At 38.2% G+C, this 66,076-nt stretch overlaps 1 protein-coding gene across 1 annotated transcript; it reads left to right on the plus strand.

Annotated features, from left to right (window-relative positions):
- Positions 1 to 247: 247 nt before the first annotated feature.
- LOC139461068 (receptor-type tyrosine-protein phosphatase alpha-like) lies at positions 248 to 49,345 on the plus strand. The gene is made up of 31 exons (XM_071242584.1): positions 248 to 299; positions 557 to 655; positions 1,125 to 1,343; positions 2,290 to 2,469; positions 3,003 to 3,140; positions 25,732 to 25,869; positions 31,458 to 31,595; positions 33,510 to 33,644; positions 35,709 to 35,843; positions 35,966 to 36,100; positions 36,525 to 36,659; positions 38,500 to 38,631; positions 38,942 to 39,073; positions 39,328 to 39,451; positions 39,945 to 40,003; positions 40,351 to 40,547; positions 40,960 to 41,047; positions 41,665 to 41,738; positions 41,883 to 41,919; positions 42,459 to 42,556; positions 42,804 to 42,935; positions 43,642 to 43,796; positions 44,446 to 44,581; positions 44,737 to 44,883; positions 45,366 to 45,465; positions 46,056 to 46,129; positions 46,300 to 46,421; positions 46,966 to 47,101; positions 48,106 to 48,242; positions 48,368 to 48,503; positions 49,008 to 49,345. The coding sequence occupies exons 1-31, from the start codon at positions 248 to 250 to the stop codon at positions 49,077 to 49,079; spliced, it is 3,792 nt and encodes a 1,263-aa protein (XP_071098685.1). The 3' UTR covers positions 49,080 to 49,345.
- The last annotated feature ends 16,731 nt before the right edge of the window (positions 49,346 to 66,076 follow it).

The following is a 66,076-nucleotide window of genomic DNA, read 5'->3' on the forward strand; positions in this document are numbered from 1 at the left end:
TGCAGGTATTTATATCATTATAACTTATATAATTTGTAAATCCCGAAAATGAAACTGACGTGTCATCTGAATAGGTTTGAGCAGCCAGGTTAGCTGATTTGTTGGATTCATTTTATGTTTACCAGCAATTTCAAAGTTGCACCAACAGTTACATGTTGATCAACCGGCTGTTTACGTATTCAGTGGTTCTGGTTGGCTAAACGTGGCTGAATTTGTTTTCAGATTTCATTGGACAAGCAAATGGACGATGTTTCTGGTATATGTTCTTCTACTTGTCTCATTGCCGAACTCCTCACAAGGTAGGTTCTTACTACGCGGATTCATACAGTTTGCTCATCGGTTTTTCGATTCATACGTCAATTAACCAAAAACAATACACCGTCAGTCCCAAAGTTAATGACATAATTACCAAGGCATCATATTGTGCCTAGGTGAGGAGTGTATGTTGTTTTTATAACAACATCACAGGTGTACAATTAGGTGATTGTGGGGAAACGTTAAACAAGAGGCATACTCAGATATTAGATACTCGTAGTCATTCTATTTGTTTCTACAGAAGATTGTCACTGTCTGAATGGATGCACGAATTTCCCTGGTTCTCCTTGCCAAGGAACAATGTGCCAATCAGACTGGTTTGGGAGTTACTGCCAAAAGCGTGAGTAAAAGTACAATATAAATGTTTTCATTCAGAGAGCTTTATGCAGACATCTGGTAAGGAAAAGTGTGACTATATGACTGCAGCATAAAATCAGGAAATACTGTGGAATAATATAAGTTATAACTGATATACATGTATACAAATTATGGGTGTAACAAAATAGTACTTTATAGGCACCTCATCTTCATGACATGGGTCGAATTTAATATTCAGTCAGCCGAATCACCCAAATAGCACACAATTACCTGCACCTAATTTACATAATTTGTAATCGGATATATATATATATATATATATATATATATATATATATATATATATATATATATATATATATATATATAGGTCGTGTGGCCAACAATTTGCAAATTTTAATACCTCTTTTGAAAATAAATGCTTGACTTTGCTAGATTGATAATGCTGCTGAGAACGACTGTGTTTTAATATTTGTTATATTTCGTTAAAGGCAACATAGCGCGTGGAAAGTCGACATGGCATAGTAGCGAATTGCGTGGATTTGGTGGTCCCTTTCCATCTTACAAAGCTGTCGATGACAACACTGACCAAACGTTGGAGCATGGAAGTTGTACGCATACAGGCAACACGTCATCAGGAGCATGGTGGCGTGTTGACATTAATTCCACATTGGAGATCAGACGGATGAGAATTTATCTCCGTAGTGTCTGTGAGTCTGTCTGTTTAAATAATATACATCCTGTTCACGAGGAGGGTGACATGCGTATACCAATAGGAGTACCCACTCGTTGTGTCCTTTAGGCGTGGCAGGATCCTAAGCCCCATCCCTGAATATTACACAATTGGCTGCTTTCTTAGGAGATTTCATGGCTTGTTGTTGAACGCCCACTAAGCAATATTCAATTTATATGACATCAGTCTGTAAATAGTCTAGTGTCGACCAAACAATCCATTGATTGACATAATGAGCATCGAACTCCACAATTCGGATGCGACGACATGCATCAAGCAAGTCAGACATATGATATTAAGTCATTTCTTATATAACCCAAGGAATGTCTTGAACATATATCACATCACACTATTACTCGCATTGTTCTACAAATTGTGCTTGTTCAGACGCCATAGTTCGAAATACATAATATTTACAATTATCAACATCAAAAGGATAAATTCCAACACGCATGTATGCCGCTACAATACCACCAGGACCTAATCAGGGTTACACATTATACCTATACACATCTTGTATTAGCACATAATGTTTGTTGTTCACATAACGTGTGTAGTCACAGCATCGATCTGCACAATTTGATTGCAATGACATGCATAAAGCAAGTCAGCAATTCTGACCCTCGATCCTGTTATTTGCTTTTACTACAGGCATTGGTTGCTGAAGACATATTTTAACCCGGATCTAACCCGGGTTTTGTAAGAGAAGTTAAGTAGGTGAACGCAGTCTGACCACACAGACTATGTACATGCATATGATATGTGGTGAATTCGTATTCTTATACAATTATCAACACAAGAAGGATAAATACCAACATGTGGAATTTATATCACAACATATACATGTACCACAGGGCATTACCGGGGCTACACATTATACCTATACACATCTTGTATCATCACATAATGTTTGTTGTTCACAGGGACTGACCGCAACGTGGGCCTTCAGGTGAAGGTTGGTGACCAGCTGTGTTACACATTGTCCGCAGACAACAGACAAGAAACTGTTTTAAATATTACATGTGTCGAAGCTTTGAATGGTTCATCTGTAACAATAAGTGTCGATGGACCCTACCTGACATTATGTGAGGTGCAGATATTCCGTGAGTAGTCATGCTGACATGCTATTTTCCTTATTTGCAATACATATTATTATTTTATAGCATTAAATAAAAACATCGGAATATAAACACGAACATAGGATATGATAACGAGAGCTGTCTTTAAATAATAACATTATCAGTAACAGATAGAGGTTTAATGACAGTATTGTATCGGGTTATAAAAGGACAGTTACGATACAAAGAACGAGGTGAAGAAACCGTTCTATTTATCCCGATAAAGTTATGTCACAACTCCCCTGTCTCAAAGCACAGCCAAATACGCGGCTTCTATGACTAGCAAATGGACGTCTGTAGTGAACAGTTCGCTCTTTTGGCTTTTAACTATTGGTCCAAAAGTGCACGGCCCAATTGTCTGTTTACATGCAGCCCAAACAGCACTGACGTATAAAGTGTATTAGTTGGAGTAAATACTCAGACAATTTGTTCTACATGGGTCCCAAATGACAAACGCCTATTGGATCGGATTCATTAGGTGTTCTCTGATTTGCATCTCATAGTATGTGTACTTGTAGAATGCAGCAATGGATGGTTTGGAGATGACTGTGACAAGCAGTGCCAGTGTCAGAATACAACTGAAGTATGTGGCAAGGAGACTGGCAACTGTAGGGGTGGATGTGCTGCCGGAAAACATGGACCTGGGTGTCAGCAAGGTATGACGGAATGTGAAATCGTCCATCTGGTAGATTTTCAAGATTAGTATCAACGTAATTCTAAATTAATTTGTATTGAAGATATATTGTCTGTACAGCCACTGTAGGGGTGGATGTGCTGCTGGCAAACAAGGTCCAGAATGCCAGCAAGGTTTGACACAATGTGAAATTGGGAAATCGTCCATCTGGTAGATTTTTTCACTTAAAGTTTAGTATTAACGTAGTTCTGAATTAATTTGTATTGGACACATATTGTCTGTACAGTAAAACGTTTTGTGATTGTGATTTTGTCAAATGACTATAGTGATACACAGCTGAGAAAATATAATGTCTTTGTATGTGTCTTGTGTATTGTAGAATGCAACGATGGTTGGTTTGGACCTGACTGTAACAAGCAGTGCCAGTGTCGAACTGCCTCTGAAGCGTGTAACAAGGAGACTGGCCACTGTAGTAGTGGATGTGCTGCTGGGAAACAAGGTCCAGAATGCCAGCATGGTTTGACAATAGTCTCTTTGTACCAATTGTTTATCTGTAACAAACTAATGAAAGGAAATCCATTCACAAGCAGTGCCAACTGATGCCTTAATAGTGAATTTTACACTAGGCAATTGTTAAACACATTAATTTCGCATTCAATGGCTTTTATAAATGTTGTCATCAATTCAAGTTTTCCTCCTTAAAACAGAGAGTATAAAGTCAAGACGTGTTTATCTACCTATCCGTACAGATTGTGGCCAACATCATTATGGGGTCAACTGTTTCTCTACGTGTGGTCAGTGTAGCGGGTCGTCGGACTGTAAGAAGGATGATGGAACCTGCACACAAGGATGTCAACAGGGTTACCTCTTCCCTTTGTGTAAAAGTGAGACGTTATTTTATATACATTCGGTATAATACAATGGACTCTGCTTTTAGATGAAATTTGTTGTGATTATGGAGTGAGTGAGTTAAAGTTTAACGTCACATCGGCAATATTTCAGCCATATCGTGACGAGACGTTATGGTTGTGGGAATGATTGTTGTCGTTTCTATTAACAACGCTTGAAATGCCCGGTGTTTTCTGTCATGCTGTGGGTTTAAATACGATGTGTAACACCTAGCTAGTGTCACACTTACTATAACTTTAGAAGATCCGTCAGTGTTGTATGTTAATAAATATCTGTCTCTATTGTAAGGGCTCATGTAAAACACTATTGTGATGATCTCTAAGGCAATGGCATTTCATGCCAACAACTATTATGCATGTGTAAATGTATGTGGTAGCTGCTGACCGTTGTAGAGAAATTTGGGACATTCTGTTTGAAGTCGAATTGCATATACCCCAACAGGAAATAATGACATTAAAAAGGAAGATCATATAAGCATAGACTTTCCTTTCTATTTTCTAATTTCAAATCGCATTGTGTGTCGATGTCTTTTCACAAATCTGATTTTTTTATCACTAGAACGGAAGTGATGTCATTTAAATGGAATTACGTATATGTTCGAAAGCTGTGAGAATAGTTTTCCCTCAATTTATCTTTTTTGTCGAACATGTAATCATGTGCGAAAATGTTTCTTGACATTAGACATTAGAATTAGACATGTAATTCTGGGTGTCACACGCACTCTCTCTCTTTACATATGATTGTTCTGAAATTGTAGTTCTGTAAATATCACAATACATTGTGCATATGCCTTATATTTATTTCTTAGTTATAACATTACCTAAATGTTTTATTGTTACCATAGTCTTAACATAATGATTGGTCTGAATACATATCACTGTAAAATTTCCCAAATCAGTGTGTATTTCATTTGTTTATTTCGTTGTCCACTGTGTCAAGGTAGCTACATCTTACATTTTGATTACAATCATAATCTAATTAAAAATCCACAAAATGTATTTGTAAGATATGGACTCCAGTAACATCTGCTCTGATGTCGCTGCACTGGTTACCACACAAAGCCAGAATTTAATTCAAAATTTTAACTCTGGACTACAAATGCTACATGGAAACAGCCCCATTATATCTTCACAAACTACTGCCTAAATACAACCCTTCAAGATCTCGTCGTTATCAGAATAACCACCGGTTACAAGTCCAGGAAACCCGTCTCTAAACCTTTGGTCAGAGATCTTTCCAGTGCTGTACTTCCTCGCTATGGAACAAACTACCATCTGATCTTGAGCGGTCGTCATCGCTTTCGTCCTTTGAGGCTCATCTGAAAACATACCTTTACAGACAACACTATCAACTCTACTCCCCTTTCATTAGCATTATTTGCTCAAACTGTGTGGCACCAAGAGCATTAACTTGATAAATAGAATATGGCGCATTATAAATTGGCTTATTATTATGATTATGATTATGATTATTATTAGTATTATTATATATGTTGACATGAATACCCCTGTGCCACCTGTAAATATTCCTAATTTTTCACATTCAAGACCAATCCGTATAGTTTAACAAAGAATGTACCAGATATTATTTAGTACTTGAGACAGTTAGACAATCCACGCTTCATGCAAACTGTTTCTCATATGTCTTTAAATATCTCTTCATAACGAATCTAGGTTTGATCTTATATTAAAGAAATGGTATTTACACCATAATTGTCTTAACAGTGTCTTTTGGAACATTGTTAAGATTATGTTGTACTGCAAAAGTCGTATAAGATGTCCAAGTTGCTTTCAAGAAGGAAATTAAAACGACAATTAAAATTTACATCAGCAAAGCAACTGCGAGAAGAAGCGATTATAACAAGTGAAGTTTTACAGTTAAAGTTTTACCCTCGCAATTCCAAGAGCGAGACTGCACATTGATTTGTACATCTCTATACGTGAATCAGTCCATACATCTTTCCACCTTTCATACATGTGACTTGTTACAGAACAATCTCACCATGAAAGATTTTAATCTGACATTCAATTTATAATCTTACGATACGTATTTTGTTGAGAACATATGTTGTATTTTGTCATTGAAGCGGTTTTAAAAATAAATATATCCTGTGATGTGGTAATTTCATCCTTTCAAGGGAAGGCTTTAAGATAATCTTCGTCCATTCAGTGTGTGCAGTTAACTTCTATGGACCTACCTGCCAAGGATGTGGACACTGTAAGGACGATTCCCCATGTTCTGTGCTAAATGGGACATGCCTGACTGCTTGTAAACCTGGATATGAACCTCCACTGTGTAACTCAGGTAATATATCTTATTTAACCTTGAGTCATAATATTAACACATAGTGATTAGATTATACATGGAAATAAAGACATTATATTAATACATATATAAATACACAATGTCAGTTCCAATTTGTACTTGACACACACTAAACACTATCAATCAAGCCACCGAACCTGATCTAGTGCACATTGGGACGTATACTGCATAAAAAGTGCGATTGAGATACAAATATGTTACTTCATGGACAAACACAAATAATCCCACATTCTATTAACATTCCATTAAATATTGAATAAGAATATACTGCAGCAAATCAGTACATGATACACAAGCATATGCTTTGTGATAACAAACTGCCGAGAAAGTATACATTTAAAGTGACAATGATACCCGTATTAAATACATCACCATCGAATAACCATTTCTTGTTTGTTTCATTTGAGCCAACATCAAACACGGGTGTGTACTTTCTTTGCCCGGCAGTTTATTTTTAATTACATCAATTGTTTCAATAGCATGTATCGCCGGGAGGTATGGGGAAGACTGTCTACATATTTGCGGTCACTGCCATATCAACGGCTCATGTGATGCCCAAACTGGACGCTGTGAAAGCAATTGCCAACCAGGATATATGGGACCACTGTGCATACAAAGTGATAAGAAGTTACTTGTTTGTAGTTTGGTAAAGGGGGAATATCTTTGTGTTTTACTTCTCCTATGCACTGAAATAAGGTATAAACATATAGCTTAAATATATTTAATGCCACGTATAAATCTACAGTATGCATGTTTTCAAAATGTGCTGACTACACATACGGTATCAACTGTTCCGGTGTCTGCAGCTGCTTGAACCAGTCTGAGCTGTGTGACAAAGTCACAGGTGAATGTAGAGCGGGGCATCAATCAACGACAATAGCAGCAGTAGCAGCACCAGAAGCACAGCAGGGTCAAGGACATAAGGGTAACTATATAGCTAGTAGATTAGTTTCAGTTACATGTAGATCATGACCGCTAAGATTGTGCGTGCGTCGGTGAGCACGCATATGTGTGTGTGTGAGTGCGCGTATGTATGTGTGCGTGTGTACCTGTGCGTGTCTTGGATTCGTGGCAAGCAGTGGAAATGTTCGCACATAGGTCATGCACTGATTAGGTTTCATTTTCTTTGGGTTATTCCATTACCTTACTCAGTATACACAATTCATCGTCACAATTACACAAATAACGGAGGTATGTATTCATTTTCTTACATCTGTTACTTGAATATTTCAGATATCCGCCTCATTGTTGTCAGTTGTCTTCTGGCCATTTCGTGTGTGTATGCAGTTATAACAACTGCAAATAACTACAGGTAATACAACGTGCATGTGTATATCACCAAACTTAACTGTTTTAACACCTATTGAAGGAACATATTTAAAAAGTAAACTTTAAGTTGCTGTTTCCGATGCTGTTGTTCATAAGTTACTTAATCCTGAATTTCAGAATTAGACGCAGCATGCAGATACTCAAAGCTGAACAAATGCAAAAGTACTCAACTCTGCAGGTCCGTGGGGAATCATCTGTTTATGACGTCATTGCTGAGAGGAACGTGTATGCAAATGAGTCCATACAGAGACATGGTGACCAAGATCCGAATGAAAATTGACAAAGATACATGCGTTCATATAAACACTGTATTTAGACACCTTGGCTTAAGCTCAGACGTACTTCACCTTAAACTCTGCAAAATTTCCAAATAAGAGTTTCAAAGGACAGTCATTGTTGCCTTTTTAAGACATTCATGCACATAACTGGAATAACTGAACAAGCAATGAAGAATGTGTCATCATTTACTCAAACAAACAGTGACATTCTGTGTCATTGGTTTGCGTGACGAGCTTCAGATCCAGGGGCCGCCCCTTGTATTTTTAATTGCAGTGATTAATGTTGTGTATGTACTTTCACCGAACTGTCCAACATCTCCAATGACGCCTGCCATTATGGAAAAGCACTGAATGTAAACACGTATAGAAAGTTTTATCCTCGTCGCCACTGTTGTGTATGTATGATGTTATTGTCCGACCCGCACATTGGAGGAACATCAAATACATAATACCGTAGTTGGCTCGATGACTGTTTAATGTAGAACTGCCACTGCCTCACACAGCTGCCTAGGTTACAACAACAACATAATGACGTCACACCTAAAGTGACGTCACTGCACGTGCGCATTGGCGCACTTACAATATAAACATAACTAACATGCACAACATTTCTCCCCCTTAAAAGAAATTACTTTCTACTTCTCTAACCAATACATTTACAATATTCAGAACACAGTACTATGAGCTATTTTCTAAAGTTATAATTTAACAATGTTACAACTTTCAACCACAAATGATAAACTCATATATATATATGATATCTGCTACACATTGCTGAATACTTTATTCAATGACTTAATTGTCAAAACTGTCAGTTTATACATTGTGTTCTCACAGGGTTAGTCTATCGGGAGGTTTTCTCACTCTTTATGAACGTCTCACGGTTTGTTTTGCTGGTATTTTTGCAATTGTCACCTCACTGTCTTCACACTGGTCTTCGTCACATTGCTGTGATGCACTAGGTATTACGATAGGGTCGCCTTTGTTGACCCTGATACTTTCTACAGTCCCTGCACTACAGTCACTTTGAACAATCATGTTCTCGTTACCATGGTTACTAGTTGCATCTCTACACCTTAATTGATCAATATGACGCTTGACAGTTCTATTGCCAATGTCAACATCATAATGTCTTTCACCACATTGTCATCACCTTGCCAGCAGTCCATTTGTCTTCTTTGTTGTACTTACGCACCAACACCTTATCATTGTCATTTAGCTGTCTTGTGTCGCCAGGTTGACACAATGAAGAAGACTGTTTTGTAGCAACAACATCAGCATGATTAGGCTTGATTAAGTCAAGTCTACATCTTAGTTCTCTTCCAAGAAAACGTTTTGCTGGAGTTTCTTGAGTTGTGCAATGGGGACTAGAACGATAGGCTAGCAGAAACCTATCAATCTTCTTCTGTAATGTTGCATCATCCCCTCTAGTTGATTTCATAGCTTGTTTGAAGGATTGAACAGCTCTCTCAGCAAGTCCGTTTGTAACAGGATGATATGGAGCAGATAAGATGTGTTTTACACCATTACTTCTCAAGAATGTTTCAAACTCATTTGACACAAATTGTGGACCATTATCTGTAACAACTTGCAGTGGTAATCCATATTTCGCGAACAAACCTCTCATCACTTTCACTGTCGCATCAGCAGTAGTTGAATTCATAACAATCACCTCTAACCATTTGGAATCAGAATCTACAACAATGAGGTACATGTGACCCATGAAAGGACCAGCAAAGTCCAAATGAATGCGACACCATGGTTTTGATGGCCATGACCAATGATGAACAGGAGCTTTTGTTGGATCATTTTGAAGATTCTGGCATGTAATACACATTCTTGCAGTACTTTCAATATCAGCATCTACTCCAGGCCACCACACATAACTTCTAGCAACTGATTTCATTTTCACCATTCCAAAATGACCACCATGTAACTCATTTAGAACACCGTTTCTGAGTTTAGAAGGAATCACTACTCTCATTCCCCATACAATGCATCCTAATTGAATGGAAAGCTCATATCTTGTTGAGTGAAATGGTTTCATTATTTTGTTTTCACTGTGATCTTTATCCCAACCGTTCATCACTGCCATGTACACTTGTGAAAGAACAGGATCTCGCCTTGTCTCATTTCTCACATCACCTGCTGTAATAGGCAGATGTTCAAACTGACTTGCATAGAACAAATCTACATCATCACTCACACATTTTGTTGTATCAGGTAGAGGTAAACGAGACAACACATCAGCATTTGCATTGGCAGAGGAAGATTTGTACTGAATTTTGTAATCATATGCACTGAGAATCAATGCCCATCTCTGTAGACGAGCAGCAACTAATGATGGTACTGACCGTCCCTCACCAAACAGGGCAGTGAGAGGTCGATGATCTGTCACGAGTGTGAAATGCCTACCATACACATACTGATGAAATCTTTTCACACCAAATATAACTGCTAGGGCTTCTCTATCAATTTGTGAATATCCCTTTTCAGCCTTGTTCATTGTTCCTGAAGCAAATGCAATCGGTCGTTCAGTACCATCACTCATCACATGAGACAACACAGCACCCACGCCATAGGAGGATGCATCACATGCCAATGTTATTGGCAACAATGGATCATAATGACACAACACATCGGAACTTGCAATTTTTGCTTTAGACATTTTGAAAGATTTCTCACATTCAGTTGACCATATCCATTTCTTGTCTTTCTGCAACAGTTCGTTTAACGGGTGAACGATTGTAGAAAGGTTCTGGATGAATCTACCATAGTAGTTGACTCCACCGAGAAAGGAACGTAGTTGTGTCACATTTTCAGGTCTTGGAGCACTGATGATAGCTTTCACCTTATCTTCTGAAGTATGAAGTCCTTCTTTGTCAATAACATGACCGAAATACTTGAATGAGTCTACAAAGAATTTACACTTACTTTGTTTTACTCTCAAGCCAAATTGTTGTCATCTTGACAAAACTGCATCCAAGTTCTGTAAGTGTTCTTCATCATTTGAACCGGTCACTAGAATATAATCTTGATGACATAATACTTTCTGCAAACCTTGAAAAATTTGGTCCATTGTAGCTTGAAAACTTGCAGGAGCTGAAGCAATGCCGAAAGCAAGTCTTGTGTACCTGTAGAGTCCTTTTGGAGTATTGATGGTGAGTAATTTCTGTGAGTCTTCATCCACCTCCATTTGTTGATAAGCATGAGCAAGATCAATCTTTGAGAATTTCTGACCTCCGGCAAGTTGAGCGAACATGTCTTCAATCTTGTTTTGTGGATACTGGTTCACATTTAAAGCTGGGTTTACAGTAGATTTGAAATCGCCGCATATTCTGACAGATTTGTCAGGTTTGACCACTGGAACTATTGGTGTAGCCCACTCAGAATGTTCTACTTTGATAATCACGCCATTTTTCTCCATTCTTGAAATTTCTTCATTCACTCTATCATGAAGTGCATAAGGAACAGGCCTAGCTTTCATGTATTTAGGAGACATACCATCTTTCACTTCTAAATGGGCTTTGATTCCATTAATTGTACCCAGTCCATCAGAAAATACATCACAGTATTTCAAAAACATTTCACTGAGTTGATCTTCACTTGACATTTTGTGACACATGTTGACATTTCCTAATGATTTCCAGTCAATATTTACGTATGGTAACCACGCCCTCCCCAGTAACGGAGGACCTTTTCCCTGCACGACATGTAGTGGTAACTGGTTTACTCTTTCACCATCACGAACGTCAACATGTATGATACCAAGATTTGTGACAAGCTCACCTGTGTATGTTCTCATTGGGATTGGTGATTCTTGTAAGCTGCATTCTGAAAAGTTCTGTCTGTAAACGCCTTCAGTAATGATAGAACTTCTTGAGCCAGTATCTAACTCCATCTTTAGATCACGTCCATTTACATTCACTGTCACCCATATGACATCTGCAGCACCGTGAATTGGCGCACTTACAATATAAACATATCTTACATGCACAACAATTAAGTTTATTATATTGATACAGGATTCTCCGGCTGATTCGATGTGTCTGTCTCGGTTAAATGATCCAAGGGACGTAACTCTGTATACCTTATGTATAAACGCACATGGTGCGATACTGCTAGCGGCCAGTTTCTTTGTATGCGGTATATAAAGAGTTATTGAAATACCAGGTTTTGTTAACATCATTAACGATCTAATTAAATGTCCGTTGTGTTCACTAAATTCCTGCATTCTTATTAGCTGAATTGGTCACGTGTTATTGCATTCATTTCCCAATGAATGTAAAATATTAAGCAACGCCCACTTTTATCACTTCAGAAAGTCAGTGAATCCCAATATCACAGTCGAGGGAATTCCCTTTCTGCTCACATGTATCGTCATGCGCAGTATATTTAGCGAAATTCATGCAAAGTTTGCACATCGGTTTTTCGATTCATAAAATACCAACAGTCATTCTTAAATTGAACTATTGCTACATGAATGAAATGAAACCATTTGCTATATACTATGCTGACGGGGGAAAGTAATTGTAAAATAAAACTAAATTTATTCTGAAATTGAATAATGCATCTTTCAATATATATCCGAGAAGACATCTCCTCGACTTTAAGGTCGTGATTCACAATTTGCACGTACATGTACATCTTCATGTAAGCACACAATCTGATGTGCGAGTGTTTGTTATGAGCATGATACTCACACACGTGTGTTTTTTATGTGTACAAAACACACTGGTTGTTTTGCTCATAAAAAACACGTTTGTTTAACGCAAACTTGGGTGAGGTAGGCTGATGTTTTATATATATATTTGGAATTTAACTTTCAAATCATATAATGTCACCAAATCTGTATTTCCTTCTGGACAACTCCTCTTTATTACAGTCGTGCTGAGTCACCATGGTGATCTTGTTGTGACAGAAATACGTATCGAATACGTGAATAAATAACTATGCCCAAGTCAGATTTATTTATGTGTTTATTTCAATATTTGATACTGTAACAATTGTTATATATCAGTGTATTTTATTGTTAAACAATGATTGTAACTTTTTGATTAACATTGTTTTAGTTGAGATTCGGTAGAAGCTCAATGCAATGTACTTAAACAATGATTAGTTGTCAGGAATGTAGTACTATTTAATGTAAGCAGTGATGAGGAAGTTACTATATTCAGATGTAAGTGCCATGTGTTAACTTCCGGAAAAGCATTGATGTATGTCAAGCCTTACAGAAACATGTGGAGTATTCTGTGTGGAAAGTTCTGGAAGCTAGTTGGACTCAATAAGTGGAGTGGACGCGTGCCTGTCTCATCTCATCACACATTTCCGCACATTACATGTATATTACAACAAGACCAGCTTTCATGTAAAGATCACTTATCACCCCGGTTTCCCTGCCTGGGCACTTTCACGGAAACTTGGCCATTGTTGCTGCTGAGTGAATATATATTATTATCACTTACTTTTGCTATTTTGCTTTTGTATATAACACTGACCACTGCTACCATATGATATATTGCCATTGAAGATTGTACTACCACTCTTTTGTGTACTGCCATTGTAATTGCTATGCAGTAATTTATATTGATTTGTAAACCAATTTAAATGTGTAATACAATATTGATTGCATACCCTTTGTTGGTTGTTTTTTTTGTTTACACTTAATTCTTTTACGTACTGACTTCTTGGTTAACATATCGTTTCGTTTGGGAATTGACACGCAACACAGAGTCACATTTCGAGACAGATACAAGCTAGGAATCAAAAGCGACAAAATTAATAAACATATGATTAAACCAAAGTCCATTGGACGATTCCAACTATGTCATGGGCTTGTGTTTATGAGTCACTATCGAGTAGTAATGATAACAGGTGTTCACGAAAAGGGGAGCTGCCCCACAGATGACACCCGTCGTAAACACATGAACACATAAACATGAACGACGCAACGAGTATGTACTCTGGAATTCTTGCATTGCTACCTGCTCCTGTTTAAACACTGATGGTTAACCTGGCAAACCAGTTTCCAAATATCAGAGATATTACAGGTCGTTCAATTTACTTCCTTGTTACAAATGCGGGGCTCCCAGCTCTGACCACAGTAAGCAACGGGTAAGTCTAATCATATATCTAACAATATCCTACTCGGTCCATCTTATTATTAATTTGTATGTGTTTCTTTATTTTATCCCGAAAAGTGACCACAGTAGCCTGTATAGTGATATGGTAGGACAACGCCAGCTTACACACAATTCGTGTCTCATTGTTATCTTCAGGATTGAGATCATCGCAATGTTGCCATGACCAGCTGAAAGGCATGACCTCGTTTAATGTGTGTTGAACGTGAAGGTTCATGTTGCTATTTTAGCAATACTCCAGCCATTTCAGGGCGGGGTATACCAGACATGGTCCATCAGGGGATCGAACCCGGATCAGCGTTTTACCCAGCCGTTCTATGCTTAATGAAACTGATGTTCAAGTAACAAAAATCCCTGAGTGCAAAAAAAACATTAAACTCAAACACACCATTTATCATCACTTGTCTTCAGATCTTGCTTTGTGATTGTCCCGTCAGTTGTGCTCATGAAACGTAATAGTGTTTAATGTGACGTCAATGCCTTGTCACATAACAACTGTCTCTTCACACTTTGCGTTACTGAAAGTCCGCTGGCAGGCTTATTTAATGCGAACATGGTTCTTCGAAAATAAATCTTTATAAATTTAAATTAACGATACCATAATAACCATACATTGTTTAGTTGAGCTCACAAGAAATTCCGCTAAAGCAACTCATAATGACTTTCCAATTATAGATATCCGTAAATGGAGTTGTCATATCACCATGAATCGGTGTGTGCGAGGTTAAAAGATACGTTGGGTGTCAAATGGTCCTGGTTCATATTCTTGAAGGGATGAGTGTTTTACTGTTAAACATCAAATGGGTAGTTGTGGTACGACTTGGGGGCATTCTGGAAGGGCTTTGACTGGGTGAACAGTTTTCTCATGTACATGATTAAATGCATAGGGATGATTAAAATTATATATGAGTGATTGATGTCAATCTTGGAAGTGTATAAAATGGCATTTGCAAGCCATACTGCCATAACAAAATGGCTAAAGTTCAAGTTAATGTTCGATATTTAACTCCCACGGTGGACAGAACTTAGTTTTCAACGGACACAGACTCCTAATTAAGAACAGAAGAAACACCTCCATACATTGATGTTGCTGCAGGAAGGACTGTCCGGCGACAATCAACATCGTCACCACCTATCGTGAAGTCCACAACCACCCAGGAGACAACAAAGGTGTTGTCGTTCAAGTGGACTGAATATTTCTGCTGTAAAGTGAATTTGAAATGCAATATGTAATCTATCAATATGAAATATATGCAATTTTATGAAATATATGCTTGTAGACATGCAACAGACTATAGGTAGTCCCCCTATTATTACCCACTTAACCACGGCTGACTACACCTGTACCCTATAACAATAGGCGAGGGCACAGTGAGGTGTTCCCTTGGGGGACAAGGCTTAGATAGATGCGGCAGCAGTAGCCATAAAACTGGCGTAATGTGGTTAGATGCATAATGTGCAGTGCATGTTTGTTCAAGCCCGAGCCATCACTATTATCGACGTAGTTTCTGCAAGTCACATCCTCAATTTGAGAAGTCCTGAAAAGTATCGCAATACAACATCACAGTGACATATATTAATATTTTTCCCCATTGTGAAAGAAACACCGTTATGCTGTTGAAGGGAAAAAACATAGAAATACATAACTCTACTCTTATCAGAACTGATTTTGCTTAAGGCAAGCTTTGGTGAGGTAGACTGGTGTTGTAAAGTGAATATTTGAGATTTCATCTTTCAAACCAATCATTGTATCAAAATATGTATTTCCTTCTCGATACCTGTTAACAAAGAACAATGCATAAAGCAGCGAGTTTCATTTTCAACAGTGTTCTTTTTCTAAACTGATATCATCCTGTGAAACAGGTTTAACATTGTTGATAGGCGTACAGTTTTATTCAACACTCAGATTACTTCCTGGTCCCAAACACGCCCACAACACGCAAAGGGTAAGTCTAATCTCTCTTAGTTTTCCCCTTTTTCCAGGTTTTTATTAATATCACTTTCTTTAAACAGTATCGAAGCAGGGTGCCTTGTGTGTCGTAATTAGTGCACAAAAAGGAATATCCCTATCGCGTCAACGTGTTACACAATGTCTTAATGCTGTAACCCTTAACCATTAATGTCATATTGAAGAAATCTGCAGCTGAAGTTGTTTCACCGCTTGAATGTCGTCCTTTAGTGTAGGGGGGGGGGGGGTGGGGGGGGGGTGGGGGGGGGGTGGTAAATGTCTACGATGATAGATGGGGGAAATCCTTACTGTACGCTTTTCTACTGCAGTGTAACTGCCACGTTTCACTGTGTATTTCGTGTTCGCAGTGTAGTGAATGGTGACAGCTATTTTATGTATAAAAGCAGTCCTGAATAGTGTTTGTTTCTGTAGACTGATATAGCTTTCCAGTTGCATTCCCTCTTACATACTTTCAAGACATTTCCTCGGATTTGCACCTTGCGTTCGAACCTACGAATTTGGAATCCACTGCACGTCATAGGCACGCAACTCAACCTTAGGTCTAGTGAGTTGGATTTATCGCTGCTGTGAACATTGGCATGCCAGCTTGATGGGCGAGGAAGCCGAATTGGTGTAGGATTTAGAGGTCACCACTTTGTTGAAGCACCTGAGCACGAGTATGGTGTTGACACAACCCGGGCGAATCTGGAATTCGACCCCACTATCATTGGTTTCTGGCACATTGATTTGCGGTCCTTTTGACGGCGTCAAGGGTCTAATATAGTCTAAATACATTCTAGAATGTTCCATACCATGCTGGATTAGTCAAAGGCTATGACACTTGACACCAAGAGCATCTAAGTACAGTACCCTCCTCTCCACTGCTCACAGCAGCACCAGGCAACAAACACACACTAGTTTGTGAAAATTGTGTCAATGACGGGTGCTACCGGCATTGACACCTGGTGTCATAACTGACTTTTAATGATCCATTCATAAATTTTTCACCACTAATTTGCCTTTGACGCCAAATGGAATCTGTTTCGTCAGATAATCAAACTAGTTTTACGCCGCGTTTACATATCTCCCCGAGGCAATTGAGTTAACTGACTATAAAAGTCCAGTTTCCACCCTTGCCAAACGTGGCTGGTATTATGGAGTTAGATTTTGGCTGGACTAACGAGTTTATGCACAGTCCAATCAAAATCGCGCAATGAAATAGAAATCCGGTTCGTAAACTGTCATGCAGATTACGATCGATTACAGGAATTGCAAAGCATGTGCACCGCCAACTCGTTGTCAATCTTTTCATGTTCTTAATCAAGGTGCTCACGCGATTTGGTGCACTTCGCGATGGAAGACCCGTTTTATCACAATATTGATCTTGATTATCGATCAGATAGTCTTGACTGGGCGCCGCCATTTTGTTTGAAGCAAATGCAAGTGATACGAGAGGTGGAATCTGATCGGTCCATTGGAGAGGCCGAGAAGGGACATAACTCGAAAAAGCCACTGCTGGCGCTACGATGGAGCCCAGGAATTCCAGCCTAGTACGTAGGACTTAGTATGGACAAGGCTAACTATCTTGGAGATACAAACGTTTTCTTTGCTTAGCTTGATATGTCTTTCACTGAACACCATGTTAAATTGTCATAATGCATCTCTACATGTGGTTATGAATCAATCTAGAATGTATGCAGTGTTACCTAATCCCATTTCAATATTGATGTTGTTTTATGTATATGTGAGCGAGTTTAACATCTACGACGCATGAGTCTCATTTCGGTCACACGGTGCTTATGAACGCTGGAATTTATGCATTGCTTCCTGCTCCTATTTCAACACTGATGGTAAACCTGGCTATAGGAGATATTAAATATCGTTAAATTTACTTCCTTGTTACAAGCGCGGACCTCCCAGCTCTGGCCACAGCAAGCAACAAGTAAGTCTGCTAATATCTCTACCAATATCCTTCACAATCCAGCTTATTATTAATCTGTATGAGTTTGTTTATTTATTGAATGCTGATAAGTGACCACTGTGTCACCGTAGCCTGTATAGTGATATGGAAGGACAACACACAACTCAGGAATGAGATCATCACAATGTTTCGTGACAAGATGAAATTCCTGACCTCATTTAACATTACATGCGCCAACCTCCTATCTCGCCTCACAGTCTAGACCAACGTTTCAGTAAAATACTCAAGTAGTTTGTTTACACCGTAATACTTCATTCGAACATATGACAGGCATTGAAAGCATATAAGCACGGCAACAAAAACTACATTGTACGTCTGCGTTTGTAAACAAACATCGCTGGCCATTTGACACCTGTCAAAGTATATAACCTCCTTAAAGCGGACGGAGATTTGACTGACATGAAGACCTCTGAACACTATTTTTTTTCGCTCCATTTATTCACAAATCCACGCCTTTCCCTCCAGATGTTTTACGTGCTACAATCTAACTGTCGAGATTAATTTTTAAGACAATAAACATTGTTTCATATGACCAACATTATTTCACATGATTTTAGTTTTACAGTAAAAACCAAAACTACATTGTACGTCTAAAACATTGCTGGCCATTTGACACCTGTCAAAGTATATAACCTCCTTAAAGCAGACATAGATTTGACTGACATAAAGAAATATTCGTCTAGTTCAACCTCTGAACACATTTAATGTCTTTGTTGTCAAAACTACATATGGCCAGATTAAAGTTTCAACATTCAGATTGGGATGTTGCCAGAAACTGTTTTTAGTGCGACAAGATCATTACCACCAAGTCCACGTTTGCGTCTGTGTTCGATGAATTTTTCGACCAACCGAATCCAAAAACGGACTTAGTACAGACAGGTTTGCCTTTGTGAACGATGTTGACATCGATAACTGCCGATGAAAATGAAAACACAATAAAAAAGACTAACCTTGACAAGTTGACATGAACTTAGTTCGCAAATCTATACAGGTAAGAAAAACACGAAAATAGGACTACTCACACTTTCAACGATGGCATGAGAATACAAAACAAATTCATTTTGCAACAACATTTAAACTTTCCGAAAGACATCATAAAGATACACTATTTCGTACAATTTTGTAACGTTGTGTGAAGAAATAAGAACGTGACACTTTTTTATACAATGTATACGTTTTTCGTAACTGCGACGTCTGCAAAGTACGGCGCTGAGCGGTATGCAGCCTGACTGACGTCCGGGGACCATATGACTATGAGGGTTAATGACACAGGAAGGTGCAACTAAACATTAATATTTGCAAATTTATCATTTCGGCATGCACATCAGACAGTTCAGAATTCGAACTGTCTACTTTGAAGGAGATCAAGGGTAGCATAGAGTGTTACCTTAGCGACATGATTACCAGGATCTGTTTGCGAAATCGATGCACTTTGCTGAACTCGGAGAGGTTTTGAAATCAAAACAAAAATAAATTAAAAATACAAGGAAAAGAAAACTTACCCAAGCGAGCTGATCCTGTGTCCGATATTGAACTAATTTAACTCCGTGAATGCGGACAGCTTAGCACCAAGTCTCCAGAAACCGTGTTTGTCTTTCAACAGGTATTCGACAATTATGAATCACATCAAAATATCAACAAACTCCCGTCATCTGACTGTGTCCACTCCGCGTTTGACAAATCCTCCTGAAATCCCACATGCACATGTTTCCCATCAGTGACACTTGTCTCAAATCACACACGATGTTCATTTAACTTGTTGCCCTGATTAAACTGTAACGCCGGTTCTCTTGTCATTCCTGGTTTCGGCTGTCTCATATCTGGGTCAAGTCGGGCCATTCATTCCGACACTGTGACAGCAATCGTACTTTTCAAAGTTTACCTTCTTTTCGTAACTTTTCTCTGACTAACAAAACTTCTGTACATTCCGTCTATGTTGTTGTTATAGGTTTTGGCATTTTTGTCAAATGACACATACATTTTTTTACAGGTTTTCCGTGTTTCCTCTTCTCAATGTGAAATACCTGTATCTGCCGATGCACGACGGGGGCTGTCTGTCAGTGACGAGATCTTGTCAAAACAAGCTTTGATTTAAAAACCTCATGAACCTTTTTGGAAACCTGTCTTCTTTATCAATGCTAGATAGCGTACGCTGTGTAAATCGGACAGAAATGTAACTGCAATAAAGTGATCTTTATAGTTTTTTTACAGAGCTATATTTTTCACGGGTTACAACACGTTAATTTTGGAATAAACCACGTTTTGCTATTGAAGGAATAAAAAATAGTAAAATATAACACTACTCTTATCAGAACTGATTTTACTTAACACACACTTTGGTCAGGTAGACTGGTGTTGTTAATTGAATATTTGAGATTTCAACTTTCAAACCATACAATATATCAACATATGTATTTCCTTCTTGAAACCTCCCTTTTATTTCATTGTATTTAGTCACCATTGTGCGTTAAATATTTGCAACAAGGCAACATGAAAATAAACAAATAACGTCATTTAACGTCATACGTCATTCAGGGAGTTATTCATGTGTTTCTACATTTCATATTTTAACAATATTCTATTTCTTAACTGATACAATCCTGGAAAACAGCTTTAGACTTGTCGAGAGTCGTATACTCAAAAGGCGGACAGTTTTATGCAACACTCAGATTACTTCCTGGTCTCAGGCGCGAGGCTTCAAATACATCCACAACACGCAAAGTGTCAGCCTGATCTCTCTTCGTTATGTTTTATGTTTCCCTCCACAATCCAGCATTTTACGGTACATTATTCCCAGAGGTGCTTGCCCAAGTTAATAACACTTTCTTTAAACAGTATCCTAGCATGAGGTGCTTTACGCTTTGTGACCTATCCACAGATAGGAACAACCCTCGTCTATGTATTTGTCCATGATTATAAGCAACAAAATAACACGCAGTTTTTGAAGTTATTCATTTTCACATGCAAAGGTTTGTGAAGTGTTCATTTTGACAAACGCGGGAACGTATGACACAATTCTTTAAATGCTGTAACCCTGATCAAACAACAATTATAGTTGTATGACGCTTTTGGAAATCTACTAAAGAAAAAGTATATCAACGAAACCTCAAGTTTAATATGTTGTTACACCGCTTAAGTGTTTGTTCCTTGTACGGGGTGAATGTCAAAATGTTTACGATGACAGAAGGAAACTTATATCCTTAATGTACACTTTGCTACTGTAGTGTAGGTGCCGCGTTTCACTGTGCATGTCGTGTTCGCTGCGGGAATAGTGACAGCTATTTTATGTGTCACGTCTGTCCCGAATAGCGTTTGTTTGTGTCACTCGTCACAACATTCCAGTTGAACTCCCTCTTACATCCTTTCAAGTATGTGCCTTCCTATTCAAGTTGTGCATTGACGAAGTCGAAAAGTTGACAAGGAAGTAAGATAAGCGGTATCTACATGAGTATAAACACACATAAACATGTAATTTGAACTACCACCCATAACAGAAGCTTATCGCATGCTGCTTCTATCATTAACTGGAACATCAACTTAAAACATGCATATTAGTGCTATTACTGCTATGAAGATCGAGGCAACTTTACATGAGCAGGAACAACATATTTAATTGTCAGCTCATTTTATCAATAAACAAATATGTGATAGTAAGATCCGTTGTTACATATGCATGGTCATAAGGGTTTTTTAATATCACAAGAATGATTATATCAATGACACAAGAATGATTATATCAATGACATACATTTCTCATGCATACATTCTTTGTATCGTGAATTATTTAGCACGTGAGTGAGTGTGGTTTAATGTCGCTTTTCGCCATTTCACAGTGGGGGACACTAGAAATGGGCTTCATACATTGCATACTGACCACACATTTTCGCAAGAGGCGACTAACGGGGTCGGGTGGGCTTGCTCGGTGATTGCATGTCATCGTGTCCCAATTTCATAGAACGATGGTCAATCACTGATTTGTCTGGTCATGACTCGATTATTTATATACCGTCGTCATAAAGCTGGAATAGTGCTGAGTGCTGAGTTTGACACACCAGAAAAAGAAAAAAAGATTTATTTTATGAAGGGAATTGTTCTGAAATAGTCCTCAAAACTCCCGAAAGATCTGGACAGTGTCAGCGGAGATGTATCTTTATCTTTTGGTGTATGTCACCTTCTGTGTAAACTTTTGTTTGGTATGCTTATTGTTTGTATCCTAAACAGCCTCGTGAAAACTTGGGTTAGTGTTTGTTTTCAGCAACCCATGTTTGTCACAAGTGGCGACTAACGGGACCGAGTGGTCAGGCTCACTGACATGACAATAACATGCATGTAAAAACTGCATCTACCAGTACCTTTGTGCAGATATTTATATCATTATAACTTATATAATTATTAATTCCCGAAAATGGAAATGACTTGTCATCTTAAAAGGTTTGAGCAGCAAGGTTAGCTGACTTGATGGATTCATTTTATGTTAACCAGCATTCTTAAAGTTAAATGTAGATTAACCGTCTGTTAACGTGGTAAGTGGTTCTGTTTGGCTAAATTTGTTTTCAGATTTCTTCGGCCAAGCACATGGACGATGTTTCTGGTATATGTTCTACTACTTGTCTCATTGCCGGACTCCTCACAAGGTAGGTCCTTACTACGCGGATTCATACGTACAGATTGAACATCAGTTTTTCGATTCATACCTCAATTAACCAAAAACAATACACAGTCAATCCTTAAGTAAAAGACATAATTATCAAGGTATCATATTGTGCCTAGGTGAGGAGTGTATGTTGTTCTTATAACTTTGTCACAGATGTACAAATAGGTGATTGTGGGGAAACGTTAAACAACAGACATACTCAGATATTAGATACTCGCAGTCATTCTATTTTTTTCTACAAAAGATTGTCACTGTCAGAATGGATGCACGAATTTCCCTGGTTCTCCTTGCCCAGGAACAATGTGCCAACAAAACTGGTTTGGGAGTTACTGCCAAATGCGTGAGTAAAAGTTCAAGATAAATGCTTTCATTCGGAGAGATGTATGCAGACATCTAGTAAGGAAAAGGGTGACTTTATTACTGCAGATTAAAATTGTTGTATCTTGAAATACTGTGGAATAATATGAGTTATTATTGATATGCATGTATACAAATTATGGATGTAACAAAATAGTAATTTATAGGCACCTCATATTCAGGATATGGGTCGAATTTAATATTCAGTAAGCCGAATCACCCAAATAGCACGCAATTACCTGCACCTAATTTACATAATTTGTAATCAGATATATATAGGTCGGGTGGCCAACATTTTACCGAGCAAACGTCACATGCAAATTCCAAACATGTCCTACAACTGGTTTAAAAACGAGAACTTCAGCAAATGTTGAAGTAGCCTTTTGCAAAGAAGAAAAAGAATGTCAACAGTGAGATTATTTACTTGGACGATGTAAAAAACTTACGTTTTGTCTTCGATTTGATTTTGAGCTATACCTTTTAATACTTCCTTTGAAACAAAATGTTTCTAAGTTGAATTGTTCAATGTGTTGGAATTCTAAGTGCTGACTTTGCTAGATCGACAATGCTGCTGAGTACGACTGTGTTTTAATATTTGATCTATTTCGTTAAAGGCAACATAGCACGTGGAAAGTTGACATCGCAGAGCAGCGAATTGAAAGGATATGGTGGTCCCTTTCCATCTGACAAAGCTGTCGATGGCAACACTAACCAAAGGTTTGATGATGGAAGTTGTACGCACACAGACGACACGACGTCCACAGGAGCATGGTGGCGTGTTGACATTTATACCACATTGGAGATAAGACGGATGAGAATATATCTCCGTAGTGACAGTGAGTCTGACATATGTTTAAATAATATACATCATGTTCACGAGGAGGGGGACATGCGTGTACCAATAAGATAAGCCGTTCTTTGCGTCCCTTAGGCAGGATCCCAAGCCCCCATCCCTGAATATTACACAATTGGTCGCTTTTTGGATATTTCATTGTTTGTTCGTGAACGCCCACTAAGCAATATTCAAGCTATATGACGTCAGTCTGTAAATAGTCTTGTGTCGACCAAACAATCAATTGATTGACATCATGAGCATCGATCTCCGCAATTCGGATGAGACGACATGCATCATGCAAGTCATACATATGATATAAAGAAATTTCTTATGTAACCCAAGGAATGTCTTGAAAATATATCACATCACACATTCTTCTACAAATTGTGTTTGTTTTTATTTAAATTCAACTTGTTCAGATGCCATAGTTCGAAATTCATAACATCTATATGTATCATCAAATAATGTATGTTGTTCCTATAACGTATGTTGTTCACAGTTCAATCCATTGACTGACATAATGAGCATCGATCTACGCAATTGGGATGCAATGACATACATAAAGCAAGTCAGCACTTCTGACCCTCGATCTTGTTAGTTGCCTTTTACGACAGGCATTGGTTGCTGAAGACATATTTTAACCCGAATCTAACCCGGGTTTTGTAAGAGAAGTTAAGTAGATGAACACAGTCCGACCACACAGACTATGTACATACATATGAAATATGGTGAATTCGCATTCTTATACAATTATCAACACAAGAAGGATAAATTCCAACATGAGGAATTTATATCACAACATATACATGTACCACAGGGCCTTATCGGGGCTACACATTATACCTATACACATGTTGTATCATCACATAATGTTTGTTGTTCACAGATACTGACCGCAACGTGGGCCTTCAGGTGAAGGTTGGTGACCAGCTGTGTTACACATTGTCCGCAGACAACAGACAACAAACTGTTTTAAATATTACATGTGACGAAGCTTTGAACGGCTCATCTGTATCAATAAGTGTCGATGGACCCTACCTGACATTATGTGAGGTGCAGATATTCCGTGAGTAGTCATGCTGACATGTTATTTTCCTTATTTGCAATACATATTATTATTTTATAGCATTAAATAAATACATCGGAATATAAACGCGAACATAGGATAATGATAATGAGAGCTGTCTTGAAATGATAACATTATAAGTAATAGATACTATGTTTAATGACAGTATTGTATTCGGGTATAAAAGGACAGTTGCGAAAATAAAGAACGAGGCGAAGAAACCGTTCCATTTATCCCGATATAATTATGTCACAACTCCCCCATATATCTCAAAGCACTGCCAAATACGCAGCTTCCATGACTAGCATATGGGCGTCTATAGTGAAAAGTTCGCTCTTTTCACTTTCAACTATTGGTCCAAAAGTCCACAGCCCAAGCATCTATGTACATGCAGCCCAATCAGCACTGACGTAGAGTAAATAATCAGGATATACTTGTTCTACAAGGGGCCCAACTTTAAATGACAAAGGCCTATTGGATCAGATTCATTAGGTGTTCTCTGATTTGCATCTCATAATATGTGTACTTGTAGAATGCAGTGATGGTGGATGTGCTGCCGGAAAACATGGACCTGGGTGTCAGCAAGGTATGACAGAATGTGAAATTAGGAAATCGTCCATCTGGTAGATTTTAAGTTGAGTATAAACGTGATTCTAAATGTATTTGTATTGAACAAACATTCTCTGTACACTCAGACAGTTTTGTCAATGTCTATTTTTCAAATGGCTTTAGGAACACACACCTCAAAATATAATTATTTAATGTCCTTGTATGTGTATTGTATATTGCAGATTGCAACAATGGTTCGTTTGGCTCTGGCCGTAACAAGCACTGCCAGTGTCTTACTGCCTCTGAAGCGTGTAACAAGGAGACTGGCCATTGCAGTAGTGGGTGTGCTGCTGGGAAACAAGGTCCAGGATGCCAACAAGGTTTGACAAACGTCTATTTTAACCCATTGTTTATCTGTAACAGTCTGATGAAAATATATCCATTCACAAGCAGTGCCAACTGATGTCATATAGGTAATCGTTGAAAGCATTTATTTCGTATTTAATGGATTATGTAAATGTAGTCATCAATACAGGTTTTCCTTTTTAAAAGCAGCGATTATTAATTGTAACATAAAAGAAGGTATGTTCTCTGATCTGATCGTGTTGATATCTACCTATCCGTACAGATTGTGCCCAACATCATTATGGGGTCAATTGTTCCTCCACTTGTGGTCAGTGTAGCGGATCGTCGGACTGTAAGAAGGATGATGGAACCTGCACACAAGGATGTCAGCGGGGTTACAATCCCCCTTTGTGTAAAAGTGAGACGTTATTTTATATACATTCGGTATAATTCAATGGACTCTGCTTTTAGCTGAAATTTGTTATGATTGTTGAGTGTGTGAGTGAGTTAAAGTTTAACGTCACATCGGCAATACTTCAGCGATATCGTGACGAGACGTAATGATTGTGGAAATGAATGTTATCGCTTCTTTTAACTGCTTTTGAAATGTCTTCTGTTAGGTTGTGAATTTTAGCTGTGGTGTTTGGTGTTGTGTGTAACACCTAGCTCGCGTCATACTTACTATGATTTTAGAAGATCCGTCAGTGCTTATTTTTTTTATAGATATCAATCTGTATTGTTTGGTCTCATGTAAAACACGATCGAGATGATCTCTAAAACAATGTCATCTCATCAACTATTACATATGGGTAAGTTTATTTCGTCGCTGCTAAACGAGATAGAGAGTCGCATTGCATACACCCCAACGTGAAATGGTGTCATTGGAAGATCATATAAACAAAATTTTCCTCTCTAGTTTCTAATTTATAACTGTACTGCGTGGCCATGTCTTTTCACAAACCTTCTTTATCACAAGAATGGAAGTGATGTCCTTTGAGCGGAATTAAGTATGTTTTCGTAAATAGAGAGAGTAGGTTTCCTCGAGTTAGTTTTTTTTGCGAAAAGTAATCACGTACAAAACGTAGAAGGTATAAACAGTGTGATATGAATTGAAACAATAAAGCTACAGTCTGGATATCCCAAAGTTATCCCTAGTGGGACCCAAAGTGATGTGACTAAGCTGGATAGGTTCCCCTTCGGATTCAATCTGTTCCCCTGATTATTATGGATGCATGTGTGTACATGAGGTTGACACTATCCAAACATTTTCCTTGACGCATGGTGGATTGGAAATGTCATGCTTGGTTTCATACCCTGTCTCTCTTTACATGATATGTGGTTGTTCTGAAATTGAAGTTCTGTAAATGTCCCAACAAATTGTGTGTATATCATATGGCTTTTTTCACAGTTATAACATTACCTGAATGTTTAAAAGCTACCTTAGTCTTAACATATGATTGGTCTAGAATGTGATTTATGTTAATGACCCTTATCGATGTGTTTGTGAGTGTGTTTACCATTCCCTGCATTTATAACCAGTAGGGTGAACATATCTATTTCTAATGTTAACTTACTCCTATCTCCATAGAGCATGTGTGCCTGGTTTATATTGGTCCAAGTGTACATCACAATGTGGCCACTGTCGGAACAGCGTTTCTTGTAACATGGCATATGCTATATGTGGTGCTGGGTGTGAAACTGGATATCATAGGCCACTGTGTCTGTATACAACTCACATTTTGATTACAAACACCAATGACACAGCTACACTGTGATAAAAGACACGAATTTTCCATATGCGTACATCACAAATATGTTCATTGCACATTTGTATACAATCCGAATAGTTTAGCTGAGAATACAGAAGATATTATTTAGTACTTACAATTGGGTGCCAGACATTGAGTCAGTGCATGATTCATGCAATGTGTCTCTCAATATGTTGTATATCGGTTTATATAGAATCTAGGTTTGATCTGAAATTAAAGAAATGTATGTACACCATAACTGCCTTACCGGCTCATTACAATGTATTAACATACATTGTTGAGATGATGTTTTACTGAAAAAGTTGTATCCTGATACACCTTGTGTTCCTGGTTATTATGGAAACCGGTGTACAAGATGTGGCAACAGTCTGAACAACGCTGCTTGTAGTGATCAGTATGGGACATGCGGTAATGGGTGTCAACCTGGATATGAACCTCCGCTGTGCACCTCCATCGAATTTATGCCTGTGACAGATAACATATCTTATTTCATCTGGAGTCAATATATTAACAAGTAGTGATTATATCATACATGGAAATAAATACATTATATTGGCATCTCAATGTCAGTTCCAAATTGTACTTTTTGATACACAGCGTTATGGTTTGATGTAGGTTTGTAATAAACGTTAAACCTGATAAGGGGAGATCACTCCTATACAGGTATTACTATTCTCTCAACTGCTTATCATTTATATGATAATTCTATTCCATTTTGAAAGAGTGTCCAGACACATTGTATGGAGTGGACTGTTTGTCAAGTTGTGGCCAGTGTCGTACATCAACAACTTGTTACCATGTGAATGGAAGTTGCCTTGAAGGGTGCAGCAATGGTTACAAAGGATCATTGTGTAAAGGTAATAATATAGCGACATTATCTCAAATAAATGACATTTGTAAATTTCGTTTGTTATCATGTTGTAAAGACACTTAAATGGAAAATAACAATGACATGTTTGGAGCTTGAATAAAGAAACACTCGTTCATCCACCAATCTATCCTACTCAGAAGCACTGACCATCATCCTGAAGCCTTGTTTGATGGTGTCTTTACTGTGATACATACCGATTGGGCATGATACGCTAAACGCGTGTTCTCATCGCTATTTCAAAGAGCTTCATAAACACATGCTATGAAATAGTCAGAATCGTACAATGGTTTCTCATGATTATGGCAAGAGTTTTGTCACTTTTATTTCAGTAATGACACATCTCCTTAATTGCAAAACCATGCTTTCTAGCAGCACCAGATACACCTTTCTATTGTGTAAACAACCGTCAAAGACCAGATACGTTTCACAAAAAAACATCTACTTTCAGAATGTGCGTCATAAACGTCTTATAACATCTATTTTAAGAATGTGCGTCATTAAGCCTTTGACAACATCTACTTTGAGAATGTGCATCATTAGGCCTCTCACAACATCTGCTTTCAGAATGTGCGTCATTAAGCCTCTCACAACATCTGCTGTCAGAATGTGCGCCATTAAGCCTGCCACATCTGCTGTCAGAATGTGCGTCATTAAACCTCTCACAACATCTATTGTCAGAATGTGCGTCATTTAGCCTCTTACAACTTCTGCTTTGAGAACGTGCGCCATTAAGCCTCTCACAACATCTGCTTTCAGAATGTGCGTCATTAAGCCCATCACAACATCTGCTTTCAGAATGTGCGCCATTAAGCCTCTCACAATATCTGCTATCAGAATGTGCGTCATTAAGCCTCTCACAACATCTGCTGTCAGAATATGCGTCATTAAACCTTTCACAACATCTGCTGTCAGAATGTGCGTCATTACACGTCTAACAACATCTGCTTTCAGAATGCGCGTCATTAAGCCTGTCGCAACATCTGCTTTAAGAATATGCGTCATTAAGCCTGTCACATGATCTGTTTTCAGAATGTGCGTCATTACACATCTAACAACAACTGTTTTCAGAATGTGTGTTATTAAGCCTGTCACATCTGCTTTCAGAATGTGCGTTATTAAGTCTGTCACATCTGCGGTCAGAATGTTCGTCATTAAGCCACTCACAACATCTGCTTTCAGAATGTACGTCATTAAGCCTCTCACATCATATACTTTCAGAATGTGCTGATGGTTATTATGGTTCCAACTGTGCTGCTTGTGGTCAATGCAAGGGAGACAACTGCAACCCACACGATGGAAAGTGTACTGAAGGATGCGAGCCTGGCTATGAAGGTCCACTGTGTCAACAAGGTAAGGAAATGATTTAAATGTATCATCATATAATGTTTGTTGTTCACAGATACTGACCGCAACGTGGGCCTTCAGGTGAAGGTTGGTGACCAGCTGTGTTACACATTGTCCGCAGACAACAGACAACAAACTGTTTTAAATATTACATGTGGCGAAGCTTTGAATGGTTCATTTGTAACAATAAGTGTCGATGGACCCTACCTGACATTATGTGAGGTGCAGATATTCCGTGAGTAGTCATGCTGACATGCTATTTTCCTTATTTGCAATACATATTATTATTTTATAGCATTAAATAAAAACATCGGAATATAAACGCGAACATAGGATAATGATAATGAGAGCTGTCTTTAAATGATAACATTATAAGTAATAGATACTATGTTTAATGACAGTATTGTATTCGGGTATAAAAGGACAGTTGCGAGAATAAAGAACGAGGCGAAGAAACCGTTCCATTTATCCCGATAAAGTTATGTCAATACTCCCCCGTCTCAAAGCACAGCCAAATATGCGGCTTCCACGACTAGCAAATGGGCGTCTATAGTGAACAGTTCGCTCTTTTCACGTTCAACTATTGGTCCAAAAGTCCACAGCCCAAGCGTCTATGTACATGCAGCCCAAACAGCACTGACGTATAAAGTGTATTAGTTGGAGTAAATAATCAGGATATACTTCTTCTACATCGGTCCCAAATTTAAATGACAAACGTCTATTGGATCAGATTCATTAGGTGTGCTCTGATTTGCATCTCATAGTATGTGTACTTGTAGAATGCAGCAATGGATGGTTTGGAGATGACTGTGACAAGAAGTGTCAGTGTCAGGATACAGCTGAAGTATGTGGCAAGGAGACTGGTAACTGTAGGAGTGGATGTGCTGCCGGAAAACATAGACCTGGCTGTCAGCAAGGTATGCCAGAATGTAAAATTAGGAAATCGTCCATCTGGTAGATTTTCAAGTTTAGTATCAACGTAATTCTAAATTAATTTGTATTGAAGAAATATTGTCCGTAAAGTTAGTAAGTTTTGTTTTTGTGACTTATTTAAGTATAGTGACACACATTTAAGACAATAATTATTTAATGTCCTTGTATGTGTCTTGTGTATTGTAGAATGCAACGATGGTTTGTTTGGATCTGATCTGTTTTACAGAATGTAAAATTGGGAAATCGTCCATCTGGTAGATATTCTCACTTAAAGTTTAGTATTAACGTAATTCTAAATTAATTTGTATTGAACACACATTGTCTGTACAGAGAAACGTTTTGTTTTGTTGTTGTTGGTTTGTTGTTTAACGCTGCACTCAGCAATATTCCAGTTATATGACGGCGGTCTTGAAATAATCGAGTCTGGACCAGACAATCCAGTGATTAATATCATGTGCATCGATCCACGCAATTGGGATCGATAACGTGCATCAATCAAGTCAGCGAGCCTGACCACCCGATCCCGTTAGTCGCCTTTTACGACAAGCATAGTCACCCTTTACGGCAAGCAAGGGTTGCTGAAGATCTATTCTACCCTGGAATTTTCACGGGTCAGAAACGTTTTGTGATTGTGATTTTTCAAATGACTATAGTGATACACAGCTGAGAAAATATAATGTCCTTGTATGTGTCTTGTGTATTGTAGAATGCGACGATGGTTGGTTTGGCTCTGACTGTAACAAACAGTGCCAGTGTCTAACTGCCTCTGAAGCGTGTAACAAGGAGACTGGCCACTGTAGTAGTGGGTGTGCTGCTGGGAAACAAGGTCCAGGATGCCAGCAAGGTTTGACAAAAAATCGATTTATTACCAATTGTTTATCTGTAACAGTCTGATGAAAAGAAATCCATTCACAAGCAGTGGCAACTGATGCCATAATGGAGAACTCTACACTAGGTAGTCGTTGAACACATTAATTTCGCATTTAATGGCTTATGTAAATATAGTCATAAATTCAAGTTGTCCTTCTTAATACAGAGAGCATAAACTCAAGACGTGTTTACCTACCTATCCGTACAGATTGTTGCCAACATCATTATGGGGTCAACTGTTCCTTCACGTGTGGTCAGTGTAGTGGGAGATCGGACTGTAAGAAGGATGATGACACCTGCACACAAGGATGTCAGTAGGATTACAGTCCCCCTTTGTGTAGAAGTGAGACATTTACTTTAAACTGCATTCAATATGCCTAGTGCTACAAGTAATGTCATCAGAAACAAATTGTGTTTTTATTTAGGATAGCTCGGGACAAGCTCGTTTCAGATTGTAGTAGGCATGTAATCAAAAGTAAATCCACCAGACGGGATAGACATGGTGATTATTTATTTCTTGGACTTTCTGGAAATGGATGTTTCTGATTTTGCAAGATTTTGCGAACACTCGAAGATTGCAGATTGAAGATTGCAGCTAATTGGAAACCAGGAATATTTCATCACTTAATTTGGATCCATGTGTACAATATATCGTCGGTGTCCAAACGACGGTTCCTATAACATGGTTAATTGGTATATTTAATACTGACATTTCGAAATTTGACACATCAGTGAGAAAACTTATGTCCGTTGTTATTCCCTATTTCGACTTGTACAATGTATACCCTGGTTTTATTTCAGGTGAACAAATGACTTGCTTATGCATGTTTGTTTTTTTACGGGCGCAACCAGTGGAGCAGGATATGTTCACCTTTTCACGAACACCTGTTATCATCACTATTTCTCAGTGATTCATAAAACACATGCGCATGATATAGTCGGAATCGTACATGATTGTGGAAAGGGCATCGTCGCTCTTATTTTTTTTTCTTTATGTATGAATGTTCTCAGAGGTGTTCCAAAATTAGGAGTATTGTTTATGAAATGTATATGACGGTATAAAACAAAACTCAGTTTTATAAACGTCAAGCCCAGACAATATTCAGTCTCGATTAATTGCATACACAGATTTCACTGTCTTAGAGCACAGCCAAATTCGCGAGTTTCATGAATAGCATTTGTGTTCCTTTACTGAAGAACTCGGGAAAATGGCACTTCTCACTCTCAACTTTTAGCCCACAAGTCCACATAGTACAGCCTATTAGCGTCTATCCTGAAGAATTCGGGCAAATGGCACTTCTCACTCTCAACTATTAGCCCACGAGGCCACCGCCCTTTGCGACTGTGTATATCAGCATGTTCATGCAGCCGGAGCAGCACTGACCAGTGTATCAGTTGGGGTATTTAAATCGGGATATAATTGTACTACACGTGACCCAAATGACAAACATTTATTGGATCAGGTTCTTTAGCTGTGCTCTGATTTGCATCTCATATTATGTTTATTGTAGAATGCAGAGACGGTTGGTTTAGCTCTGACTGTGACAAGCAGTGTCAATGTCTAAGTACAACTGACATATGTGACAAGGAGACTGGCTTCTGTCGGAGTGGTTGTACAGCCGGGAAACAAGGACTGGGGTGTCAGCAAGGTATGAAAAATGTGGTGTTTACATGCAGTACCAATTGTTAAACTGTAACCATCTGATGATAAGACATTTACTTGCGGAATGTTTTACGTGAAGTCATAAACTAAGTAATTGTTCAAAAGATCATTTGGTACTTTTGATGTTATTTGGTGTTTCATGTTAACGTCGTTAGTAATTCAAGATTTCCTTCTAAAACACAAAATAAAACATCAAGAAATGTTGATATATCCCTATCCATACAGATTGTGGCCAACATCATTATGGGGTCAACTGTTCCTCCACTTGTGGTCAGTGTAGCAGGATGTCGGACTGTAAGAAGGATGATGGAACATGCACACAAGGATGTAAACAGGGTTACAGTCCCCCTTTGTGTAAAAGTGAGATGTTATTTTATATACATTCGGTATAATACAATGGACTCTGCTTTTAGCTGAAATTTGTTATGATTGTGGAGTGTGTCAGTGAGTTAAAGTTTAACGTCACATCGGCAATACTTCAGCGATATCGTGACGAGACGTTATGATTGTGGAAATAAATGTTGTTGCTTCTATTAACAACGTTTGAAATGCCCGGTGTCTTCTGTCACGTAATGGGTTTAAATAAGATGTGTAACACCAAGCTAGTGTCATACCTACCATAAATTTAGAAGGTCAGTGTTGTATTTTAATGAATATCAATCTTTATTTAGGGCTCCTGTAAAACATTATGGTGATGATCTCTAAGGCTATGACATACCGATATTTCACTTCAACAGCTATTATGCATGTGTAAATGTATTTGGTAGCTGCTTAACGCTGTAGAGAAATATTTGACATTTTGTTTAAAGTCGAATTGCATAGATCTCAATGGGTAATGGTGTCATTTAAGTGGAAGATCCTTTCTATTTTCAAATTCCAAATCGCACTGCGTAGCGATGTGTTTTCACTAACCTATTTTTTTTATCACTGGAATGGAAGTGATGTCATTTGAACGGAATTACGTATTAGTAGTGAGAATAGTTTCCCCAAAGTAATCTTCTTTGTCGAAATGAAATCAAGTGCGAAACGTATCAGGTTTAAACAGCGGGATCGAGAGTGATTTTAATAAACTTCGGACACAATTTCTACCCCTGACAGTTATGGATGCATGTGTGTACAAGAAAGAGGTCCCGAAAATATTTCTTGACATATGGTGAATTAGAAATGTAATGCTGGGTTTCACACAGTCTCTCTCATTACATATGATTGTTCTGAAATTGTAGTTCTGTAAATGTCACAATACCTTGAGCGTATGCCATATATTTATTTCTTAGTTATAACATTACCTAGATATTTTATTGTTACCATAGTCTTAACATAATGATTGGTGTGAATTCATATTACTGTAAATGATCCACATCAGGGTATGTATGTCATTTGTTTATTTCGTTGTTGAGAAAATATGAAATCGAAGCTAGTTTAACGAAAATGCTTGCATTTATAACTAGAAGGATGAACGTACCTACAATGTATTTCTAACCAAATGTTACCTTACTCCTATCATCATACATCATGTGTGCCTTATTAGTATAGTGTACATCACAATGTGGCCACTGTGGGAGCAACGCTCTTTCTAACACGGCAGATTGGAGATGTGGTGATGGGTGTCAACCTGGATATCAGAATCCACTGCGGCAACACCTAATTGAACCAGTCCGCCATATGATTAAAAAAATCCACAAAATGTATAAATAAGATGTATGTGCACGTGGACTCTCCTGGGGCACTTTTAAATCTTCTAATTCTTTCTCAATCAAGACCAATTCATATAGTTAAGCTGAGAATCTACAAGATATTATTTAGTACTTACAATTAGGTGCTAGACAGTGAGACGATGCACGCGTTATGGAATGTGTATCTCAATATGTTGTATATCTCTTCAAAACGTATCTAGGTTTGATTTTATATTGGAGAAATGCATGTTCACCACAATTGTCTTAACAGCTCAAAACAGTGTCTTTTGGAACACTGTTGAGATGATGTTTTTACTGAAAAAGTCGTATAAGATGTCAAAGTAGCTTTCAAAATATTTCAAGAAGGCACTGGAAATCTACATCAGCCAAGCAACTGCGAGAAGAAGCGATTACAACAAGTGAAATTTTACAGTTGAAGTTATACCCTTTCAGTTCCAAGAGCGAGACTGCACATTGATCTGTACATCTCTTTTCGTGAATCAGTCCATACTTCATTCCACCTTTTATACATGTGACTTGTGACAAAACAATCTCTCCATGAAAGATTTTAATCTGACATTCAACTTATAATCCAATTTCAAATTGCACAAACATTGTCTTATGATACGTATTTTGTTGATAAAATATGTTGCATTTTGTCACTAAAGCTGTTTAAAAAATAAAAACATCATGCGATGTGGTAATTTCATCCTTTCAAGGCAAGGCTTTAAGATAATCTTAGTCCATTCAGTGTGTGCAGTTCACTTCTATGGACCGCCCTGCCAAGGATGTGGACAATGTAAGGACGATTCCCCATGTTCTAAGCTAAATGGGACATGTTTGACTGGCTGTAAACCTGGATATGAACCTCCACTGTGTAGCACAGGTAACTTATTTTAGTTCATCTGGATTCAATATATTTAAAAGTAGTGATTAAATCACAAATGGGAATAAATACAATATTTTGGCATCACAATGTCAGTTCCAATTGTACTTATTGCTAAACAGCATGTCCGGCTGGTTCCTACGGGTCGCTCTGCAGGGAGTGTGGACACTGTCAGGACAACAACAACTGCTCCAGGCAAGATGGCACATGTTCTACTGGGTGTGAGGCTGGATATCAACGTCCGCTGTGCCATGAGAGTATGTAACAACATAGACACATTCTATCCCGACTTTGTGGAGAACTTGAATTTACTTGCTTTACATATATGTTGGTTATTGTAGTGTCTGCAGTACGATCTTTCGCACGTAATCGAATGTATGCCTGTGATATCATCTTATGAAACGTCTCAGAATACAACTTATCGTTCATTAACACAGGTAACATATCTCATTTCATCTGGAGTCAATATAGTAAAAAGTAGTGATTAGGTCATACATGGAAATAAATATATTATATTGGCATCACAATGTCAGTTCCAATTTGTACCTACTGATACACAGCATTATGGTTTGCTGTAGGTTTGTGATAAACGTTAAACATAATAAGGGAAGATCCCTCCTACACAGTAATAATTATTCTCCTTTCTGCATTTTATATGGTTATTCTATTCCATTTCAAAAGAGTGTCCAGACACATTGTATGGAGTGAACTGTTCGTTAAGTTGTGGCCAGTGTCGTACGTCAACAACTTGTCACCATGTGAATGGAAGCTGCCATGAAGGGTGCAGCGATGGTTTCAAAGAACCTTTGTGTAAAGGTAATAATATAGCAACATTATCTCAAATAAATGACAAATGTGTAAATTACGTTTGTTATCATGTTGCACAGACACTCAAATGGAAAATAAGAAGTACATGTTTGGAGCTTAAATAAAGAAAAACTCGATCATCCATCAATCTATCCTACTCAGCAGCACTGAACTTCATCCTGAAGCCTTGCTTGATGGTCATTTTACCGGATGGCCCACCGATGGGGTATGAAACGCTATATATAGAGCTTCATAAGCACATGCTAAGAAATAGTGGGAATCGTACAATGGACAGCGATTTCTCATGATTATTGCAAAAGTATTGTCACTTATATTTGGATAATGACACAATTCCTTGAGTGCAAAAAAATACTTTCTAGCAGCACCATATATACGTTTCTATTGTGTTAACAACTGTCAAAGACCAGATACGTTTCACAAAAAAGCCACGATAGTGTAACAAACAAATCTAAAGCGTCAGTGGAAAAGAATTACCAGTCTTTATTGTCCGCCGAAACAGATTCCATTTGGCGTCAATGGCAAAATACCTGTGAAAATTATACGAATGGACCAGTGAAACTCAGTGTGTTTACAGGGATATTGCTCAATGACGATAGTAATAGACTAAATACCCGAGATCCTGCTTAATACCAATATTCATGCAGATTATCTTAATCACACTTTAGTAGATATGGAATTAATTCCACACAAAATTTTATATCATTTGAATTAAAAATAACTGCCTGCTGACTGACATTGAATGTGACCAGCGTCATTAAATATCTCACAACATCTGGTTTCAGAAAGTGTGTCCCTCACAATATCCCACCTTTAAAATGTGCGTCATTAAGCCTCTCACAACATCTACTTTCAGAATGTAGGTCATTAAGCCTTTGTCAATATCTGCTTTCAGAATGTGCGTCATTAAACCTGTCACAATATCTGATTTCAGAATGTGGGTCATTAAGCCTCTCACAACATCTACTTTTAGAATGTGCGTCATTACACATGTCACAGCATCTACTTTTAGATTTTGCGTCATTTAGCCTCTCACAATATGTTCTTTCAGAATGGGCGGCATTAAACATCTCACAACACCTACTTTCTGAATTTGCATCATTACGCCTCTCACAACATCTGCTTTCTGAATGTGCGTCATTAAGCTTCTTACAACAACTACTTTCAGAATGTAGGCCATTAAACCTTTCACAATATGTTCTTTCAGAATGTGCATCATAAAGCCTCTCACATCATATAATTTCAGAATGTGCGTCATTACGCCTCTAACAGCATCTGCTTTAAGCATGTGCGTCATTAAGCCTCTAACAATATCTGCTTTCAGAATGTGCGTCATTAAACCTGTCACAATATCTGATTTCAGAATGTGCGTAATTAAGCCTCTCACAACATCTACTTTTAGAATGTGCGCCATTACACATGTCACAGCATCTACTTTTAGATTTTGCGTCATTTAGCCTCTCACAACATCTGCTTTCAGAATGTGCGTCATTAAGCTTCTTACAACAACTACTTTCAGAATGTAGGCCATTGAACCTTTCACAATATGTTCTTTCAGAATGTGCATCATAAAGCCACTCACAACATCTGCTTTCAGAATGTGCGTCATTAAGCTTCTTACAACAACTACTTTCAGAATGTAGGCCATTAAACCTTTCACAATATGTTCTTTCAGAATGTGCATCATAAAGCCTCTCACATCATATAATTTCAGAATGTGCGTCATTACGCCTCTAACAGCATCTGCTTTAAGCATGTGCGTCATTAAGCCTCTAACAATATCTGCTTTCAGAATGTGCGTCATTAAGCCTGTCACATCATATACTTTCAGAATGTGCTGATGGTTATTATGATACCAACTGTACTGCTTGTGGTCAATGCAAGGGAGGCAACTGCAACTCACAAGATGGAGAGTGCCTTGATGGATGTCAGCCTGGCTATGAAGCTCCATTATGTCAACAAGGTTAGCCATGGCCAATAGTTAAACAATTGAGGAGAAGGGGGGGGGGGGGGGGGGGAGCATCTTCCAAAAATGCTCCGTTACACATGTACACTCTCTAAGAAGGGTTACGACCAAATCGTGCAGGTATTGTATAAGAATTGACTTCAAATATTTTAAGAATACCTTGCACAATCAATAAGCAATTTATACATACATAATTGTACCAGCGTCAGCCAGTAAACAAACAGGAATACTGAATGATAGTATGAAGTAAAACTGATTCCCTAACAGTTTCATAAAAAAATCAGCCTTCACATTTTCATGGATATAGAATGTGTCAACAACACCTATGGAGAAAACTGCCAATATCCCTGTGGCAATTGTCTTAATGGGACGTGTCAGCCCTCCAATGGCTCATGCATACTTGGTTGCGAGGAAGGCTACAAGGGTGATTCCTGCAAACGTGAGTAGATCAACAGCTTTAGGTATTTAACAATTTTCCCTCTCCTTTATGCTAGACGTTAATAAAGACATTTGATATTATTTATTTGTGACCGAAATTGTTTTGGAATATCAATACATCTTTGATTAGTGCCAATATCTTTCAAGGTCTACCCCGAAATGAAATAGATCTATTGAACTTAATCGCACGTAACACCTTAATAACTCACTCATGAACCAAAGCATGAAACTGTTTTTGACTTTTTAATATTATAGTGTCTACAAGCTCTCAAAGGGGCGACGGTTCCATGGCCAGTTCTACCGTTTGGGCTATAAGTGGGGCGGCAGTAGCTGTACTAGTGTCAGTGATCCTTGTAGTCCTGTTGGTCGTCATCAAGAGGTATGTGTCATACATATAATGTCTTTCTTATAATATCGTTTTTTAACATCTTATATTCATGAAAGATGAGTCTCTTACCTTGTTGTTGAATCCACAACAGAGTAGGTCCCTAGTACCTGAGGCAGTATACAATGCGGATCGGGTAGTCAGACACAATGACCTTGATGGCATGGATCCGAACACCTTGCCTTCAGTCACCCGTTTGCCAGACACATTGTTTTACAGATCGTGACGTATAGCCAGAATATTGCTCACTTTAACGTAAAACAATATTCAGCCACACAAACACTGAAGCATATATGAATGGTTTTACTTGAATATACACAACGGAACACACTATGACAAAATAAACATTATGAAAGTTGTTAGGCATTGCACATTGTACCACACTTCTTAAAGACGTGTATGCAATGAGTATTAGTTCTACGGAAACTACCATTAATTGTACTAATATGTACATACACATTAAAACAGAGGATGGTTTATGTTACAGAAGACGTTATATGAAGTCTCAACAAGAGGAAAATACAATTGCTCTCGGTAAAGTAAAAGGTGTGTCCTAACATGTTAGTACTACGGTTATGAACTATTATTCTCGTTTGAGAATTTTCTCTTTTTATAGCAAATCAAGAACCACAATTTGCTCGCACTGATGATCATGCTATGCTTTATCTCTGTCTATATCAGGAGTACCTAACACCGAATGTGATAGAAATAATTACGATTTAAGACTGACAACGTCGTGTCGCGTGTGTTTCAATACAACCATGACACATAGGGTATAAGTACACGTACATAGTCAATACATCAGACACCCTATTAGCATATCTTTTTAAGGGCCATTTACCTGAACTAAAAGAGCAAGATGTTGCATTAATATCTTATTGCTCTTGTTTAAGGTGAGAAGGACGCTCCTGCTGCAGGTAAACCTGCGCTACCTGAAAAGCCTGCGAAGAAACCAAAACCTCCTGCAGACAACGTGTACGAGAACTCGGAGCCATACTACAACGTCGTACCAGCTCCTGTGTCCCTGGACAGACTCAAGGAGTACGTCAGGGACAGAGTGACGGGCGTGGGATTCGAACACGAGTACAAGGTAGGGCGTGGTTAAATTGATAAATACAACTGTAAGCTAAAGTAAAGACATGCCTCTTTAAAAACACATGTTCATTCGTTTCGCAAAGGAGTGGTGTTATAATGGCGTCATTCTTTCGTTATAACAGAGGAAAGTATGTAAATCCCTAACTATTTTGCCAATCGAAATCTTACCTTAAAGGTTACCTTCATGTTTTGTATATGGCATTGTCAACATGAATATACATATTATCAGTAAGGTATAGAAGGTTGAATTCTTTCGAGACGCAAAAACTGCGAACACCTGGTGTCATTACTGATTATCAGTGATCCATTCGCATAGTTTCCACAGTTATTTTGCCCTGTACGCCAAATGGAATCTGTTTCGGAGGAGAATCAAGAGTAGTTATAGCATTGATGTTTTATCATTTCAGCTACTCCGTTACGGAATACACGGAGCTCATGTCGAAGGGAAAAAACCAGAAAACAAAAAGAGGAACCGTTTCTTGGAATTATTTCCATGTGAGTTTTAGTGAAATAATAATGTATATGAAAGAGCATATTATTGGCGTACATGTACGTTTTGGGGGTATTGTTTTGTAATGAATCGTGTGTGCTGCAATCTACTGGTTAATGAAACCAATAACTAAATAGGATTTTAACCCTGTTTGAAAACTTGCTCTATTTCATACGTCACATGCTGACTTACACCCTCAAATCTGCAAAGAAAACGATCATCAGATCCGTATTTGTCATAGTTGCACTTCCAGGTATATTTACTTTTACTCTGTTCTAAAGAAGATATCATATATATGTCCTGCTACAGAGGTAAATGTCACAGTCATATGTAAATCAAAGTTTCAGGATTTCAGCTCAAACGTTTAGGGGGATTAATAAATGATTCGTAGAAGATACATATTGACTGGCCTAACATTCATATTTGCCCCATGCAGCAATAACGAAATTACATTTTGAACGTGCTAACTTTGCTGAACAATGTGAATGTATTATTCAATTCCTTGATGGTGTGACAGTAGTATTCTAGATAGCGTCTCCATTAAAAAAAAGTTTATTGAGTAGATATCATCTAGTGTGTGTTTCGTCATATGAAAACATATCCTAATTTCTCTTTTGAACAGATGACGACAGTCGCGTTGTTCTGATGCCAGATGGTGATGCCACATGGGACTATATCCACGCCAGCTACATAACTGTAAGCCACACTTAATCAAATGGTTAGCTAGTCCCGTATGTATATTATTCAAAACTGCCCCTTGCTAATAAATGAGTGAGCGAAAAGTAATTTTGTATAATGTGTTTGTCATCTGTAACTGCACAATACGTGTGTTTGTTTCAGGGCTTCTCCGAATCCAGTGTGTTCATTGCTGCACAAGGTATATGTCTTGAACGTTATTATATGTTCGGTACATAGATGACTGATTCCTCTGTAACACATATACAACACTATTGCTATATCATTTCCTTCATTGCAAGCCTACAAAGTGGATATGTGAACGGTTTTATTTACATACATGATTTTCGATGACTTCCTCTGTTTATTTGTTTATTTGTTTGTTGTTTAACGCCACACACAACAATATTCCAGCTATATCACGGCTGTCTTTAAATGATCAAGTGTGGACCAGGCAGTCCAGTGATCTAATTATTATGAGCATCGAACCAATTGGGTTATGATGACATGCATCAACCAAGTCAGTGAGCCTCACTACCCGATGCCGTTAGTCGCCTCTCACGACAAGCTTGGGTTCCTGGAGACCTGTTCCAACCCGGCGGATCTTCACGCGAAGGCCTCCTCTGACTCGGAATTCCCCATCGCACTACCAAAGTCATACCTTTCCTCTCTACTCATGGACACACTATTTTCAAACCTAAAGGTTTAAGTAATCTCGTGGTCGTGGTAATTTTATTCCAGGACCAAACCCTGTCACTGTGAACGATTTCTGGAGGATGGTGTGGCAGGAAAACGTCTCGATAATCATCATGCTAACTAGAGTCATGGAACTAAACAGGGTAAGCTGAACTGAAGAGTAAAGAGTTTACATGAACACATTCTTCTTGTAATAATCTATGATGGCAACAAACCTTTTATCCCTCGAGCAAACTTGATATAACTGATAGGGGTTGAGAGCCGTCTAAAATTAGAATCAGAGGCGCATGATTGACTTTTTCAGATATTACTTATATTACCTATATATCAAGTGTTAAAACATTAGATTTTGCAGTCAAGGATGCACATAACCATCTACTTTCTTTTCAGAAAAAGTGCGAACAATATTGGCCTGACGAGAAAGAACAGAAGATGTGTGGTCGCATTGTTATCAAGCCACTGTTGGCCACAGTCAGGGCGGACTTTACCATCAGAAAATACAGTGTTCACCATTCTACGAAAGTAGGTCCTTTGGTCCTGTGCGATACTGAAGCACATGTTAATTGCACATAGGGTGTCTCCTGAGGCATGTGACTTTGTTCGAAATATGCCTCTGTTTACCCAGCTGGGAATGGGTACCCGGTAGGATGAAATGGTAATGCGACACTCACTGTTAACCAACTGTGAAAAGCTGAGATCTGAGTAATAACAGTGTAGCGCTTTGAGCATGCTTGTGTTGAAATATAGCGCAATATAAGTGGTAGTATATAATATTTACTATATAGTCGGAATTGTACTCTACTTTTAGCGGATATTTCTTGTGGCTATTAAAAAGGGTTTTGTCGCTTTTATCATTATTAGTAGTAGTACTGAAATACTCTAAATTTAAGGAAATCGGAGTTGTGCAATATGTTGTTATCGGAACTGACACTTCCTCCGTTCCATATGAGTGAGTGAGTAAGTATGGAAAGCAGATGTTGTGAGAGGCGTAATGACGCACATTCTGAAAGCAGGTGTTGTGAGAGGTTTAATGACGCACATTCTGAAAGTAGAGTGGGTGAGTATGGTTTTACGCCGCTTTTAGCAATATTCCAGCTATATCACGGCAGGGTACATCAGAATCCGGCTCTTTGGCATGACGAGCGAACGCTTTAACCACTAGGGTACCCGACCGCCCCCATTCTATATGAGACATGTAGATCTGTTTCATTTGAGATGCTATTTCTAGCCCTCTGACAAGAGGACAGTGACGCAGCTTCACTTCACGTCTTGGCCTGACCATGATGTTCCTTCTGCGACGGCTCTGGTCGATTTCTGGAAGCAGTACAGGAGTCTGACCTCATCAGAGGAGGACGTTACCGGACCTGTTGTAGTTCACTGCAGGTATGTTGCCTGTGACATTTCCAAAATATGATTTCGCTTTCAAATAGAAACAAAATACCTCTACCCATTCAAGTGACACCGTTTGAAGACTTGCACAGTGATACCCGTTTCCAGAGGATGTCTAAAGACCCTTTATCGTACCTTCATATGTATACCCAGCATATACAGCATACCCAGTGATATACATTCGGATACACTGATCCTTTCACTTTTACATAATTATTCTTTTTACCTATATCATGTAATCCTCATTTTAAAGATTTCCCCTTATTTTGACAGCAAAACTGCAGGATTCATATCAAACCATGCTTAATATAAGATGGGATGTGTGTAGGCATTTTTATCTTTTTCTACAATATACTGTGCCTCAATTTACTGTACTATTATAATATCGTATTACTGCATTATTGCCACGTAAACTTGGGAAACGTATCTGCAAGAACGTAATGAGAAATGGAGGATAGGGGTAGGTTAAGACGTTTCTCTAATATGTGATCCCTTATCATCACTGTATTTGCGATCTCCGAGTACTCGACCTTCATATATAATTCCCTGGTAATTTATCTCCATATCACCTACTGTGTATCTGATGTCCAAATGACTCACCTGCATATCTGACTTGCTGGCAACGTATTTTTTATGGCTTCAGCGCTGGCGTTGGACGTACGGGGACGTTCATTGCGCTCGACAACCTCTTTGACGAAGCCGAGTCTCTGAACAAAGTAAACGTGTTCTCGTGTGTGTCCAAGATGAGAGAGGCTAGGATGAACATGGTGCAGACTGTGGTAAGTCCAAACAGTGAAGAGGCTTAACATTATTGTTTGGTAGCATTATGACAATTATGTTACTTTTTCAGTTATATATGATAACCACATAACTTACATTGAAAGAGACATTCTAATGACGACATGTTTTATAAACACTTTTTGCATGTTTCCAGGAGCAGTACCGCTTTGTTCATGATGTTCTCCTTGAAGCTCTTGGGAGCAAGGGGACTTTTTATACCTCTGCTGAATTTGAGAAAACAGTTGGAAGTGGTTTGACATATACCAGACACGAAGAGGCGGAGATGAGCAGGCAGTATCAGGTACAACTAATGGGCCACGAAATAGCTACACAAAAACAATGCTGGACCAGCAACATTTGCGTAAATAATCTAACCAGCTTGAATGTGATGACGGAAATGACTGAAGGATTTAAACTTTTATTTATTTTTGTCACGTTTTGGTACAGATGCTTGTATCAAACACGTAGGTAGGACATGGTTATATAACTAAGGTTACATTTACACAGAGACTAACAACATCATATTACAACAGTGATGTTATGTGATTCTATGTGATGTAGTCAAGGTAAGCCGATGCAATGAATACCCTGCTGTCTAATAATGTCAGTACTATTAAAGCTAATCCTGGTGCTTCAGCTTCTAAAATCACTATATATATATGTTTATTAAATGTCTTGGATTACATGTATACTGTCTATATATGTTTTCTCCCATATTAATTAGTCATCAAAGATGTGTGAAATTAATGAACACACCGTACCTTACATTGCTTGTTTCCGCAGTCACTCAAAGCGATGCAGCAGGACGTAGATGATGATGCAGTGTCTGCAGCTCAACTCCCGGAGAACAGAAGCAAAAACAGGAATCAAGACATTGTACCAGGTTAAGTCAGTATCAAAATACTTCTACGTGTTGACATTGTATGAGTCAACGAGTCGACGTTAACATTCTGTCCCTTCTGCAATCTGTTTGAAGGATCAAAGTCCTGTCATAAGGACGAATTGGAACTTGTGTCGGTCAGCGGGCATTCCATCCACCCACATTAAGATATTTTTAGGTACTATTAGTTAACATTATTTCTAAATAACACGCACCTTGTTCAAAATTTGAATCAACAAGATTGTACGTGCAATCGTCATACAAGATTTAAAATGTTTAGAAATAACAAACAAAGATATGCAATTCCAATTTCTGACACAAAATACACACTGCCTAATCACTGTGACTGAGTCAGATGAAAATAACATTATTACACTTTAGGTTAGACTAACTCCATCCTCAAAGAACAAGGAGCAAGATTAAACTAAGACGTCTCCATATTAACGAGAGAGCCTTGAGTATTTATGTTCGTTCTTTTGTCGTTATCTATGTTTAGATATATACTACCAAACTATCGGTGTTTAGTTTAGGGAACACCAAAGATTACTAACCTTATCTTCTTTATGAAATAACAAATGTCATTATTCTTTCAGCGAACAATGTTCGACCCTATCTTTCCACTCCCGTGCCAGGCCATAATGATTACATCAACGCAGTAGTGCTTCCAGTAAGCTGACTGCTGTCTTCTTTGCATCAGTAGAATCAAGATATATCACATGGTTATAGTGTTTATATGCAGTGATCTGTTTCAGTACTCATATTAATGTTGAAATCCTCAGCCGCTGTTTGTTCCAAGCATGATAATGATGATCATTGTTTGATTTGTTTTGACTCCAGACTGCCACACGAGCCCGAGGTATAATAGCAACCCAGACACCAGTGACACTGACTGTTGTTGACTTTTGGAGACTGGTGTATGATCACGACTGTTTCACCATTGTCTGTCTCGAAGACGATAAGGTTGGTATCGCACACAAGGATTACTCCGCTTTTGTAAACATAGTGTTCAGTTGTGACATCAAACATGGGCATCAGCTCGTCACACTACACTACACTACAGAAGAAGAAGTAGTCAACAGACACTGCTGCAAATGGCATGAGAGTCTAACAACACCCTTGCAGAAAGCCTAATAAAATGCGCGGTCAATAGTTTGCGAACACTTCAGATCATTTTTGATTAATGTACCATCCAACGCTCCCTGTTTTTTTCCCTTATTCATAATATGTTTATTTGAAGTAAACAAACGTAGCCTATACTATTTTGCAGTTCTTTCAAACTTCAAATATGGGGCATGTAATGATATCAACACGTGCTTCATACACACTATACGTTGTCATCGATGAATTAAATAAATACTGTGGTTTCTTATAACATCTTCAGTTTTGATATGTGTGTAGGTTTTCTTTGGTGACGAAATTGCAGGTGATCATTGGGAACTACATATATGTCTTATTTGAGTTAATGACAATCTCAAATGCGTTTGTTTTCGCATTCATCTCATGGTTAACCTTTCAGAAACTGTATCCCATGATGGATCAAATGTTGGAGATAGGACCTTTCCGAGTCACACACAGCACAGAGGACACTACAAGAGGCATCTTTACCATCGTTCAGATAACAGTAACACTGAATGAAGAGGTGCGACCTCATTCGACAGTCGTCAAATCATATTGTGACATATGAAAGCACATAATATTTAAGATGATATGATGACATCATATCAGTTCATTTCATTTTGGTATCAGGAAGTCTGTGAGTGAATGTAGTCAACAATATTCTAAAAATGTCACGGTGTACTGTAGATAATCGAGTCTGTCTCAGACATTTAAATCAGATTGGGTAGCCAAGCTCTATGAATTTGATGATTGGTGTCACTCATATCGGGCGTGGTGTGTTGGTCCAATCTCATTCAATCAGATCTTAATTTTTGCTTCTGCTGAAGTAAAGGGTCACATCAGACCAACCTTTCGCGAATTTTGACCGACCAATGGAATGACTGACAAGAGACAGCATTAGCCAATCTGAAAGGCAGCTTTCTCATGCTTTGCGGCTTTAGTTTCAAACTGTCGGCTATGTTTTGAAACTTGTTTTGACAAATTCTCGATTAAAAATTTGAAAACACAACAAACGAACATTCTAGAATGGCAAGTAGATGACCTAGATTGTCTGGATTCAGTAGCAAAACCTGTGATTGTCGTTTGGAATACCCCGTGTTAAATCTTTGGAGCATGCATGATCAGAAATCGGATTCCAACTGTCTTTTTCATGATCTAGTAGGCGACGCTCTGATTGGTCGGATAAAAGGTCTTTCTAACGTGACCCTAAATGAGATGTCCTCATATCCTTGTTAAGCGGAAGCGAGATCTAAGATCTATCTGATTATAATGAAATTGGATCAACACACCAAACCAAATAAAAATGACACAAAGTTGCAGATTTGTAGAGCATGACTACCCAATCCCCATTAAAGTTGTTTGTTTGTACTAAAGTAGGTGTCTGGGATAGGGGTGTATACATGTACTACAATCTGTCACTTTACATCGTGCACATTATATCACACTTTTGATCAGACGTAAAGACTGATGCCACGAGAATGCTACTTACAATAATATCAAGTTCCCTGTAATGTGTGTGGTTTCCAGATCGATTCAAGTCGCCTGATCACAGTGTACAAGATGAAATCCCGCATCCCTGGAAGCACAGAAGCTATGCTGGAGTTCGTGAATGAGATCGACACTAAGGGTACTTCCGAAGAACACAAGACACTTGTGCATTGTCCGTGAGTAGAGTTTCTGTTCAAAATAGTTCTCACAAAAGATGAATATGCAACAACATTTGGAAGTATAGTTCAAGACAAGAAAACAATACTGTTTGTTCCATCCTATCCCCCTGGTCTCGTTACAGTGACGGTGCACGACTGTGTGGAGTGTTCTGCAGCGTCCTCAACATCATCACCAGGCTCAGACTGGACAAGGAAGTGGACATCTACCTGACCATCCGGGAACTTCAGTGTATCAGACCCCAGTTAATCCAGTCGTATGTGAGTACTGAATACTGCTTCACCATTGTACTATATCCAACACCCATTGTGACCTCACAGAAACAGAACGTTGTTGTCACAGTTATTCTGATTTACTGACGAAACCTATTGTCTTGTTATATTAGTTTGCGTTAAAAAAAACTTATGATTAAGAAAAATCCTTTCACATATATCGTCAGTAAAACAGTACCAAATTGATTTGTACTATAGTGTGAGAATGCAGTACTCTATTCTTACCTGTAGTCATATTTACAGCCTGTATATTCAAACTGCAGTGAACAAATCTATAAGTATGAACATGAAACGCATAACATGAGCTCGTTGCTAATTATAGCATAACTATATTTCAGAGCTCTTATTTCATTCCCTCAAACTTGGACATAGGATAGGCCGTATTAAATTAATTGAAGTACATATATACGTTATCTGTTCAGATCACCGTCACTCGTTGATCAGCAGACGCCAACATGTATTATCTCTCGTTGTTATATTCTGTTGTTTTAGGATCAGTACAAGTTCTGTTACGACATGGTGAAGGAATACCACAGAGCGTCCAGTGTCTACGCAAACATGTAACCCGGGTGGGTCGACATGGATCTTAACCTTAGTGTTGGGAGACTTTTTATGTCTCAGGTGCTGTTTACTCAGTTCTTTATCTCAGTATATTTGTATTATTGACATGGATACAGTAATGTTTGTGTCCTCAGCTGTGCAACTGTTAAAATATACATATTCATCATGCACCTGCAGACAGACACGGACGTATTTCAGATGGATGTAGTATTTCCTGATCACTCAATTACAGTGAAGGGGATCAATGTTATTTAAAGCCGCTGAGCAATATTCACATGACTGAATCTGAACCACACAAACCATTGACAATAGACACAAGCAATGATCCGAGATATCAGGGCACTATGACACGCTATCAACCACGTTACCGATGTTGACTGGGTCAATACAACACGGGTAAACAAAATACAATAGTGTAACTATTGCATGCAATATAAGAAACTTTTGCATGTAATATGAAAAAGTATGACACAGCCAAGTTGTAAACTGTGGGGCGTTATGTATAACTATATGGCACGGACAAAATCATACAGTAACGCCCAACACAGATATGTCATTCAACAATTCACATCACAGGCATTTTATAAAGGAACACACTGCATCCGTAATGCAAATGTCAATTTTTGGTATAATTATTACAGGTGAGGTGAGGTTAAATGGAGTTTAACGTCGCTATAGAAGGATTATTGTACTTATATAGCGACGTGCATGTACGTGTGTGTATGTGGCTGCTTGTACTAGTCAAGACTAAGGTCGATTTTATTAGTGCTAGCCCACTAACATACCATGCTGCAGTTTAACATGGATACTCCACGCTGACACAGTATACTGACTCCGAGCCGACCAGTCCTTGTTTTAGCCCCTTAATGCCGCGCGCCAGGCAGGGTAATAACAAGTACAATCTTTTAACGTCTTTTGGTATGAAGCGGTCGGACCTTCCGATCGCCGGGTGGATGCTCTCCCACAAGACCAGGCGATCGACATGTCTATACACTGTTACTCGTTTCATCATATTGACAGAGGTGGTATTGTAGAGCAAATCTATACGGCTTAAACTCCCTGGGTTATTGTTAAAAGACATAAAACGTAAACGTTTCTAGAATGCACTTGGCTGACAATGTTATCACGAATAGATTAACCCATGCAATTCTGGTATCACAGTATGTAAGAGACACCAATATAAAAAGAGAACAGTGTCATGTTATCTCACATAAATTTAATTTATCCCATTAACTGAGAATCGAAATTGCAAATGGAAAAGATGCGATGGTCTTTATCCAGTATGTCTGAAAATTGATAATCAAATTCTTTGGCATACTTTGCATTCTGAATGGTGATTGCTTCGTTTTCAGACCATTTAGATATCTATTGATTAAGTTCCGCGTCGGACGTACAGAGTTTTTGTGCCGACAGTAGTAACTGGTCGTTGTTCTTATGTCTATGACAAATACGGTGTATACACATCACCAGATTCATAAAGTTGTTATCATACACCTTATGCACATGTAACATGTCATAAACCACACATAAAATTGATCAAACATATATTCGTAAAGCATGTTGTTTTCAATAGTAACATTATTCTGTCGTAACTACACTTCCATTTTCTTTCATTGTTTCACAGCAAAAGTGTTCATTCCAAGTAGTTATTTTCTTGTTATACAATTATGCTCATTTAAGCAAACAGACACGTTCATCTTTATATTGTGAACAATGTATCAGCTTTTTGTTGTGCTATTTAAATAAATTACCATTTCATTTGTCATTGGATTATTGTTTCTTTCTATGTAAGGAAAGGATTTCATGATATGAAAACATGTCCGTTTTGTGGTAAATCTCTTACTCCAGATACCGCAACATGTTATATGTATATTTAAATTTTGATCGATAGATAGATAGATAGATAGAAAGATAGATAGATAGAAAGATAGATAGATAGATAGATAGATAGATAGATAGATAGATAGATAGATATTAGATTTAGAGAGATACATTGAGAGGGAGATATGAAGAGAAAGATATAGCTACATATAAATACACCCTTCAGAAATTTGTGCGAGGTAGGAAAATACATTTATTCGGGGAACCGTACAAGGTGTTGAGCCATAGTGTTGTGGAGAGAACACTTGGTGATTGTAGTCATCTCACTTATTGGAAATAAGATAAGACATAGGGAAATTCCATCAATAACGCTTGTGTCCCACGTTGGATTCGATAGCGGCCTGGCAGCTCCTGCCAATGGAAGAGACGAGTATGCGAATCACATTCTATGAAATGGTAGCCCACTCGGCCAACAGCTGCAACGTCTGGGGTTGTGGTTGACGTCGGCGTATCTGAGACATATTTAAAACTAGTATGTGACGATAAAAAGATATTAATATACATGTGGATCGATGCTCATGATATTAAGCAGTGGATTGTCTTGTCCAGACTCGATTATTTACAGACCGCCGTCATACAGCTGGAATATTGCTGAGTGCGGCGTAAAACAACAAAACCAACAATGTAACCATAATCAAATAATGTTAATTTTATGAGATTAGACAAGACAGCCTGGTTGGTTGGTTGGTTTGTAATTTAACGCCGCACTCACTAATATTCCAGCTATATGACGGCGGTCTGGAAATAATCGAGTCTGGACCAGACAATCCAGTGATTAATTTCATGAGCATCGATCCACCCAATTGGGATCGATGACGTGCATCAACCAAGTCAGCGAGCCTGACCACCCGATCCCGTTAGTCGCCTTTTACAAGCATAGTCTCCTTTTACGGCAAGCATGGGTTGCTGAAGACTATTCTACCCCGGAATCTTCACGGGTCCGTAACTCAATGTCTCATTTCGAGACTGATACAAGGCAGGAATCAAAAGCGACAAAACCCTTTCTTTAATCATAAGAAATATATAATATAATATAATAAATCCACTGAACGATGCCGACTATGACCCGTTATATACCCGTCACAAACACATGCAAAGGCCAGTCAATAGTGAACCTTCGCATGTCTACCAAAAAAAGAATTACTAACGCCTTAAATGTTGTAACACTGATCAAACAACTTTTGAACGAGAGTCCTATGACGTGGTTTGAAATCTTCGTAGAAAGAGTTTATTGAAGAAAACTAAAGTTGAAAATAGCGTTTCACTGCTTTTGTGTTTGTTCCTGTGGCATATGGGTGGAATCTTAAAACATGTTTGATGACGGGATGGCTATTATACATTAACTGTACACACCTGTAGGCGGGGAAGTATAAAGGTTAGTTTGTTCTTGACTGAAGGAGAGCGCCATTTTGGTTTCTCTAAAGAAATTGGAGGGTTTTTTTCCAAATGAAATGAGAGTGACGTAATCCGGACATGTTTTCACTAATCGCCTGTCACATTCTGTGATGTAGTCGTGTTTCATAATGTAGATTATGCATGCATTTTGTACATTTGGTTTATAAAAGAAGTAAAAATGTTTAGGGGACATATATATCCTTTCGATAAAGGTAACCGGTCTATATTTTGTAAGAATAACTATTCAAATATATCAACACTCGTTGATAAAAGTGGCAAAAATCCTCGGCAAGCCTCGGAATTTTTCCACTTTTATCAACTCGTGTTGATATATTTGATATCAAAAGACACTCGGTTGAGATTCTCTATATCACGTACTCACCTTGCAATGCTGTACATCGTATCTAATTCTCCCTTCACACTGCTATTACAACATATTGTTCAACACAATTAAATACTATGCTTCCATAAAGTATGACTTTGTTCAGTAAACAACACATGTAAAAGAACGGGTTTGATATGAGAAAATTGTAATTAGTTGTCTTCGTAATCACATGTTTGATGCTTGCTGTGAACAGTTGAGCACAGTATTGTTTCAAGACGTTCACTGTATGTAATGTATGATCCATACCATTTCATGCGGCGGTTTACTGTTGTGCATGGTTCATTGCTTTGACAATGTTTTTAACTTCCGACTGAAATTTTACAACCATATATGTGATTTGCTTCTGGAAACATAGGAAATCAACAGGTTGGACTGTAGTTTGCAATTATTTTCCTAAACATTAACACGGTTGCATGATATATTCACGATGTTTGGGTTGAATATAGCAGCATTCTTCTGAACATACTTCAAATCTAAACCGGAAGTAATTACAACACAAACCAAATTAACCAAACGGAACCGTACACAAGAGTAGTGTGTGAGTTGGGTTTAACGCCACATTAAATAGTATTCCATCGCCTGTCAATGTGTCTCGGGAGGAAAGACCGAAGTGATTAGACGTTCACATAATCGGGCCAACCGGGATTCGTACACACTGTCATAGATTTCTGGAGTGCCCAAGGGACACAACTCTGCATAACGAATGCAGCGCCTTAGACGATTAGGCCAACCGTGCCCCCGTACACAACTATAGCAAACTATCATACAACAAAGTTGTTTTTGATGAGATATGTATTGCGTAACATTCCATGAAGAAACAGTGGCAATATTACACTATCACAAACTTCAAAATATATGCACAATAAGTGCAAAACACACAGGTACATTTAAAATACAAAGGAGGTACATTATAACAAATTTATTTTAAAACAAGTTTATTATAATTATATGGAATCAATATGAGAATTCAGCAAAATTATGGTAATGCTGAACATACAAGAAATTTGTTCATAATTGTAGATATGATAAAAAATCTTGGAAATTGTTTCTGGATAACTGTTGGTAAAAGTTATAAAGATTGGCTCCTTTCAACAGAGTGTACCAAATTCTTTTTCATGATTGAGAAGGGACGTTGTTCTAATGTGGTTGGTGTTTTTGTATATATACCAGTTTCAATTTATAGTTTGTGATTGCTTAATCGATGTTTTGAGAAATGTGACCTTTGAGCTTTGTTTTTACAATATATGTAAGATAATTCTCAATATTTATTGATGACTTGACCAACCTGTATGTTCTTAACTTGCTGTTGGATCAATGGGAATCCTTAAATGAATGCGTGAACATATTTTTATATTTGGACTGAAGTTTATTTACAGTGGATTCGTAACATGTTTTTGTGTTTACTATTTCAAAAGATTGTTTTCTTTAACCCAGCCAACATTTTAACCTTAAAGATTGATATTTGCTGCAAAAGCATGTTTAAGAATGACATTTCTTGTGTTATCTATATAGGACTCGTTATCAATTATTTTGTATATCATTGGTACTAATGGTGGGTATGTACAATATGACAGGCCCAGTTATGTGTTTTCTTGGTTTATTGGTTTTCCTTGTACTTGCCATTTAAAGACACTTTTCTTGTGATTTCAAAAGATAACTACATTAATAACAACCAATTTGTACTTGACACCAATCCTCTCCTCCCATTGCTTACACTTCCTTCCTCTGCATATGACATTAAATGGCGGGGAACAATTGGTGCTCTGTAGCAATCTTTACTTTACTTTTTAATCATAATGCACTTGTACACGTAGTTATGAATCAAGCTAGAATGCAGTGTTACCTAATCCCATTTCAATATTGATTTCATTTTATATGTATGTGAGCGAAGTAAACACAAAAGTCACAACATCATTATTTCATTCCCTCGGTGAGTATGTACACTTGACTTCATGCATCGCTACCTTCTCCTGTTTCAACACTGACGGTAAACCTGGCAAACCAGTTTCAATATATGAGCGATTAGGTATTGTACAATTCACTTCCTTGTTACAAGTGCGAGCCCCCCAGCTCTAACCACAGCAAGCAACGGTAAGTCTGATCATATCTCTACCAGTATCAATACCATATCCAGCTTATCATTAATCTTTATGTGTTTGTATATTTATTTAATGCCGAAAAGTTACCACCGGAACACCGTAGCCTCTCTTGTGGTATGAAAGGACAACACCCGCTTACACACTGCTCGTGTGTCATTGTTTTCTTTAGCAATGACACACGATGAAACTTTTAACCTCATTTAATACCTGTGTGTTGAACGTGGGGGTTCACGTTGCTAGTTTAGCAATACTCAAACCATATCACGACGGTGTATGCAGAGATGGCCCATGAGGGGGTCGAACCCGGGTCAGCGTTTTAACCACCCTCGTTTATCCAACAGCTCCATGTTTAATGTAACTGATGTTCAAGTAACATAAACCCCTGAGTTAAAAAACACATCAACCAGACCATTTATCATCACTTTTCTTCAAATCCTGCATTGTGACTGTCCCGTCAATTGTGCTCATGTGACGTAATAGCTTTTAACGTTACGCCAATGACTTGTCACTTAACAGCTGTCTCTTCACACTTTGAGTTATTGAAAGTCCGCTGGCAGGCTTACATAGAAATCATGCAAACATTTTTTATCTTCGAAAATTAATGTTTGTAAATTTGAATTAACGATAAAATAATAAACATGCATTATTTAGTGGATCCAACTCATAATGATTTTCCTGTTATAAATATCCGAAAATGGAGTTATCATAACTTCATGAATAAGTGTGAGCGAGGTTAAAAAATACGTTAGGTGTCAAATGGTTCTGGTTGATTTTTTTGGAGAGATGAGTGTTTTACTGTCAAACATCAAATAAGTAGTTGTGGTCCGACTTTGAGGGCATTCTGGAAGGGTTGTGACTAGGCCACTTGTTTTTAACTCAGTGCAAATGTATGTCATAATCACCTTTATGAGGAAAAAGTATCGGCCTGACATCTCCTGCCTACGGAAGAGATGAGTATGCGAATCACATCTTGAGAAATGGTAGCCCACTCGGCCTGCAACGCAAAAGCCAACTGCTGCAACGCCTGGGGTTGTGGTTGACGTCGGCGGAGCCGTCTATCCAATTTATCGGGTTCAAATCCGGGGATCTGGAGGGCCAGGGGAGAACATCAAGGTTGTTGTTGTGTAGACAGGCTCTTGTGATCTGTGCTGAGCGTTGTCCTGCTGGATTACACCATTGCCGCTGGTTGCGATTGGGGACGTGTGGTAAGAGAATTTCGTTGATGTATCGTTGAACCATAAGATTGCCCTGGATGGATATGGACCAAACCTGTCCTGCACTTCTGTTAAACTTGGCATGTTGTTGAACTGTCACTGTTCGATTGACGCAGGTGGGGGCAATCAAAACCCCCGCATTTTAATACCGTTCATAGTGCGGCTGCAAGTGCATTACGTGCAGCTCTATGGCACTTTTTATAATGCACTGGGTGCGTTTTTCCGAATCATACGTGTTTCCCGACTAATGGTTTGCATGTCCTTGTTGTGATCGTTTGTATCCGGGAAATTTGTCACTGATACTATAACAAATTTAACCTCTTCATTTTGCACCTCTTGGTCCCCTAATTTTGCTTTCATGGCCAAAATATCCGTATTGCGTTTCTTTTTTTAAGAGTATATAAAGCTATTTGCAGAAGAATGCAAAATCATGGATAGAAACTAGAAGAAAATATCAGTTCATCAAAACAATTTTAGACGACCTTGAAAAATATTAGCAAAAAGAAGAAAATCAAAAGTAACACAGAAAGTCATGAGTGGTTAAATGACTTCAAATATCTTCTTAAAGGTGATGATTCCGCAGACAACTAGCATTTGGACTCTTTTGATAGTGATGAAACCAATTTTGCAACACAAATATTAGATTCCCTTATCTCAAAAGAAGAAATTAAATCCGCTATTAAAAATCTGAGAAACTTGAAAAGTCCCGGAATTGATGGACTAATATCGGATTTCTTTAAATACTCTCTTCATAACATCCTGCTGTATTTGGAAATATTATTTAACACAATGATGGATACCTCATTTCCAAAAGATTGGACACTTGGTCCTACCGTTCCAATTCACAAGACAGGCTCAGTGACAGAGGTTGCAAATTATAGGAGATTCAATGTCCCAGTTTATTCATTAAGATATTGATTAGCATTATTGGTATTGTAGTCGGACACCCTTGATAAGGATTTTGACTACCACTGATGATCTGTTTTTCTCCAGGCTCTTATAGATAGGTATATTCATTGTGAACGTGAAGAATTGTACGCTACATTTGTAGACTTTTGTAAACCATTCGATTAGTGTGTAGGGGCAACTGAGGGTATCTATCTAATTAACATGATGTCAATAATGAAATGGGCAAATTGTAATGTAGTTTTCATGAGGAAGTCAAATCATGTGTTAATCATGGTGTACGCCAAGGATGTGTATTGAGCCCTTTTTTGTTAGATATTTTCATTAATGAGATTGCAGCTCAAATCAAAAGAAATTATGGTGATGGTATACAATTACAACCTGTAATTAAAAAATATATTCATGTTACTATTAGCAGATGAAAGAATTAAGTTCTCAAGTACTGTAAAAGGTACAAAACCTTGATAAATAAGCTCGAATTGCACTGCGATACGTGGAAACTAAATGTTAATTTGGATAGGACAAAAATGATGTATTTAGCAAAGGAAATACACTGTCAAATAATGAAAAGTGGTACTTTCGGGGGCATTTACTTCAAACTGAAACCTCCTATTAATCTCTTGGTGTGATACTTTCAAGTAAATTATCATGGAACCAACATAGGTGTAATGCAGGCATCCAAGCTAAAAAGATATACTTGCGAATATAAATGTCTACTGTATAAATGTGGGTATGGTTATATTTGGGACAGCCAGTGTTTCTTAGAGAATCATTCTATGTTAATATCGAAAAAAAGACAGGCATTGTTTTACATGTACTTTCAAACATGGAAACTTCGTAGAATAAAGTAGAATAAAGTATGTTGAAGAAAACTAAAGTTTAAAACATTGTTTCATCGCTTGAATGTTTTACAGGGGAAATGTTAACATGTTTATAATGGCGGAGGGAACTCTATATTTTTACTCTCCACTTTTCTACTGCAGTGTAGCTGCCGTGTTTCACTGTGCATTTGACCGCCTCCGTGGTCTTGTGGTAGAGCGTCCGCCCGGAGAGCAGAAAGGTCCAGGGTTCGATCCCGGGCCGCGTCATACAAAAAGACGTTAAAAGATTGTACTTGTTGTTACCCTGTCTGGCGCTCGGCATTAAGGGGCTAAAACAAGGACTGGTCGGCTCGGAGTCAGTATACTGTGTCTGAGTGGGGTATTCATGTTAAACTGCGGCATGGTATCTCAGTGAGCTAGCACTATAAATCGGCATCAGTCCGGACTAGTACAAGCAGCCACACACACACATACACGTGCATGCACGTCGCTATATAAGTGCAATAATCTTGGACGCGACGTTAAACCCAATTTCACCTCACCTCACTGTGCATTTTGTGTTCGCTGCGTGAATGATGACAGCTATTTTATGTTTACATACTGTCCTGTATAGCGTTTGTTTGTGTGGTTTGAAATAGCTTTCCAGTTGAAGTCACTCTTTCATTCGTTTCAAGTATTTGCCTTCCTATTCAAGTTGCACTTTGACGCGTGTATAGTCTATTTGAATAGATTGTAATCTGATGCCTTTTAGGCTTACGGTTTTTATCATTCTAAATTTGAATTGGACTAAGTCAGATAACATCGTTTGTGTATATCGTATCCTTGCTCAAATGGTGATGTGATTATATTCTAGGATTTTCACCTTGCATTCGAAACCACGATCTTTGGATCCACGCACGTCAAAGGGGGGCACCTCAGCAGGATTTTGTAGGATGAGTGAGTTGGTTTTATCGCCACTGTGAACAGTATTTCAGTTACATCTTGGCATGCCAGCTTGATGGTTGAGGAGGCCGACGTGATGTAGGTTTAAGAGGTCACCAGTTTGTTGAAGCACATGAGCAGGGGTATTGTGTTAACACAAACAATCTGGGATTCGAACCCACTACCATTGGTTTCTGGCGCACTGATTTGCGGCCCTTTTGACTACGTCTATATTCTAATATAGTCTAAATATCTTCTAAAAAGTTCCATACCATACTGGATTAGTTAATGGCTGTTCTAGAAGATTCCAGATGACACTTGACCCCAACCGTATCTAAATATAATACCTTCCTCTCCACTGCATACGGCGGCGTCAGGCAACAAACACAAACTGTGTATGCAAATTGTGTGAATGACGGGTGCTACCGGTATGGTGGGACATTCTTTCCCCTTTCGCGAACACCTGGTGTCATCACTGACTTTCAGTGATCCATTCATATAATGTTCACATCTATTTTCCCTTTTACGCCAAATGGTATCTGCTTCATCGGATAATCAATAATCAATCGCTGGCGTTTGCGTTTTAACAAGCGAGTGTGTGAGTATGGTTTGACGCCGCATTTACAATATTCCAGCCCTTTTTAACAGGCGAAGAATGATAACTGACAAGAACGCATTGCTGAACAGCGGTTAGTTTCTTTAACACAAAGAGTTACTGAAATACTGGGACTCGTTAACACCATTGCATAATGATTTTGAACTATTAATATATGAATGAAATGAAAGCAATTGCTATATCCCATGCTAACGAGAAAAAGTAATTGTTCAATGAAAATGCATCTTTCTATACATATTCTAGAAGACATCTCGTCGACTTTAAGGTCGTGATTCACAATTTGCAGGTACATGTGCATCATCATGTTAGACGCACAATTTGATGTTTGATTTGTTTGCTGAACGCATGATACTCTCACATGTGTGTTTTTAAAATGTGTTCAACACAAAATGGTTGTTTCATTATCAGGTGCTCATAAAAACACGTTTATTCAACACAAGCTTTGGTTTGACAGGCTGGTGTTTTATTTTAATATTTGTATTTACCTTTTATATCATATAATGCCACCAAATCTGTATTTCCTTCCCGACAACTCCCTTTTATTACATTCGTGCTGAGTGAACATGTGACAGGAAAACGCATCAAGTACGTGAATAAATAACTATGTTCCAGTCAAAGCTGTTTGGTTCAGCAAGTTAATTACTTAAGATTGTAAAAATTCCTATTTCGCAGTTTATTTTACTGTAAAACAATGATTGTAACGGTATTACACACAATTCTTTTAGTACAGATTTCTATGTTAACATATTGTTTCAATTTGGGAATCAACACGTAACACAATGTCTCATTTCGAGACTTATACAAGGCAGGAATCAAAAACCTTCTCTTTATTCGTATGAATTGTGTGATTGCACCAAAGTCCATTGGACGATTCCGACTATGCCATAAGCATGTGTTTATGAGTCACTATCGAGTAGCGATGATACCAGGTCATCAGGATGAAACACATGCAAAGGCTAGTCAATAGTGAACCTTCGCATGTCTACTCAAAACAAGTACTAACGTCTTGAATGTAGTAACCCTGATGAAATAACTTTCGAACGTAAGTCGTACGACGCGCTTTGAAATCTTTGTAGAGAGAGCATATTGAAGAAAACAAAAATATATCGTTTCACAGCTGTTGTGATTGTTCCTATGATTTGTGGGTGGAATGTTAAAACATTTTTTATGACGGGATGAAAATTATATATTTACTGTACACACTTTTCTACTGCAGTGTGGGTGCGGCGTGTCACTTGAAATGTGAATGGTGTGTTCATTGCATGGGTCATGGCTGTACTGTAAATCTATACTAAGCAAACACACGTTTTCTTTGCTGAGCTTGATATGTCTTTCAGTTTACTCCATGTTATATTCATTTGTCATAATGCATGTGTACATGTGCATATGCATCAAGCTAGAATACATGCAGTGTTACCTAATCCCATTTCAATATTGGTGTTATTTTATGTGTATGTGAGCAAGATAAACATCTACGACGCATGAGCATTATTTCACTCACACGGTGATTATGTACGCTGGAATGTATGGGTTGCTACATGCTCCTGTTTCAACACTGATGTTTAATCTGGCAAACCAGTTTCAATATTCATGTATCAGAGAGATAAGATATCGCTCAATTCACTTCCTTGTTACAAGCGCGGGGCTCCCAGCTCTGACCACAGCAAGCAACGGGTAAGTCTCATCATATCTCTGACAATATCCTTCTCAGGCCAGCTTATTATTAATCTTTATGTTTTTGTTTATTTATTTAATGCCTGAAGGTGACCACCCTAGCCTGTCTAGCAATATTATAGGACAACGCCCGCTTACACACAACTCGTGTGTCATTGTTGTCTTTAGGATTGAGATGATTGTATAATGTTGCCATGACCACCTGAAAGTTCTAACCTCATTTAATACATGTGTATTGAACATGAGGGTTCACGTTGCTATTTTAGTATTTTTAGTATTTGTTTTTTTTTTATAAAACTCCATCCAAATCTGTACGGGGTATACAGACATGGCCAATGAGGGGATCAAACCCGGGCCACCGTTTTAACCACAGTAGCTCTATGTTTAATGTAAACTATGTTTAAGTAAAATAAAACCCTGAGTGAAAAAAACACATCAAACTCAAACATACCATTTATCATAACTTGTCTTTAAATCTTGCATTGTGATTGTCCCGTCAGTTGTGCTGATGTAATAGCGTTTAATGTGACCTCGATGCCTTGGCACATAACAACTGGCTCTTCTCTTCTCTTCTCTCACCTTCAGTTACTGAAAATCAGATGACAGGCTTAGATAATGGAAACATTTTGAAAATAAATTTGAATTAACGATACCAAAATAAGCATACGTGATTTAGTTGAGCCTTCAAGAAATCCGCTAAAGCAACTCACAATGACTTATTTATCATAGATATCCGTAATTGGAGTTGTCATATCACCATGAATCGATGCGTGTGAGGTTAAAAGATACGTTGGATGTCAAATGGTTCTGGTTTATATATTTGGAGGGATCAGTGTTTTAGTGTTAAACATCAAATGGGTAGTTGTGGTACGGCTTTGGGGTCATTCTGGAAGGGTTGTGACTGGTCCACTTCTTTTTAACCTAATGCAGATTTATGTCATAATCACCTTACGAGGAACAATATCTTCAGAGCATGGGATGCTTTACACTTCCAAAACAGTAACGAATAAGTAGATGATGACAGAACTACAAAGGGGTAGAATGAGGGTAATAGATGAAAAAGAAAAGGAAGGACCAGACGTGATCTTTGGGGGAAAGGTCCGCACCCATGGTGATGTTGTGCTGCTGTAGTCAGTTACGATACGTGCAAGGTGTGCACGGCTGTCATCGCCTTGAAAGATAAAACGTCGACCATTGTGGCGCACAAACGGCACAGCTATTGGTGGCTGTATGTAGTTCCGGTAGTATTGTCCAGTGACTCTTGCATGATATAATATACAAAGGAGTTCTGAAAGTCATAGTGGTCCTATCTCATATCAATACCCATCCATAAATGAGTCATGCTGCCTTGCGTTGACGTTCGCAAGACGTTCGGTATGTTAGGTCAGAATCATGCCAGGTGGTGAAACAACTATGTTGTTATTCGGTTATATTCGATAATAGACATGTACGTGCGCACACAGCAGCAATTTGAATCAGACTAACGACTGACGGTCAATTCCCCAGCAAACATACCGCACTTACGCCACATATACCATCACAAAGAACATCACTGCCCACTCACAAGTTACCCTGACAACATCGAACGCAAGCACTCGCTGGGAGCCGCCATGTTGAATGGAGTCTCGCTCGAGGGAGATTTCGTTATATGTTTCCAACCCAACGAATTTAACAGTCAGGACGGTTCCATGCCAGTAAGTCAAGAGTGAACCTGCAAATATTACACAAAATCTTCAGCTATTCCTCCAGTTTCCATGCTCTAATCACCATTGGCGTCTGCCTAGAATGTGTCGATCTGTTCATGGTGGTCAACACGTGGTCACCTAACATGCAGATTAGTACACAGGAGTTCTGTGGTCACGTTGTGGGGTCATGGGTAACCCATTGGTTTAAGGTGCCGCTATTCGCTCTGCTGCGTTGCGTGAATCGCCCCAATTATGTTTCAAGGTTTGTCAGCATCATACCCGTCCTCGGGGGTTTCACGAAAGTGGTATATGTCTGAGACCTGCATCCATTCGGGCTAACCCACTGACACGCCATGTTATAAAGGCGGCGTTAAATCCAACTCACTCACTCAAGAAATAAAACAGTGCAAAGAGAAAGCCCCAAGCAAACATTATTTCCACTGTACGTGATACGTAAGCCTCACGTGTAAATACAGTCACGTGACGGAAGCAATCCACGTTGGGCCGACAGAGGTAACACAGGTAGGGGGAGGAGGCCGATATAGAAGAGATAAGGGTGTGGCCAGGGTCCGGATATAGAGCCGTCTGAACCTACTAGTAATATCATTAATACTGTGAACTCGTGTTTTGGAATATATCTGAACTGCTTTCAAAGTTATCCGATTGTGAGTGTAAACTTAAGTGTGAGTTTTGAAAATCACTTGACATAAGGTTTAACGGAAACGTGGACCCCGAAACTGAATTTTGATGATACGTTCTGCGAAAATACTAACATCAGATCGCAATTTTTTTGAAAACATTCATGTGGAATATGTGTTCATATCAAAAAGGTTCTAAATGATGAATAAAATGGTGTATATCTATCACTTGACAAGTACTGTTTGGAATCGTGTTATACTGCTGTGTATGCCTCATGCCTCTTACATAAAGCTATTGATTCTGTTTTTACAAATATTGATGAAAGTGTATCGTTGTTTACAGAAGCTAGTGTATATGCAGGGAATGTAACTGTGGTTTGAATGGGAATGTGTGTTATTAAAGACGAAAAGATGCACTCTTTTAAACCAATTCAGGAAAATTTAAGATAAAGATGCACATGCTAAGAAAACTGTTTCGATCAACAAGTATAAAACTATTTGCAGAACGGTGATCTTAACGGTTATGATAGTACAGACAACTTGCATTTGGACTCTTTTGATAATGACGAAACCAATGTTGCACAAGAAATATTTATTCCCCAAGCTCAAAAGAAGAAATTAAATCCGCTATTTAAAATCTGAGAAACTTGAAAACTCTCGGAATTGATGGACTGATAACAGAATTCTTAAAATACTCTCTTGATAACATCCTGTCGTATTTGGAAATATTATTTAACACAATGATGGATACCTCTTACTTCCAAAAGATTGGACACTTGAAATTATAATTCCAATTCACAACAAAGGCTCAGTGACAAAGGCTATAGGGTATTCAACGTACCAGTATATTCAGTAAGATAATTATTAGCATTGTTCGTATTGTGGTCGAACACCCTTGATAAGATCGAAGAGCAAACAGGATTTTACTACCACTGATTATATGGTTCTTCTCCAGGCTCTCATAGATAGACATATTCATTGTTAACATGAAAATTGTATGGTATATTTGTCGACTTTTCTTAAGCATTCGATTACTTTGTAGGGGCAACTGATCGTATCTATTTAATTTACATGGTTTCAGTAATGAAATGGGCAAATTGTTATTTAGTTTCTATGAGGGAGTCAAATCAGTTTTTAATCATGGTGTATGCCAAGGATTTGTATTAAGACATTTTTTGTTAGGTATTTTCATTGAGCTTGACATTGAGCTCCTCCGAAAGAAATTATGATGATAGTATACAATTACATCCTGAAATTATAACAATATTCATGTTACTATTATCAGATGAAAGAATTATGTTCTCAAGTACCCTTGATAAAAAAAACACTTTAATTGCACTGCGATACGTGGAAACCTAATGTTAATTTGGATAGGACAAAAATGGTGTATTTAGCAAAGGAAATACACTGCCAAATAATGAAAAGTGTTACTTTCGGGGACATTTACTTTAAACTGAAACCTCTTATAAATCTCTTAGTGCGATACTTTCAAGTTATTCAAGTTAATTATCATGGAACCAACATAGGTGTAATGCAGCCATCCAGGCTAAAATGATAAATTTGGGAATATAAATGTCTACTTTATAAATGTGGGTATGGCTTTATTTGGGACAACCAATGTTTCTTTGAGAATCATTCTATGTTTATATCGAAACTAAGACAGTCATTTTTACATGTACTTATAAACATGGAGATATTCTAGTAAATGCAAATACAAATACAGATACAGAAAAATATTTAACTGATGTCAATATAAGAAGATGCAGATATCTTTAGCACAATTTAGATGCATGTTAATGGTTTAAGTTGTATGTCGTAAATAAAAAATATATTGAACAAAAACACTATGAAATATATATCTATTAATATACCATGCCATATCATTAAGAAATGAATCCTTGTAAAAATGTTAACCAGTTCCACATTGTCATGTGTTCTGCACTATGGGTCTGTGGCCACACAGTTATACATGAATAAACAGAATTGAAAAGGTTACAAACGATTTCTCGCCTATACCGATACTGTTGGTGTATAGAGATTACTACACGAGTGTCTGTCAGATACCATTTATTTCACGAGTTGTTTAAAAACGTATCTAAAGAGCAAAAGCGATTTAGATATGCTTTGAAACAACGAGTTGGTATATTGAGATTACTACACGAGTGTGCTTTCGCTCGTTGTAAGATAAATGGTATCTGACGGGCACGAGTGCAGTAATCTGTCTCTTACACACCCTAAAATTGCACCTTTTTAGCATCGAATCAATACATTTTGTCCATTCTCATGATCACAGTGGCGCATTAATACATAATACAACGGCCATCCTTGACATCACCCGACGTACCGCTTACCACTCCTTAATAATGTGACTCTACACGAAAAGGTTTCTGTATATCTGTGGATTATCAAGGCGATGATGATAATGCAAACTAGATAAGATCAATGCACCCGCTGGATGCCGAGTTGTACGAGAATCCCAGAGGTGTGGGGTGACCTTGGGTCATGCATGCAGCAAGCATGTTTGACACACGTTCTGTTATTGTTGTGAAACGTTAGCTCGTCTGTTTTTACGCCCACTACAAATCCATGTCAGCAGTCACAAACTTACATGATAACAATTAAGAACATATACTTAATCGGACACGGACTTCCTTAGGGTGATTCTGTGTTTAATGTGAAATAATTGTAAGAAATCAGTTGCCAAGATAATGGTTGACGTACTTTTGTAATTAGTCCTTTGCGTCAGCGCTAATCCAGCAAACTAA

This window comes from Haliotis cracherodii, unplaced genomic scaffold (assembly GCF_022045235.1).
Source record: "Haliotis cracherodii isolate W230 unplaced genomic scaffold, xgHalCrac1.p SCAF_14, whole genome shotgun sequence".
In the NCBI taxonomy this organism is placed as follows: Eukaryota; Metazoa; Mollusca; class Gastropoda; order Lepetellida; family Haliotidae; genus Haliotis; species Haliotis cracherodii.

Bases quoted from the DNA above. Each gene is read 5' to 3' on its own strand.
- LOC139461068 (XM_071242584.1), top strand. From the start codon at position 248: ATGTTTCTGGTATATGTTCTTCTACTTGTCTCATTGCCGAACTCCTCA. The intron at 36,660-38,499 runs GTAATAATATAG...ATATACTTTCAG, and splicing joins CAAAGAACCTTTGTGTAAAG to AATGTGCTGATGGTTATTAT. The intron at 45,466-46,055 runs GTTAAGTCAGTA...TTATTCTTTCAG, and splicing joins GAATCAAGACATTGTACCAG to CGAACAATGTTCGACCCTAT.